General features: G+C 41.6%; 1 protein-coding gene across 1 annotated transcript; it reads left to right on the top strand.

The window, feature by feature from the left end:
• Positions 1-13,521: 13,521 nt before the first annotated feature.
• On the top strand, positions 13,522-53,272 carry CD163 (CD163 molecule). The gene is made up of 17 exons (XM_055143597.1): positions 13,522-13,552; positions 15,406-15,492; positions 18,798-19,118; positions 20,794-21,114; positions 23,642-23,962; positions 25,012-25,332; positions 40,624-40,938; positions 41,492-41,806; positions 41,914-42,003; positions 42,092-42,406; positions 45,486-45,806; positions 47,274-47,582; positions 48,085-48,120; positions 48,639-48,746; positions 49,634-49,729; positions 51,366-51,426; positions 52,861-53,272. The coding sequence occupies exons 1-16, from the start codon at positions 13,522-13,524 to the stop codon at positions 51,386-51,388; spliced, it is 3,330 nt and encodes a 1,109-aa protein (XP_054999572.1). The 3' UTR covers positions 51,389-51,426; positions 52,861-53,272.
• The last annotated feature ends 18,817 nt before the right edge of the window (positions 53,273-72,089 follow it).

The following is a 72,089-nucleotide window of genomic DNA, read 5'->3' as shown; positions in this document are numbered from 1 at the left end:
GGAAAATCTTGGGCTGGAGCAATAGTACAGCGGGGAGGGCATGCAGCCGACCCAGGTTCAATTCCCAGCATCCCATATGGTCCTCTGAGCACAGCCAGGGGTGATTCCTGAGTGCAGAACCAGGAGTAACCCCTGTGCATTGCCAGGTGTGACCCAAAAAGCAAAAAAAGAAATAAGGAAAATCTCAAATCAACAATTTAAAACTACACATCAAACACCTGAAAAAGGAAGAAATGAATCCCAAAACTAGTAGAAGGAAGTATAGTATTAGAAGTCCTAGTAAGAGCAATCATTCAAGAAACGAAAATCAAAGGAATCCAAATTATCACTATTTGAAGATGACGTGATAATACACATAGAAGACCCTAAAAAGTCCACTAAAAGTACCTTGAAGACCATCAAGCACCTGGCAAGAAAGCCAACATACTAAAACCTGTCATAGTCACATATGCAAATAATGAACTAGAAGAGAAAGCTATGAGTCTACTTCATTCAAAACAGTTTCCAAAAACATCAAGGATCTAGGAATCAATAAAATAGGTGTGAGTGATCTATATCATAAAAACTGTAAGTTACTTAAGAAAGATATAAAAGAAGGCTTTAGGAATGAAATATATTCTGTGTTGTTACTGGAAGAATCAATATTGTCATTTGACCATTCTACATAAATTATTACATGACTTCAAGAAACCCCAACCCAAATTCTGATGACATTCTTCAGAGACTTAGAATAGTGAAGCTTAAATAAAAATATAAAACACCCCAAACAGCAAAAACCATACTTAACAATATGGAATATGGAAACAATATGGATGCAATACATTGGAAGTATCTCCTTACCTATAGATACAAATAAGCTATAATGATCAAAAGGATAGACTCTCTGGCCAATAGGTTAGAATTGAGTGCACAAAGATAAATCGCCAATTATATACATTATCAACTAATTTTAGATAAACCAGTTGGGTAAATTAAGTGGAGTAAACATGGTCTCATCAACAGTGTTAGGAAAACTGTATAACCAAATGTAAAAAAAAAAATTAAGCTGAATTCAAATCTCACACCTAACACAAAAGCTTATTCAAAGTGCATCAAAGACTTTAAGATACAAGCAGAATCCATAAAATTTATCAAGGAAGAGATAGGCAGAACACTGCAAAATGTGGACCTCAAAGATATTTTCAATGATCTGATTCCATTGGCGAAGGCAACATAGAAATAAAGAAATTAATTAGACAACATCAATTTTATAGTTTTTTCATGGCTAAAGAGAGAGGAGCTAAAACGAAAATATTTCCTGCTGAATGGAAGAAGATATTTGCACTCAACACATCAGATAAAGGGTTAATATCAAAACATATAAATTACTCACAAAGATCACTAAAACCCCAAAAGCCCTATCCAAAAATGGAGAGAGGAACTAAAGACACTTCTCTAAAAGAACATGTGTATGGCGAATAGGAACATGAAAAAGTGCTTAACATTCACTTATTATCGTGTAAGGTAACAGTGAGATATCATCTTGCCAGTGAGAATGGCACAAAGCAAAAAAAAAAACAAAACTTGGGAACAACCTGTGCTGGTGAGAATGTGGTGAGAAAGGAACTCTTATCCACTGTTGGCGGGAATGTTGTCTGGTTCAGCTTCTGAAAAAAACAGTAAGGTGGTTTCTCGGAGCTTCCATGTGACTCACCAGTCTCACTTCTTGAAATCTACCTCAAGGACACAAAAACATTCGTTTCAAAAGAACATATGCACACCGTTGTTCATGGCAACATATAGCACAATACGTAGGCTATGGAATTAACCTACCTTGTCAAATAGCAGATGAGCAGTTAATTAAGGCGAGGTCTGTCCCTTTCAGAGAGCCCGGCAAGCTACCGAGAGTATCCCGCCTGCACAGCAGAGCCTGGCAAGTTCCCCGTGGTGTATTCAATATGCCAAAAACTGTAACAACAAGTCTCACCATGGAGACGTTACTAGTGCCCGATCGATCGAGCAAATTGATGAGCAACGGGATGACAGTGATACAGTGACAGTGTGTATATATATATATACACACATATATATATACACATACATAGATGTGTGTGTATATATATAAGAGAATACTATGCAGACACCAGGAATGATAAAATCATGCCATTTACTGTACCTTGGATGAAGCTGGAGTATATAATTTAAGTGAAGGGACTCAAAAGAAGAGAAAACAGGATAATCTCGCTTGTCTGTGCTATACAGAATGAACAGGACAAAGGAACGTAAATTATCGAAGGGGAGAATACCTAGATCACCCTTGACCCTCCATCATAGAAATGAGAAAGAGGGAAGGAAAGAAAAATACGTCAGATTAATCTGAGTTGGGGGGGGCGGCAGGGCGTTAAGGATATGGGTCAAGGATGCAGGCTCGGCAGTCCTGGGGAGAGAGGATGGGGGTGGGGGTGGGGGGCAACAGGGCCTGAAGGGTTGGGGTGGGCTGGGCTATACTGGAAACGTGGGGAGGACTTAAGAGCAACTGTGCTCTCTCTCTTTCTCTCTCTCCCTCGCTTGCTCACTCTCTCACTCTCAGTCCATCCCTCTCTCCTCTCTCTCTACTTTCTCCCTCCCTCCCCCTCCCTCTCTCTCTCTCTCACTCACTAGCTCACTGGTTCTCTCTTGCTCTCTCTCACTCTCCTTCCCTCTCTCCTCTCTCTCCCTCTACTCTCTCCCTCTCTCCCTCCCTCCCTGTCTCTCTCTCTCTCTTTCTTCCTCTGTGTGTATATGTGTGAGAGAGAACAAGAGGGAGAGAGAGAGAGAGAGAGAGAGAGAGAGAGAGAGAGAGAGAGATGAGAACAAGAGAGATTTGGGGGATCTGCAAGTCAGGACAGAGGTGAGCAAGCAAGCCCTTGGGCTGGGATTTGAAGCAGCCTATCAGTGTCTAGCTGACCCTTCCTCCCCACCCCCTCTAAGGACTGTAGCTGGAAAGCTGAGAGATCATCCAGGCTGATGCAGCCCATTGGGCTGGAGACCTCAACTCCTCCCAGTCACCCCCAATACACACACACACACACACACACACACACACACAAACACACACACCCCTCCCCCCAGGGGCTGGGAATGTTCTACAGCCTTTGTGGAAGTCCTCAAATGCCTTCTTTCCCTGCCTTCACCTAGGAGGGCTTGGGAACAACTATGCCTACATTTTTTTCAGTTTTGATGGCAATGATTTTTCAAGTCAGAACATAGAGTGACATTATTTCGCAAAGTGACATAGCATTCCACTGAGTGAATGTTCCACATTATGCACAACTCTAAAAATAACCACCTACTTAACCCCCTGAGATACATCCTCATAAGTATTTCACCTTGAGAATAGCTCTCTCTCCCCCCTCTCACCTCCCTCCGTCCCAATAAATAACTACATATTTATATTAGCACATTTGTGTACTTGTTCAGTTGTTTCATTAGGATCTACCCCTACGAATAAACTGAATAAATTCTTCAGTATCTTAGAGTCAAGACCTTAATGGTAAACACGTGAGGAAAGTTTACTCTGTGTACATCTTGTACCCGATTTTTGTTCTGCATATAAAATGCTGAGGGATTCAGCAATAACAGCGCACAATGTTTGCAGATTTGGCAAACAGCTGCTTAAAAAAGGGAAGAACATTAAACTCCTTTAGAAAATAGTTATGAAAACAATCATTTTTATGCTGACAAAGCAGTTTTACAAGGATGGAGACAGAACTCACGTGCCATTTTTTTGAAGTTCAGTCGAATGAATCCATTTTTATCCTTTTCTTTTCCTAGAGAGGGTAGGAGAGAGTATGTCTAACCACAAATGGCAGCCTCTTTATGCTTGGAGCATTAACAATAAAGTAAATCTGAATATTTCAAAGACTCACCAAGCAATGTTTTGTGCATTTGTGCTGGTATTTTTCTTAAGGATTTCTGTTTTGCTTTGAATTAAGACATTCAATCCTCTTACTTTCTTTCAACTAAGTTTCAGATCCCTGGGATTCTGTGTCCTTCAGAAGATGGAAAGTCATTAAAAATCTGTTTCCCCTGGCTTTAAGAATGTCTTGGATATTTTAATAAAAGATTGAAATGTGTTTCATAATTTGAGGTATAGGTATTCAACTAGAAAGAGAAAAAGGACATGAATTCAAAATTCAAAATTTGACTCTTGTTCTTTAATGTATTATACAGTTTGGGGTAAGCCATTCTCCTTATTTAAGTCAGAACATTTCTCTGCAGGGTCAGGGTTTTAGTAACACAAAGGCTTGTTTGATTAAGTGAGGAGACATCCCTGAAAGTGGAGAATATACCACCTGAGTAAATAATAGGACATCTGCAACTGTCAACAAGAGTAGCTTTTCACAAACCTTGGTCTTCTTCACGTCTTTGTTTTTCTATTTCTATCCATTATATCCCTTCCTTTGTTCTTATTGCTTGTTGCAGGATTTCACCTGGGTCACACATTTGACTGCAGTGCTCACACACTGGGCTAACAGAGAGTGCGCACACTTTGTATGGGCACGGGAGATGGCAGTACCATTGGGTCACACTCAGCAAGTGTGCAGGGATCAAACTCATGGCTTGAGTTTGATCTTTCAAGGCAGGCATTTTCCCCTTGAGGGTCCCTCTTCTCAATATTTGTTCTGATTTTGGTCCCCTCTGACTTTCTTTCCTTCCTGTGACTCTATTATCTTACCAGACGACTTTCCCCATTTATGTGTTTGTGCCATGTGCCCTCTTCCCTCCACCCCATTTGTGTGATTTTTCACCAGTGTCCCCTTGAAATATTCTAGGAGCTCTGGGCTTGAGGATCACTCCTGGCAGGGATCAGGGGATCAGTACAAGGTTTGAACCCAGGTCAGCTGCTTGAAAGGCATACACTTTATCCACTATAATATCTCATGTGACCCTCTATTTTTCATTCACTTTTCTCTTTTTTTATTCATCTAATTATTTTTAAGGATCATAACCATATTAAAGTAGCTTTTTTGAACTCCCAAGTAGAATATCAATGCACAGTTAACAGATTCTCCTTCTTCAATGCATTTTCATGATTAAACATAAATCCCATGACATCGTAGCCAGTTAAACCAGTGGTTTTCACTAGTCTACAGATACAAAAAAAGGACTTTTCTAAACTCTAAAATAGAAAATTATGGAAATCATAACATTTATTATTTGATCATTGTGTGATTGTAACCCAAACATGAAAGCTTGTAACTACCTCACAGTGACTCAATAAAATTTTAAAAAACAAAAAAACTCAAAATATATATATTTATTTTATACCTTGCACTTATCACTGTCTCTTGCATACACGAGGTTGCATTAACTTAAGATATAGAATGAACGGATACATTCATCCATGAAATAAAAATGTTTTCATGATATAATCAGATATAATCTTAGAACAAGATTCAAATAAAGGCTTGTCTAAGAAAATCATTCTTTGGAGATTTCAAACACATTTATTCTTCCTCCTAGACAATCTTTTACTTTCTCAATGTAGTTAACTCATTCTTCAGAGATCAACTTAGAAGATGCACCCTACTGGATAACATACAAGTTTTCTAAAGTTGGTTGCAAGAGACTAAGTCTACTTACTATTCAATATTACATAGAATAATATATTTGCTTATGTTTATTTCCATTATTCTTACTAGTCTCTGTGTACAATAGAATGAAAAGCTGGAATGAATTAACTCTAGTATATCCTAAGAAACTCTCAGAGTATTTGACATGAGTAGACATTTGAGAATGCATTTATTAAATGCAAAAATATAAACTATAGAGCAGATGCTATGCTGTATTGGGTTCCATTGGATTGATAGGAAAAGTCAGTCATGACTATAAACTGATTTCTCAGAAGGAACTCTTAAAAGAGAAAACGCAGAGGTCTAAATATATGCTGAAAAACTCAAATATCAAATATTAAGAATATCAAGTGATAACATGAGAACTAATCTACCCAAAAGAAAATCAGACTCCAGATTTAGACCAAATGCTTCTCTGATAAGAGATTTAGAGAAAGAGCTAGAAAAGATTGAGAACAAAGAGAAAGGTCTTTGGTATTGTCCATAACATGCATTCAAGAGCTTCTGTAGCGACTGGGAAGATAGTACTGAAGATATTGCACTTGCTTTTCATGTGACCAACCCAGGTTCAATCCTTAGAACTGCATATGGTCCCCTAAGTGATCCTTGAGAGTGTAGCCAGGAGTAAGTCCTGAACAGTGCCAGGTGTGGCTTCAAAACAAACAAAAATAACCAAAAAGTGTGCACATTTGCATTTCACTAGCTTAAAGATCAAGTGGAAATCCAAACAAATCCTAGTTTTCAGGGGATCATCAATGTGTAGGGAAACCTACTTGCTAAGGAAAAGTGATTTATACTCAATAAGGGAATGATCTGGACAGTTGTGAGCCCTGAAATTGTGACATTCGGGGCACAACCATAGCAATTGATGGGTTAAATAGAAAGTTAGCCAGTCTCTGGAAGTTAATACAACAGTATGAGGACAATATCTTGCTTCTGTCCTATATCTATGATGGCTGGCCCAAAAGGTGCTCCATTTTGAAGTCATCATTGATTTTAGGAGGTAATCAAGATGCTAAGAGAAGCATAAGGAAGTTACAGGAAAGCAACTACGGGAATTGGTATATGACAAAGACTATTACAGACAGAACAAAGCAGAAGTCAGAGACTGGAACTGGGGTGGAAAATCGGAATATGATGCAACCACCGGGGAATACACAGTCAACACAAACTATATGCAACAAGTATGCATTATGATTCAATGGAAGTTGATGAGTTTTCAAATGTGCAGCTTGAATATATACTCATCATACTAGAATATTCTAGCCTCCAATGTGGCACCGTTGGGAAGGATGAGTAAAGAGAGGCTGCTAAAAGCTGTTAGAAAAAAATGAAGTCATGAACTTTGCATATAAGTGGATCAACATGGAAAGTAAAATGCTAAGTGAAATGAGTCAGAAAGAGAGAGACAGACATAGAAAGATTGCACTCATCTGTGGAATATAAAATAACAGAGTAGGAGACTAATATCCAAGAATAGTAGAAATAAGTACCAGGAGGTTGGCTCCATGGCTTGGAAGCTGGTCTCACATGCTGGGGAAAAAGGCAGCTCAGATAGAGAAGGGAACACCAAGTAAACTGTGGTTGGAGATCCCGTGCGGGAAGGGAGATGCGTGCTGAAAGTAGACTAGAGACTGAACACAATGGCCACTCAATACCCCTATTGCAAACCACAACACCCAATTGGAGAGAGAGATCAAAAGGGAATACCCTGCCACAACGGCAGGGTGGGGTGGGGGTGGGGAGATGGGATTGGGGAGTGGGAGGGATACTGGGTTTATTGGTGGTGGAGAATGGGCACTGGTGGAGGGATGTGTTTGTGAACATTGTATGAGGGAAAAACAAGCTCGAAAATGTGTAAATCTGTATCTGTACCCTCATGGTGACTCACTAATTAAAGAATAAAGAGAGAGAGAGAGAGAGAGAGAGAGAAATAGAGAGAGGCTGCTAAAATCTCAGGGCTAGAGAGAATGGAGACGTTTCTGGTGCCTGCTCGAGCAGATCGATGAACAATGGGATGACAGTGATATAATGATACTAGAATATTAAGGGGGAGGCAAATGTTACTGGACATTGAAGCAACTGTCTTTTTTTTTATTGAATCACTATGAGGTACAGTTACAAAGCTCTCATGTTTGAGTTTCAGTCAAACAATGATAGAACACCCATCTCTCCACCAGTGGACATTTTCCACCACCAATATCCCCAGTATCACCCCTCATCTCACTCCTCCCCTTGTCTCTATGGCAGACAGTTTCGCTCTTACTCTCTCTCTACTTTTGGGCATTACGGTTTGCAATACAGATACAGAGAGGCCATCATGTTTGGTTCTTTATCTACTTTCAGCACACATCTCCCATCCCAAGCAATCTCTCAAACCATCATTGACTTAGTGATCCCTTCTCTATTCCAGCTGCCTTCTCCCCCAGTTCATGAGGCAGGCTTCCAACTATGGAGTAATCTTCCTGGCCTTTGTCTCTACGCCCTCGGGTGTCAGTCTCAGAATATGTTATTTTATATTCCACGAATGAGTGCAGTCATTCTATGTCTGTCCCTCTCTTTCTGACTCATTTCACTTAGCATGATACTCTCCATAACCATCCACTTAAAAGCAACTTTCACGACTTCATCTTTCCTAACAGCTGCATAGTATTCCATTGTGTAGATGTACCAAAGTTTCTTTAACCAGTCATCTGTTCTCAGGCACTCAGATTTTTTCCAGATTCTGGCTATTGTGAACCGTGTTGCAATGAAAATATAGGTGCAGATGTTATTTCTACTGTGCTTTTTTGCATCCTTGGGATATATTCCCAGAAGTGGTATTGCAGAGTCATATTGGTATTGCTCAATTTTCAGTTTTTGAAATGTACATATTGTTTTCCTAAAAGGCTGGACCAGTCAGCATTCCCACCAACAATGAAAGAGAATTCCTTTCTCCTCACATCTGCGCCAGCAATGATTGTTCTTGTTTTGTTTTTTGTTTTATTTTGCTTTTTTTTTTGCTTTTTGGTCACACCTGGCTATGCACAGGGGTTACTCCTGGCTCATGCACTCAGGAATCACCCCTGGCGGCACTCAGGGGACCATATGGGATACTGGGAATTGAACCCTGGTCAGCCGCATGCAAGGCAAACGCCCCGGTGCTATTGCTCCAGCCCCCAAGTTCTCATTCTTCTTGATGTGTGAAACAACTGGTTTTTAGTGATTGCTTGAGCCTAAAGAAAAAAATTGAACTTGATCTTCTCAACATTACACAGAGACTATATCATACGTAAATTAGGATAAGAATAGTAATATTGAGGAGGCAGGTGCTTGGAGAGATAATACAACAGGTTGGGCACTTTGACTTAGGTTTAATTGGCAAATTGGTCCATATTGGTCTGGACATCCAATGGTCCCACACACACCATCAGGAGTAAATTCTGAGTGCAGAGCAAGGTGTAACTGCTAAGCATTGCCTAGTAAGGCCCCAAAACTGTTAGCACTGTCATCCTATTGTTCATCGATTTGCTTGAGCAGGCACCAGCAACGTCTCCATTTTGAGACTTGTAACTGTTTTTTGGCATATCAAATACGCCATGGGTAGCTTGCCAGGCTCTGCCATGCGGGAGGGATACTCTCAGTAGCTTGCCGGGCTCTCCAAGAGGGATGAAGGAATGGAACCCGGGTTGGTCGCATGCAAGGCAAATGCCCTACCTGCTGTGCCATCGCTCCAGCCTCACATATAATGGTGAGAAAAAGGCATAGAACTGTTCCCTAGCTTGCATAAAAATACTGTTGAATTTTCTATTGAATTTAATAATACATTGAAATTTAGGTAGGAATTTTTAATATAGCCATAAGAAGACTATTTTATTATAAAAACACTGAGTATGCCTTATTTTGAGAAGAAATGCAATGGAAATATGATCACAATGACAACTGACATGCCCACAATATGTTTCAAAATCTAAAAAAATCATTCCAGTGTATTACCTTTTATCTCCTTCCTCCTCCTCCTTCCATCTATTATACCCATGTATATACCCATAAAAATTAATATAAAAATGTCACATATGTTCTCCCATATTCTCTTCTAACTTCAGATATACTCCTTTCTTTTTCATGTTCAGTTTCCCCAAAATCTGGTTTTTATTGAATGTTATTCTGTACAATATACTGCTACAAACGGAGGAGTTGGGACAGATGTTAGGTGTCTTCTTTCCCCTCATTCTACACCCAAAGTAGGTTTTTAGAACAGCTTTATTAAAATAAAATTAGCATGCCTGTACATACTTATTAAACTTAAAGTGTTAATTTTTTTTTCTTTTTGGGTCACATCCGGCAATGCACAGGGGTTACTCCTGGTTCTACACTCAGGAATTACTCCTGGCAATGCTCAGGGGACCATATGGGATGCTGGGATTCGAACCCGGGTCAGCCGCATGCAAGGCAAATGCCCTACCCGCTGTGCTATCGCTCCAGCCCCCTAAAGTGTTGATTTTTAAATATGAATGCATGCATGCATATTATTGTGAAACTGTCAACACAAGGCAACAAACATATCAGTTACCTACAAACGTTTCATCACAATTGTTCCCCTCTTGTAATTCTTTCCCATCCCTCTAGACCTATTCCTAAGAAACTGCTGCTTCCAATCACCACAGGTAGGTTTTTAGCTTGCAGAATTCCCTACACACAGAATCACAAAGTAAAAGTTATCTTGCTATCATAGCATCCAGTTGAAAGTACATTTGGTTTGTTTCTAATTTTTATCTATTACAAATAAAATTGGCACAAGAATTCATGTATAGGTCATTGAATGGGGCCATATCTCAAGTAAGACATTCTATGTATTTACATAAACAATTTTTTATTTAAGAGAGAAGCATAGAAATGGCAGATTGGGGCCAGATCCACGGGGCCAGATCCATGGGGCGAGATCCATGAGAGCGGGAGAGAAGCGGAGAGAGAGAATGAAATAAACGGATCGAGCAACCAGTTTGGCCTTCTTCCTTCTTCCTTCCGTCGCCTGCCCTCGATCGACGGCACACACAGCAGTTCCCGGGCACCGGGCGCGGGCGGTGAGACAGAGCCACCTGGAGAGCCCGCGAGTGCGCGCGCCCCCTCGGCAAGCCTTAGTTTTTTACAGCTGGCGTCCCTGGAGCGGGCATGAACTACCAACTAAAGGTTGCACATCTATGACTGCTGAGGAACCAGACCAGAGAATGGCTGCATTCCTCTGCTGAAGTTCTGCCAGAAGTTGTGGTGCTCCTGTTCCAGTGCTCCCTGACTGATCCAGTGCTTCCTGAAATTTATTGGACTCCTAATAGCTGCTTTCCAGAGACTCATTGCTGCTGTCACTACTGATGCTGTTACGGGACAACTCTTCAATTTTGATCCAGACACTTCATTTCTTCAAAATGGGACTAAATGACCCTTAATCATTGGTGACTCTCACCACCCCTGGACAGTGCAGGACAATTGGACGCTTTACTATAAGCACTGCTCTGGACCCAGGGTCAGACTGAAATCTTAGTACAACTAATAAGACTGTATTGTGATTTAGAATTCTGCTGTGATTTGGAATTGTACTGTATTTAGAATTGTTCCTCTTTCTATTTCAAATTTTTGTAATTTTGTAAACAGAAAAGGGGGAGAAGTAGGATGACATTACTTTGTCCTTTCCCTCCTTGCCACAAGTAGCTTGTCCCGGTTTTAACTATAAGTTAAGAGCTTGATCATAGACAAATGCTGTCATGATCCAATAGTAATTATGAGACTGGGACCCTGCCAGGGATAGGAAAGACTGATCTGGCCTGAGCACTGTAGTCTGAGATTGAGATGGCCCCAGGAGAGCAATTCTATAAGCTTTAATGCATCTCTTATTGTGTCCATACAAAATAATTAATATTATGAATTCTTATATGTTTGCTGGCTAAGGAGAAGAGAAACACATTCATGGGACTCCGCCCTTGGGTGGATCCTCCTGCTGAAAGAGAATTAAGTCCTAGGAGAAGCATCCCCTGAGGGAAAGGAACCTCAACCCTATTGATGGTGACCACACCTATGTGTATGCCCCAAACCCCTCATGCGGTGGAGATTTAACTAGGCTGTAAGATTGGGTTGGGGGGCCAGATCCACAGGGCAGATCCACGGGGGCCAGATCCACAGATCCAGAGAGAGACCAAGAGCCGGGAGAGAAGCAGGGAGAGAGAATGAAATAAACGGATCGAGGAACAACAACAACAACAAAAAAAGAAATGGCAGCTTGTTTTGGGGAAATTGGTTGTTTTTGTTTGGGGGGGGGTCACACTCTGCAGTGCATAGGGCTTATTTCTGGCTCTGTTGCTAAGAGATCACTCTTGGCGGTGCATTAGAGAATCTTATGTTCTGGGATCAGAACCCAGGTCAGCCACATTCATGCAAGCACCCTATCCTCAAGAGAGATCTAATTCCTCAACACAGGAAAAAAAAATTGTGGGGCTGGAGCGATAGCACAGCGGGTAGGGCGTTTGCCTTGCACGGGGCTAACCTGGGTTTGATTCCCAGCATCCCATATGGTCCCCTGAGCACGGCCAGGGGTAATTCCTGAGTGCAGATCGAGGAGTGACCCCTGTGCATCGCCAGGTGTGACCCAAAAAGGAAAAAAAAAAAAAGTGTGTAAAAGAACCAGCATGTCCAAGAAATGTTCTATATTGATCAGAGTCTAGAGACCATCCTTCTGCAAGATTAGAAGTGTTTATTATATTTTTGTGTGGTTGGGTGGGGTTAGGTTTATTAGTTGGCTTTTTGTTTATTTGTTTTTTACTTTTGTTTGATTGGTTGTTTTTGGTTTGGGGGCCATACTGATACTCAAGGCTTACTCTTAGCTCTGTGCGCAGGGGGTCACACCTGGTCTGGCAGTATTTGGGGGACCAGATGTGGTGTCAGGGATTGAACCAGAGTCAGCAGCATGTAAAGCAAGTGACTATCCTTGTACTATTTCCCTGGCCCTGGAAAAAGCATTTTTAATTCCCCAGTTCCAACCCATCTCTTATGCCTAACAATATTTTTGCCATAATAGTCAAATTTCTGTGTCTTTGTGTGATTTTGTGCATATAGTTTTACAAACTTTGCATTCCTTGATCTTTTACACTTGACAAATCTCTTCCCATATTTTATGACACAACTTAAGTGTCTCTTTACAGAAAGGGATTTTCTGCTCATTCCTGTCTCCTAATTGATAGGGCCACTTCTTTTTCTTTTTCTTTTTCTTTTCTTTCAGCCCTCTGGTTCAAACCCATGATCATTGTTATTATCACATCACTTCCTCTTATTTGAATTTGTATTATTTAGAGCTAAAATTATGTCTCATTTACTTTCATTTAATCATTTAGATGTTATAATAGTCATGGCTAATTTTATGGCTAACTCTCCGTCCCATTATAAAAAAAAAGAAAAGCAAGTATTGCTTATAGTCAACCAACATAAATTAGGCATTTATGTCAATTGCATTTTAAATAGTTGCAGTGATAAAATACTTAACTTTTACCTTTTTCCTTTATTTTAGCATAATCTAACTATATTACTATTGCTAATTTTTGGTTTTAATACATTCATCAGAAACCAAGTATAAGTATTTAAATACTTGTACTTGACAACCATAGTATATTACTATTCAATATTATCTCCTAAAACATAAAAATCTGTAGAGCAATGCTCTCAATCTTGTCTGGTTAATTCACATCCCATGTAGAAGAAAACATAAGTATATCAGGGAACCAGCCTTTTTTAATAACTTCCTGTTTTGCTTGACTCCACCTTCATTATCTAGCCTTTCTCTTTCTTTTTGTGGAAGTAAAATGATTTTTAGAATTCATAGTGGTCATTTTCTTCAAGAGGACATTTCTAGAGGGAAATGCAAGATCATTCAGGAATCTAAAACTTTGCAGTGGAAGAACTCGACATGGTGTTACAGGACAACTACAGAATTTCTGGTAAACTTTTTATTCATTCAACATTTACTCTTTTATGGACTAAAACATCATATTGACAGTCAATGACCCCAATTTTATGGTCACTTAAATTAGAAGAGTAAGCAATGAAAAGGGTATTGAACTTATATGGCAGTACCTTTTATCTATCAAGGATTCAAAGTGTAAAATATGAGATTAGGATTAGATTTGGCATGATTTTTGTAAAACTCCTGAGATGGAATTAAGTAAGGAACTGAAATGAACTATGTTGGGAAGATAGTTTTCAGGAATGAACAGGTAGGAATGAATTTTGAATGGAAGTTGATTAGCTAGAGAAAATTTTTTAACTGAGAGTTTAAATCTACTTCATAATTTCTATGGGCGTGTTGAACTCAATTAAACTTTTAGTGTTAGTTTAGAGCAAAATTTCTCAATCTTTTTCCTGCCCTGATCCCCTTCCAACCCTATTTCCTTTGTCTGGTCTTCTTATCCTGCAAGCTGCCCCCTCCTCATTTTACTGGTGTCTCCCTTGGAATATTCTGGGGGTCACAGGAGCCACATGACTCCAGTTGGGAAAAAATAAAGTAGACTAAAGTGGGCAAGAAATGAGAAGATGATAATATCTTTCAAGGGTGCTTTTATGGAGTAAGAGTCATTATTTGGTTGTTTTTTAAATGTAAATATTGTCACTTTATCCCATCAATGTGTTGTTAAGTTACTGTTGCTCTGTACCAAGTACTGGTGAAACTGTAGTGAATGTGATGGAGACAAATAACTCCTTCACAGAAGGCTGATTAACAAGGTGGGATGGAGATGTGCCTGAAAAGAGAAATGCTCACTTATCATTTGATTGATGCCTTTTAAATTTTGTATATATATATATTTTTTTTTTTTTTTTTTTTTTTGCTTTTTGGGTCACACCCGGCGATGCACAGGGGTTGCTCCTGGCTCTGCACTCAGGAATTACTCCTGGCGTTGCTCAGGGGACCATATGGGATGCTGGGAATCGAACCGGGGGGGTCGGCCGCGTGCAAGGCAAACGCCCTACCCGCTGTGCTATTGCTCCAGCCCCAAATTTTGTATATTTTAAGGTCTGCTTTCGCAGTCTTTTTCACATCCCCAACTTCCTTCTAATTCCTAACTCTATGGTTGCCTGTTAAGATATGTTTTCAACATACGATCGAATGATGCCATTCCTACAGGTCTGACTGTTGGGGGAAGAGCTCCAAATAATGATAGTGAGTTTTCTGCCGAAAATTGAATGTAATCAAAGTAAGGAGAGAGTAAAGTGGAAATCATCTGCCACACAGGCAGAGGAGGAGTGGGGGGTGGGGTATGCAGGGGTTCTTTATGGTGGAACATGTGCACTGGTGAAGGGACAGGTGTTTGATCATAGTATGACTGAGACTTGATCCTAGAAGCCCTGTAACTGTTCTCACTGTGACTCAATTAAAAAACTAAATCACTGTCATCCCATTGCTCATTGATTTGTTCGAGCGGGCACCAGTAACGTCTCTCATTGAGAGACTTATTGTTACTGTTTTTGGCATATCCAATACACACGGGTAGCTTGCCAGGCTCTGCCGTGCAGGCTCCATATTCTTGGTAGCTTGCCTGGCTCTCCGAGAGGGGCGGAGGAATCGAACACAGGTCGGCCGCGTGAAAGGCGAAAGCCCAACCGCTGTGCTATCGCTCCAGCCAAAAATAAATAAACTATTAAAAAAAAAAAGATATGTTTTCAAAGCCATTTTCATTGAGGCTACTTGATACCTTGTGCTTGCAATTTAGGAGGATCTTCTGCTTTAGTTCAACCTGCCTTCACCAGTTCTCTTTGAAAGGGCGATACCTTTTCCCTTTTGATTTTTATTTCCCAGACTTTAGAAGGCGGTTCGTTCTTTTGAGTTCCTTCGCAATCTCTGTGGTCTCCGTTCTCAGCACCTGCTGGATCACTTCTACTCTTGGTGAGTCCTTGGTCAAATGTCCTTGCAGTCTTTGCCAAATTTGATAAGAGGAAGTACAAGCAAATAATATAGACCAGAAAGACAGCTTAAAAGTTGGAGTTCACCCTTTGCCTAGGGGAGACCAGAGCTCTCAATTTTCAGTACAGCCTAATTACAGAGCCATGAGTAGTCCCAAAGCACTGACAAATGTCCCACCCACCTCCCCCCACCACACACACACACACACACACACACACACACACACACACACACACACAAATTCTTATCCTTAGAACTTATGCCAGAGAGATAACAAAACAGATCAGGTACTTGCTTGTCTTGTACACCCTGACCCAGGTTCAGTCTTTAGCAACCTATATGATGCTCCAAGCTCCACCAAGAGTGGTTCCCTGAGTGTTGAGTCCAGGAGTAAGCCCTAAGAAACACTGGGTGTGATGCCAAACAAACAAAAAGACTAAATAGCATCTAAAAACATGCTCTATGTATTCAAAGGATCAGATTTTTCTTTATTTAGGGGGGGTTCCCTTTTTATTTTATTTTATTTTATTTTATTTTTTGCTTTTTGGGTCACACCTGGCGATGCACAGGGGTTACTCCTGGCTCTGCACTCAGGAATTACCCCTGGCCGTGCTCAGGGGACCATATGGGATGCTGGGATTCGAACCCGGGTTGGCCGCGTGCAAGGCAAACGCCCTACCCGCTGTGCTATCTCTCCAGCCCCCTGGTTTCACTTTTTTTTTTTTTTTTTTTTGCTTTTTGGGTCACACCCAGCGATGCTCAGGGGTTACTCCTGGCTTTGCACTCAGGAATTACTCCTGGCGGTGCTTGGGGGACCATATGGGATGCCGGGGATCGAACCCGGGTCGGCCGCGTGCAAGGCAAACGCCCTACCCACTGTGCTATCGCTCCGGCCCCTGGTTTCACTTTTTAAGGATCAAATTTTTAAAGCACAAAATAAAATTTTGTCATGTAACATGAAAAGTAATAATAACATCAGTACTCCAAAAAAATTAACTCTTGCAGGTAAAAAATGCCTTTTAAAGATTGAAAATTGTGTCTGAAAAATAGAGACTAGAGAGGAGGATAAATCTTAGAATTGTTTGGATAAAAATGCATTTTAGAAATTCACTAAGTTTAAATGTCAGATTTTATCTTAAAATATACTGAGTAAAGTGAGATGTGTATTATTGGGATAACACTAATTTATCTGAAGGAATGATAAGGTGGTAGTTGAGACATTCTCAAGTGACATAAGATTACAGTAGAAGAGGAAAAGTATCTCCATATCAATTTCTATTTAAGTAAATAAGTTTCAGTAAGATCTTAGACAGTTTTATTAAATCTCATGATATTTCTCATATATGTATGGTATACATGTTAAATTCATTAAGTTAATCCTTAATCCTTATCATCATCATTCTTTCAGTTGAATTTATGTATGATTTAAGTTCTAAATTTTTTGGTTAAGATTTATAAAACTTTTAATAACAGAATTTTTATTATACCCCAAATCCAAACCATCACCAATCTCAACATACCAAAGGCTCAAAGTCCCCTCTTTCTGAGAACCCTACCTCCTTATAAAACTCATTTTTAAAATTTCACTTATTATAGTTTGGGTCAAATTCTTAAAATAATGTTAACTCATGGTTTCCACAGGTACGTAGTTACATCACTTCTAAACCACAAAAATATCCAAGACCTTTGACACTTATTAGCATAACCTTCAAGTCACCTAATTTTCTTCTTTCACTTCTCTTTCCTTTGTATCCTTGTTCTTTATAATCCAGAGTCATGGATTAACCAAAATTTGATACCTTTCCATCCCTTATCTTGGTACTCTCTATACCAGGTATTAGTTCAATCAGTCAGTATTTACCCTCCAACTTATTTTGCTTAAAATGATACGTTAAGTTGCATCAAACTGCATGTTTTTTTTCTTCTGTCTACATAATATTCCATTGTATAGATGTACCAAACTTCTTTAACCATTTCTCTGCCACTGAACATCGGGGTGGTTTCCAAATCCTGGCTATTGTAGTAGGGGCTGCAATAAACATAAGTGTGCAGACATCTTTTTCAAATTACTATTTTTGAGTTTGGGGTGGTGGGCTAGATGCCAAGAAGTGAAATGGATGGGTCATATGGGACTCTATTCTTAGTTTCTGCAAAAATCTCCACGCTGTTTTCCGTAAAGGCTGACTCAGAAGACAAATCCCATCAACAGTGAGTGAAGTTTCCTTTTTCCCCACATCCCAGTCAGCACTGATTGTTTCCTGTGTTCTTGATGCATATTTTTACTGGTGTGAGATAATATCTCATGTCGTTTTGATTGAGATTTCCCTGACAATAATTGATAATGAATAGTTTTTTGTATGCTTAGTGGCTATCCATTTGTCCTCTTCATGGAAATGTCTGTTCATCTCTCTCCAGTTTTTGTTTAATGGTTTTAGAGAAACAATATCTAATACTTTTCCATTTTTAAATATTTATATAAATAGAAAAGTCTATGTTTTTTATTTTGAGGCCACACTCGGCAATGGTCTGGGGTTACTCCTAGCCATGCACTCAGGAATTATTCCTAGTGATGCTCAGGGGACCTTATGGGATGCAGGGGATTGCACCCAGGTAAGCTGATGTCAGACAAATGCTCTACCCACTATACTATTACTCCAGCCCCAATATTAAACTCTATGGATAGAATATAAGTTGACAGTATAAAGAATATCAACAATAAGATAAAGATATCATAAAAATTTGTTAACAAGCCTTATGTCATTATTTTTTTGAAGTCTATAAATTATTAGTGTTTGGATTTCCTATGAAACATCATACTCTGGATGGGCCGGGAATATTTCTAAAATATGTCTTGGGACTGGATCGATAGCACAGCGGGTAGGGCGTTTGCGTTGCACGCAGCTGACCCAGGTTCGATTCCCAGCATCTGATATGGTCCCCTGAGCACCACCAGGAGTGATTCCTGAATGCAGATCCAGGAGTAACCCCTGAGCATCACCAAGTGTGACCCAAAAAGCTAAAAAATAAAATAAAATATGTCTTTAGAAGATAAATAATTTGGGGCTGGAGCAATAGTACCATAGGTACCCAAGTTCAGTCTCTGCATCCCATTGGCCCCCCAAGCACCTTCAGGAGTAATTTCTGATTGCAGAGACAGTAGTAACCCCTGAGCATCACTAAGTATGACCCAAAAAGCAAAAAAAAAAAAGATAAATAATTTAAAGAACATCAATTCCAGACTTGCTCTCGGGATCTTAATCAATTGCTGCCTTTACCCATTTTTTCAGGAGAATCAGGCATGGAGCTGAGGCTGGTGTCTGGAGAAAATAACTGTTCTGGGCGAGTGGAGGTGAAATTCCAGGAGCAGTGGGGAACAGTGTGCAGTAACGACTGGGGCAAGGAAGAGGCCTCCGTAATTTGTAGGCAGCTGGGATGTCCAACTGAGATCCAAGCCACTGGCTGGAATAATTCCACTCTAGCCTCTGGACCCATTTGGATGGATCATGTTTCGTGTCGGGGAAATGAGTCCGCTCTCTGGGACTGCAAACACGATGGATGGGGAAAACATACATGCTCTCACCAACAGGACGCCGGAATAACATGCTCAGGTAAAACTTAACTAAGTCAAAGTGGCCACATGAACTATGCTGTGAGGGCGGGGGGTGGGGGGGAATATGTAGATAAATTAAAAATGGAAAAGAGGGACTGGGGAGAACGTAAAGGGGTTATAGTCCCAGCACCACATGATTATTTCGAATAGGTTTTCTTAATTTTTAATAATTGGGTATATGCTGGGGGCTGGAGCGATAGCACAGCGGGTAGGGCATTTGCCTTGCACGCGCCAACCCAGGTTTGATTCCCAGCATCCCATATGGTCCCCTGAGCACCGCCAGGAGTGATTCCTGAGTGCGGAGCCAGGAGGAACCCCTGCGCATCGCCGGGTGTGACCCAAAAAGCAAAAAATAATAATAATAATAATTGGGTATATACTCCAAGTTATTGCAGTGCTCTTGCAGGCTGTTGTGCATACTTACACGTTTTCAATTTCACAGTTTTCTATTTTATAATTTCAAATTCATTTTTAGATAGCTATTTATTCTCTGAACTATTTCTATTAAAGAAATATTCAAATAAATATTTCACATTTTATTCACCTGCCATTTGTCATACTTTATTGTCAGGACCAATACTATTTTTTCAAGCTTTTTAAATGAATTTACTTGAGTCAAATATATCTATTCCCCAACAAGAGAGAGTATTTGCTCTGTCTTCAAAATACAAGAAAACAGTGCCAAATAGAAAATTTTTCTACTGGATAAAAAGTAGATTTAAAAGTCTACTTTAAAAGATTTTTAACAATCTTTTAAAAAAAGGTTTACCTTGGTTTAAAAAGATTAAAACACCAATCTGTGTAAAACTGGACAGCATTCAAGATAAAATGAAGAAGCATTCTTCATTTTAGAGACAGTATCAAATCCAAGGATCACAAAGACTCTTGTTTGCTAAGGGAAAAAGAAATCACTATTAAATGAATACAAAAATCCTTGACTTATTTAAAATATTACAATTCCTGGACAGCGTGGCAGCAAATGCAGCCTTGTGACATCTCACACTCTCTACCACTGATGAACCAGGAGTGGCACACATCGAAAAGGATGCAACCAATCTCGAGCGATAGCACAGCAGTTGGGCGTTCGCCTTTCACGCGGCCGACCCGAGTTCGATTCCTCCGCCCCTCTCGGAGAGCCTAGCAAGCTACCGAGAGTATCAAGCCCGCGCAGCAGAGCCTGGCAAGCTCCCCGTGGCGTATTGGATATGCCAAAAACAGTAACAACAAGTCTCTCAGTGAGAGACGTTACTGGTGCCCGCTCGAACAAATCGATGAGCAACGGGATGACAGTGACAGTGATTAGCACACAAGGCTCAAACTGTAACAACATATTAGTAATCTCATATGTTGTTATACAAGGGCCAAATAACTCCAGGGTGAGATACAACAATCTTCACACACTTTCTTCTAAGGAAACTTTCTTGGATCAGTTTTAGAGAATTATTCATAACAAGCAATACAAAATAAATTAAGTGCCTGCTGCTGGGGCAGGCTTGGGTCATGGTTGGGAAAATACGAAATAATGGTGATGGGTATGGTGTCATGGTAGTGGGATTGGTGTTGGAATATCAAATGCAATAAACTATTGTGAACGACCATATAAAAATAAAATTTACATTTAAAAAATAGACGAGTGAATATCAAAATGCTGGTCTTCGCTCTGTTGTATCTAGATGGAGCCAACGTGGAGATGAGACTAACAAATGGAGGCAACCAATGTACTGGAAGGATAGAGGTCAAATTCCAAGGAAAGTGGGGAACAGTGTGTGACGACAGTTTCACCTTACAACATGCTTCTGTGGTTTGTAAACAACTTGAGTGTGGAGCTGCTATCAGTTACTCAGGTTCAGCTCATTTTGGAGAAGGTTCCGGACCAATCTGGTTTGATGACCTTGAATGCCTGGGAAATGAGTCAGCTCTCTGGAAATGCAACCATCAAGGATGGGGGAAGCATAACTGCCGTCACTCTGAAGACGTTGGAGTAGTCTGTCTAAGTAAGAATTGATCTGGACTTATTCTCTTCTTTTAGGAGATGATGCAAAAATGGTGGGGAAGGGTAAGAGTCTTTAAAGCCTGAACTCCTAAAACCAGGATAAAGTCAGTTTTATTTGTCACCTGATAATAACCTAATTTTTGTTCTAGTGCTGTAGAGATTTATCCATTATTGAAATTAGAATAAAGAGATTAGAATGAAGGAGGATCTGGTATAAGTGAGATCCAAAACATAAAGATAAAAGGAGATATTTATCAAATAGTCCAATAAGGAAGAAAGGAAGAAAGAAAGAAAGAAAGAAAGAAAGAAAGAAAGAAAGAAAGAAAGAAAGAAAGAAAGAAAGAAAGAAGAGAGAGAGAGAGAGAGAGAGAGAGAAGAAAGAAAGAGAGAAAGAAAGAAAGAAAGAAAGAAAGAAAGAAAGAAAGAAAGAAAGAAAGAAAGAAAGAAAGAAAGAAAGAAAGAAAGAAAGAAAGAAAGAAAGAAAGAAAGAAAGAAAGAAAGAAAGAAAGAAAGAAAGAAGGGAGGGGGAGGGAGGGAGGGAGGAAGGAAGGAAGGAAGGAAGGAAGGAAGGAAGGAAGGAAGGAAGGAAGGAAGGAAGGAAGGAAGGAAGGAAGGAAGGAAGAGAAAGAGGAGAAAAAGAAAGAAAACATAACTTCTTTTGACTTTTTTTTTAATTCATTTTTATTGACTGAAGTTCTGTGATTTACAATACTGTTATTGGTGGCTTCTCATGCACAAAATTTTAATGCCACACCCATTACCAGTATACCCCCTCCCAAAAGGACCTCAAAGTCACACTCCAACAACTCAATGCTTTTTCATTGATCAACTCTTTCATTCTTTTTGCTTTGGCTCTTTGTTACCTTCCTGCATATCCTTAAGTTGCACTTACTAGTAAGATACTTCTACTAAGGAAGGAGTAGAAACTCCTTCCTTTCTGACTGAAACTCCTTCCTCTCTGACTGGCTTCACTTAGCCCAGTAGCCTCTAGTTCCACCCACATTGCTGCAAATTGCATGATTTCGTTCTTTCTTAGAGCTACATAGTTTTAAAAAAACAAATCACTTCCTCCATATCCTTATTACCCTAGACCTACATAAGTTTCCTGTTAGCTAATTTTTTTTTTCCAAATTCACAGAGCCCAGCGATTTATAAAATGGCATTTGGGTTTCCTAGGAAAACCTTATTTGTGCAGCCACTGTGTTAATCTAGTGACTTTCATGTACCATGACTCGCCACAAAATAAGTATGATGTCTCTGTGTGTGCAGGAATGCCATCTCCTTGTTTTTATTTGCACTTTTAGTTTGTAGTAAGCCTAATATGGTTAGAGAACATAACCATACTAATCCCAGAGAACATTTAAGAAGAGTGTAAAAATATTTTTTATCAGTACACATATGCCTCTCTCTCTCTCACTGTCTCCCTTTTCTCTCTCTTTCAGTCTCTGTCTCTTGCTCTCTTTTTCTCATGCAATCTCTTATTCTCTTCTCTCTCTAAATGAATGAAACTCAACTTAAGCTAATTTAAAAAGAGATTATATCGACACAGGAAACCTAGCAGGCTTCATACCAAACTGGATTCCTCTGCTTAACCAATGTAATCAGAATTCTGATAAGATTGAGATGGATTTTTTCATATTGAACAATGTGACCTTTTGGATATGAATTATAGAATTCTGACATAAAATCAAAAAGGATTTCCTTAACTGAGGAAAGTGCAATGATTTAGGATACAAGAAACTCAGTATATATCTCCACTTCCTTCTATCAAACTCTTTCAAGCTCCCCAATGAGAAGGATGCTTTTCAGTAGGTCTTATTAATCCTGAGTATTTCAGCAACAAGAAGTAAAATTACCTGAGATAAAAAGCAGTGTACTTATTGCAGAATATATTGTAAAATCAAGATCTCTTCTTTGAGGAATACTAGTAAAAAAAACAGTGTACTTTTTGCATTGAATAAAATCAAGAATGCATTGTAAAATTAAGGTCTCTTCTTTGGTTGGAAGAAGGTTCAATTGTTAATAGTAAGGTGTCTCTCTATACTTCCTTTTAAACATAGCCCTCCCAAAGGTGCCAGGCATGTAAGACCAACCAGATTAGTAATCTAGGCAAAAAGTCCAAATGAATGTTGGGTTTTTAGGCAGACCAGGATCACAAATACACATGTAACAAGAAAAATAATCAACAATTTCAACAAAAACTCTTCCCTGGTCACTGGTCACTGTCATTGTCATCCCGTTGCTCATCGATTTGTTCGAGCAGGCACCAGTAAAGTCTCTCATTGAGAGACTTATTGTTACTGTTTTTGGCATATCCAATACGCATGGGTAGCTGAAAAACTCTTAGGTACTATATGCTCTTTTCTTGCCTGATCCCTTCCATCTCAGTGATCTTCACTGACAGTATACCCTTGTTTTCCCTGTCTCTCCCTAGCCCCTTTGTTCTTACTCAGCTCAACAACAGTATTTAAAGTTCATAGACTCAAGTCGCTTCTTGATCACTGATTTGATTTGTGTCTCCCTCACAGAAGGAGCAGATCTGGACCTGAGACTGGTAGATGGTGTCAACAATTGTTCCGGGAGATTAGAAGTAAAATTCCAAGGAGAATGGGGAACAGTGTGTGATGACCGCTGGGATGGTACTGATGCTGCTGTGACATGTAAGCATCTGGGATGTCCAACTGCGCTCACAGCCACTGGTCGAGTTAACGCCAGTGAGGGAACAGGAAATATCTGGCTTGACAACGTTTCCTGCGAAGGACACGAGTCTGAGCTCTGGATGTGTGGACATCATGAATGGGGCAAGCATTACTGCCAACATCATGAAGATGCTGGTGTGACATGCTCTGGTAAGTGGAAACAAAAGGGAAAAAACAAAGAAAGCAAGACTTGGGTATCTCGGGAACATCAAAAGATGTCAGATATGAAAAGCTAAAGTATCCAGAAATGTCCTTCTTAGGAAGAATTCTTTTACAGTTGTGAGAAATCTTGAACTCACTCTTTAGCTAGTTTAAAGGGTTTCCTTGCGCAGTTGTCTGGAATAACTATTCAAACTTGTCAGGAAACCCACTTTGCATGTTAAATCCACCCAGGATTCAAAAAAAGAAAAAGAAAAACGCTACTACTGTCTTCATATCTGACTTGCTCATATTTTTCTGACATTAACAACTTTCATTCCATTGAAACTATAATTCTACTAATCTTCAGATTCATGTTTGGCGGGTGGAAGGAATGAAACAAAAGATGAGAGAACCATTATTTCCATATCTCAGGGTCTAGAAAAGAGATAGATAAATAAAATAAATACGGCATTTGGGGAAAATGGCAATACAGAGGTGAAGGCACATGCCTTGCAAGAAGCCGACGCCCATTTGACACCCAGGACCACGTGGTTTCCCAAGTAATGCAAGGGTTAACCTAGAGTCCCCCTGTGAGCACTGCATCCTTGCATTGAACGCCAGTCGGATAAATCCCACTGGGAAGGGTCCCCAGGCACTTGGGAGACTCAAAAAGAACAAAGCTAATAACATTTGGGGAACCAAGGAGATAGCACAAGGGCTCAGGGGCACATGCTGTGCATGCTTAGGACCTGAGTGAGCTCCCTCGAACCTCAAGGCCCTTGAGCACTGGAGGATGTGTCTTGGACCACCCCAAATACTACCAGAAGACCCTGGTGGTGCTACCGCAGGACCCGAGCAACAGTGACTGCATCCTCTGACCCCTAGCATCAACTCTTCTGAATAGGCTGACCGACTATTTCTGAAACTAGCACCCCCACCCGCTGAGCACAGTTTGGGAGGACCCTTACACTTTTTTTGTTTTGTTTTGTTTTTTTAGTTATTCTTTAGGAGCCAAGCTCTGTGTGTCTCTATGGCTTAAGTTTATGTTTCTTTTGCAGATGGATCAGATGTGGAACTGAGGCTGATAGGTGGAGGCAGCCGCTGTGCGGGGACAGTGGAGGTGGAAATTCAGAAACTGTTAGGGAGAGTGTGTGACAAAACCTGGGAACTGAGACACGCTGATGTGCTTTGCAGGCAGCTGCGATGTGGATCTGCACTCAGAACCTCCTACCAAGTTTATTCCAAAATCCAGGCAATGAACATGTGGATGTTCCTTAGCACCTGTGAGGGCAATGAAACTTCTCTTTGGAACTGCAAGGACTGGCAGTGGGGGGGACTGCCCTGTGATCACTATAAAGATGCCCAAGTTACCTGCTCAGGTAAGACTTTCGAAGGGTTCAGAAGATGAATTCCTTTTTTGTTGTTGTTGTTTTTGTTTTTGGGTCACACCCAGTGATGCATAGGGGTTACTCCTGGCTCTGCACTCAGGAATTACTCCTGGCGGTGCTCCGGGGACCCTATGGGATGCTGGGAATTGAACCTGGGTCAGCCACGTGCAAGGCAAACGCCCTCCTCACTGTGCTATCGCTCTAGCTCCAGAAGATGAATTCTAAGAGCATAAATTTCTAATGATCTATTTGAGGCTGAGGAGAAAAATCGGGGGTTAAGGAAAACCTGAGGGCTGATCAGATTTATCTCAAGAGACCTAAAAACATCCGTTTGGTGATGAAATCCTCAACTATATCTATAATTTGTTTCGTGCCTTGGACACAGGTACTTGTTTTTAATTTGTTCACTTTCATGGCTGAATAATTTTTGAATCTATGGAGCTTAAAGCTTAATTAAGGAGAAAATAAATGTTTAAGGTAGAACGTAAATATGTTTTTCACAGGAATGTCACCACATTATTTGAAAATTAGCAATGCTGGGGCTGAGTAGATAATTCAAAGGGCTGGACCACACGCTTTGTATGTGGAAGGCCAGGTTTGAATCCCAGGACACCATCTGGTTCTCTGAACGCTTCCAGGAGAGAATCCTGAACAGTTTTCCAGGAGTCACCCCTGATCAAAATGGCAAAATAATAAAAATGATAATGATGGATCAGATGTCATGACTAAACCTTAGGATCATACTATCTTCCTATGAGAGAAGTTTTTTTCTGAGAATATTTTTTTGTTTGTTTTTTTGTTTGTTTGTTTTGGGTCACACCTAGAGATGCACAGAGGTCACTCCTGGCTCTGCACTCAGGAATTACCCCTGGCGGTGCTCAGGGGACCCTATGGGATGCTGGGAATCGAACCCGGGTCGGCCACATGCAAGGCAAACGCCCTCCCCGCTGTGCTATTGCTCCAGCCCCCTGAGAATATTTTTATATTTCACTAAAACCACTTTAAAAAGCAAACAAAAGTGAGCTCTGAGTTGAGTAGGCTTGCATAAAATCTCTACTAAAAATGAGAACTTTTCAACAACTCAAAGGTTATATATTGAAATAATTTGTTGTTAATAGCATGATGAAAAGATAGACAAGCAAAAACAATGTAAGAACAAACCCACCAAGCATGTAGAGAGCTGGTCACAGAGTGGAAACTTTCGTTCTAATCTAGTTGCGCATTTCCTGTTGTTTAAATTGCATCTGCCTTTGGTTATGGGAAAATTATGCACAGGACAAAAAGTTTTTAAAGATATACGTTTGAATTGCAATAGATATTTTCTAAGAGAGATTTCTTTTTTTTTTTTTTAAATTTATTTATTTTTAATTAGAGAATCACCGTGAGGGTACAGTTACAGATTTATACATTTTTGTGCTTATACTTCCCTCATACAAAGTTTGGAACCCATCCCTTCACCAGTGCCCATTCTCCACCACCCGTAAACCCAGTGTCCCTCCCACCCTTCCCAATCCCATCTCCCCCCCACCCCACCCTGCCACTGTGGCAAGGCATTCCCTTCTGTTTTCTCTCTCTAATTAGCTGTTGTGGTTTGCAATAAAGGTGTTGAGTGGCCACTGTGCTCAGTCTCTAGCCCTCATTCAGCCCGCAACTCCCTTCCCCCACATGGCCTTCGACTACAATGTAGTTGGTGATCGCTTCTCTGAGTTGACCTTTCCCCGGAACGTGAGGCCAGCCTCGAAGCCATGGAGTCAACCTCCTGGTACTTATTTCTACAGTTCTTGGGTGTTAGTCTCCCACTCTGTTATTCTATATACCATAGATGAGTGCAATCTTTCTATGTCTGTCTCTCTAAGAGAGATTTCTTGATTAGGCAATATAAACACATGGTAGTAATTTTTTAAATATAAACGTATAGGAGGTGGTGGTGGTTGAAAAAATAATATCACAAAATAAAAAGTATAAATTCTCCCACCAATTACTATTTCCAGCTCTTCGATTCTACTCCCCACAGACAATTTGTGTGATTGGAGTATTTATATATTCTTTAAAGACATATTTTATGGGAATATAAAAAGATGCAAACCAACCTATATATAGGTTTTACCTTAGTTTGTTGCCCAAATGGTGTCACCTTATATAAACTGGTATCGTCAGTATTCACTTACCAAACCTTTTTGTATTTGTTATTTGGGGGCCATGCCCAGTGATGCTCAGGGCTTACTCCTAGCTCTGCACTCAGGAGCTACTCCTGGCAGGGCTCAGAGGACAATACAGGGTACCAGGGACCATGTGCAAGATAAGTATTCCTCCAGGCTTAGCAAAGCATCTTGACCATAGTTTCATAACAGTATTTAAAGTGATTTCTGAAGCTTAGTACATACAACATTGTTATCAGTTATTTCATACATTTGTATTTTTTTTCGTTTACAAGGTAAAATTAGCTAGTAACAGTTTTTCTTAAACCCCACGTTTGAACGTAAGATTAATAATATTCTTGCTTTCTAACTCATTAAATTTATTCTTCTTGGAGTTTTCCTAAAGTTTGGCTTCTTTTTTTCTCTTAATTTTTTGAGTTGGATGCTAAATTTTTATTATTTAATTATAGAAATATTTGAAGTTATAGTCTTCTCTTTTGTGTATACCAGTAGTTGTGTTATATAACTAATGCATTGATTATTGAGAAATCGGTCCACTTATAACTGCTGCGTGGATACTGTGAATTGTTGTCTTTAGTGAAATTCCATCATTGTAGTACATAGTTTATGTTCTGAATTATTGAATTAATATTAATTTCAAATAGTTGCTTTGATTACTATCTAGTTTCTTTTTATCAAACCTTATAGACCCTTTTGTCCTAGGTATATCACTGGGACTCAAAACAGGGTTGAATGTATTTTTTAATTAACTGTCCAATTCTGCATTGTTATATTTTCATAATACTTATACATTATCGTCATTCTGGATTATGCTACATCTGAAAGCATATTTTTTTTTTGCTTTTTTTTTTTTGCTCAACCCAGCGATGCTCAGGGGTTACTCCTGGCTCTGCACTCAGGAATTACTCCTGGCAGTGCTTGGGGACCATATGGGATGCCGGGGATCGAACTTGGGTCGGCCGCGTGCAAGGCAAATGTCCTACCCGCTGTGCTATCGCTCTGGCCCCAAGCATATTCTACTATACGACCTTTTGAGGGACTTCACATGAGTTAGGGCATGAGTAAACATACTTGTGTGTCTCGCCATTTCCTTCTACATTTAGAAAGATTTGTATAATGACCTTTTAATTGTATTTTACATGCATTACATTCAACTAGACCACAAAGAAAACAAACCAAACCAGAGTGGCTAAATAAATATACTTTTCACAAAATAAGTCAAATAGATAAAGAGTTCAGGGCTCTATGGCCATCAAGAAATATCTAGCACTGTTTTCTGCAGTGATTATCAAATGTACTGTGCCAGAATGATAAATTTCCCTGCCACTGAGTAAGTTCTTATAGGCCATTAGCAGATCAAGTTCTGTGCTCTGAGGAGATGTTCTCTCTGTCTGCCTTCATGGAGCCAGGTGCTGTTCTTCAGCCAGTTCTTTCCAGTGTATTGCCTTTTTTCATTGGAGTTTCATTGGGGAGCATAACTGGCTATAGTTGGTTGCATTTTACCAATCTATTTCTCACTAATAGCTTCAAGGACATTTGGTCCTGTTAAAAATGTTCATGGAGACATTTGGTCCGTGTCTAAAGGTCCTTGAAATTTGGTTCTACCGAAAATTTGGTACATGATTCATTAAACGATTCATACAGTTAACTTTGTCAAAATGTTATTTATAATACCTTTACTGTAATTTACGCTCAAGTAGGAAGTTATCACCCAATGGGCTTCACCCATTGATATTCTAGTAGGAGTCACACCCACTGGATATTCTCCAAATAGCAGTGGATTCTTCTTGCAATCTAAGCTATTGTATCACTCTAGAGCATTGTTTCAAGAGTAACTTCATCCATTGACCCTAGACAATGGAGTTGCTGTTGTTGAGTTAATTAGATGCATTCCCTTCAGGGCATCTAACACCTCCACCTCTTTGTGGTGCAGAGTCCTACAATTTCCACTCCTCCCAAGCAAGAATAGAGGCCAGAATGAGGTAGTAAAGTGAGTAGGTCATCTGCCTTATATCCCGTTCCATCTCTGCACCACATACAGTCCCCTGATCCCTGCAGGAGAGATCCTTAGTGCAGAGCCCAGGAGTGAGCCCTGAGCACAACTGGGTGTGGTTCAAAAAACCAAGCAAGAATAAGAAATACTATAAAGTGTTTATGTTAAATGTGTGCTGTCCCTGGTTTTGAGACCATCTTGACCAAGCTCTTTGCTCTTTTTTTTTTTACGAACACATAAGTTTTAAATATGAAAATTTTCAAACATGAAAAATTAAAGAATTAAAAAATTACTACCATTAACATTATCTCCACACTTTCAGGTTTTTTTTAAGGAAACACAATATCATATCTGATTTTCCTTTTCTCAATATGCACTGCTAAAGACAGTTTAAAAAAATAAATACAATTATTATAACTTTCCCAAAATGAACAATAAATCCTTAACATCACATATTACCCCATTAACATTTAACTTTCTCTGACTTTTTAATTATCTGCTCTTTTTAAAAAACTTTTCCTACCATTTTCCCCTAACATTTATTTAAGTCAGATTTCTTTTTTTTTTAAGTTTTTTAAAATTTTATTGAATCACCTTGAGATAGTTACAAGCTTTCATGTTTGGGTTACAATCTCACATTGATCAAAAACTCATCCCTCCACCGGTGCACATTCCCCACCACCAATATCCCCGGTATACCCCCCTTTTCCCATCCTCCCCCTGCCTCTATCTGTCACTGTCATCCCGTTGCTCATTGATTTGTTCGAGCAGGCACCAGTAACGTCTCTCATTGTGAGACTTATTGTTACTGTTTTTGGCATATCAAATACGCCACAGTAGCTTGCCAGGCTCTGCCATGCGGGTGAGATATTCTTGGTAGCTTGCCGGGCTCTCTGAGAGGGACGGAGGAATCGAACCCAGGTCGGCCGCATGAAAGGCTAATGCCCTACAGCTGTGCTATTGTTCAAGCCAACCCCTGCCTCTATGGCAGACAATATTCCCCATATTCTCTCTACTTTGGGTCATTATGGCTTGCAACACAGACACTGAGAGGTCATCATGTTTGGTCCATTATCTAATTTCGGCACACATCCCACATCCCAACTGGTTCCTCCAGCCATCATTTTCTTAGTGATCCCTTCTCTATTCCATCTGCCTTCTCCCCTCCGCTCATGAAGCAGGCTTTCAGCTATGGGGCAATCCCCCTGGCCCTTGTATCTACTGTACTTAGGTGTCAGCCTCATGTGATGTTATTTTATACTCCACAAATGAGTGTAGTCCTTCTATGTCTTTCCCTCTCTTTCTGACTCATTTCACTTAGCATGATAGTCTCCATGTTTATCCACTTATAAGCAAATTTCATGACTTCATCTCTCCTAACAGCTGCATAGTATTCCATTGTGTAGATGTACCAAAGTTTCTTTAACCAGTCATCTGTACTAGGGCACTCGGGTTCTTTCCATATTTGACCAGACTCTTTTCAAGTTCTACCTTTCATTGGCGGTGGTGGAAGCATACCCAGCATAACTCAGAGGTTACTGCAGTCTCTGTGCTTATGGGTCACTCCTTGCAGTGCTCAGGGAACCATATACAATACTGAGGCTAGAACCTGGGTCCATAGCATGAAAGACAAGGACCTTATCCTTCCTGTACTACCACTCCAGCCCCGTCAAACTCCACCCTGATTGAAGGGGTCAGACATATTCAACCTGCAACATATTAATATGTCACTTAGAGAGATCCCACATTTGCCAAGATTTCTGTTTATTCCTCCAACTAGGAAGTCTTCCTGCATTTGCCTATTTAGTATAAATCTCACGTTCTACCAGATTTGAACTCCGACCTGTCTGCCTAACTCCATACACCATCACCAGCTGGGCTACTGGGACAAGAAGCGTTATTAGTGGTAATACAGTCACAACATAATTAGTAAACCAATAGAACATGATTGGATTTTTTTAGTATTAATCCTATAAACCAAAAGAATAAATAGGCTATTAGAATCCAGACATATTTCCTAAGTGTGAGTAATTTTTATAATACGAAATTTCAAGGGTCTCCCAGCATAGCCCAAATGTCTCAATGAATGTTTCATTAAAATACAATGGTGAAAAATACAATGGTGATAGGGGCTGGAGTGTTTGCCTTGCAGCAGTCGGCCCAGGTTCGATTCCCAGCATCCCATGTGATCCCCTGAGCACCACCAGGAGTAATTCCTGAGCGCAAAGCCAGGAGTAACCCCTGTGCAGTGCCAGGTGTGACCCAAAAAGAAAAAAAAATACAATGGTGATAACCACTGATATTGGTATACGGCTCTATCCTTACCATGTCTTTAACAACTTGAGTACCCATCGGCTGATGCCAGCTGCTTTCAAAGTTAGAAAAATAGAAATCTGAACTAAACGTTCAGGCTTCCATACTTTTTTTTTATTGTAAAAGTAACGAGGGTCTGGAGCACTTTACTTTCTCTTAGCTTGTGTTTTTGTCACTTCCTCATTTAAGGGAACAGGATACTTAGGCTTGATTTTTTTTCCCCAATTCTGCAAGTTTTACATTATAGAACTCTCAATTGATAACATCCGACAATTACAAGAAGAGTAGAATCTCCTGACAGAATTGGTGTTGTTTCTTTCCATTTAGCTTGTAATCTTGCTACATCTGGTCTAATTTTATACTATCTATGGTAATGAGGATTCATATTGTGCTCACATTCTGATTTTTTTCCAAGATTTTAGTACTTTTCCCAACTGCTCTCATTTTTTTGTTTCAGTTTTGGTGAGCATGGTTTTCTTTTCCAGGTGGCCTTGGTTCAAATATTTTAGCAAGGATACTAACACTCATTAGTTTCTCTGTCTATAATACCTGAGTCATTAGTATATTCTACCTATTATCCCATTCAATGAGATACAAACTTTAGGTTTTATTACCAGAGTGCCACATTATTTAAAATATATTTAATATACATGGTATATTATAAATATAAATATATAGTTCTGCATTATTATAAAACAAGCTCATTATATGTGTTCTTTCTTTTATTTTTTTTTTTTTGCTTTTTGGGTCACACCCGGCGATGCACAGGGGTTCCTCCTGGCTCATGCACTCAGGAATTACTCCTGGCGGTGTTCGGGGGATCCTATGGGATGCTGGGAATCCAACCTGGGTCTGCCGTGTGCAAGGCAAACGTCCTACCCACTGTGCTATTGCTCCAGCCCCGGTGTTCTTTATTTCTAATTAAAAATAGAGAATGTATAATTACTTATCTGAGTAAAGAAAATACCAAGGGATTAAAGTAGAAGGCAACCAATCATATATATATATATATATGCACATAAGGCTCAACCTTCAACCACATATTAGTAATCTCTTATAGAAGGGCTTAATGGCCCCTGGGTAAAATATAGCAATCTTCACACACTCTCATCTCATGAAAGATTTTTGGAGCATTTTTAGCTTATTCATAACAAACAATACAAAATAAATTATTTCAGTTCTGCTTTGGGGCAGGGGTTAGGGTTCAGAATGGAAACATCCAAAATATGGTTGTGGGAAGGTATAATGACGATGGGGTTGGTGCTCGAATATTAAATGTAATCAAATATTGTGAACCACTTTGTAAAAATAAAATTGAATTAAAATTAAAAAAACAAACAAACAAAAAGAAAATACCAAGGGAAATCCTAATTTATCAAAGGAATTACATACAGGCACAGAAATTTTTTATGGCTTTTATGCAAAACTACAGTCATAAAGTTATTTAAAAAATCTTAAAGTTGTAAAATCTCAATATTTTAATAATAAGCAGAATAAGTGATAGAATGAAGTCAATTTTATTTAGAGTAGTATGTTACTAGCAGAATCAAGATGAAGAAGTATAGTATTTCCAAATAACTGAAAGAAAAGCATGCTTCTCCTTAGCCCCGAACTCAGATATTTTAGGACAAAGGAAACAAAAACTATTCATTAAAAAGGCTGTCTGGGGCTAGGGCGATAGCATAACCAGTAGGGCATTTGCCTTGCACATGGCTGACCTGGGTTCGATTCTCAGCATCCTATATGGTCACCCGAGCACCCCTCAGAAGTAATTCCTAAGTGCATGAGCCAGGAGTAACTCCTATGCATTGCCAGGTATGACCCAAAAAGCAAAAAAAAAAAAATTGTCTTCAAGTATTTTAAGTTTTCACCACAGTAGATAAATTTATACTCTTATTTTATTTTTTTAATTTCCCCCCTACTGATTTTTTTCTATCTGAATCTATGATAGAACAAGCAAAACAGAACTATGGAAGTGCATGGCAATGCATAAAAATTTTATGAATACATCAGAGATTATGAAGTTTTAAAATTATACACTCTCCAAAAACTAAATTAGGGCAACTGAGAGAACAGAACAGACTAATTGCTAGTAAGAAACTTGAAACAAGGGCAAGAGAGATAGTACAGCATGTAAGACACTTGTCTTGCACCTGGTAAACCCGGGTTCATCCCTGGCATACAATATCATCTCCCAAGCCCGCCAGGAGTGATCCCCAGCACAGAGCCAGGATTAATCCCAGAACACTGTTGGACGCTCCTCAAAAATGAAAGGAAAAAGGAAGGAAGGAAGGAAGGAAGGAAGGAAGGAAGGAAGGAAGGAAGGAAGGAAGGAAGGAAGGAAGGAAGGAAGGAGGGAGGGAGGGAGGGAGGGAGGGAGGGAGGGAGGGAGGGAAGGAAGGAAGGAAGGAAGGAAGGAAGGAGGGAGGGAGGGAGGGAGGGAGGGAGGGAGGGAGGGAGGGAGGGAAGGAAGGAAGGAAGGAAGGAGGGAGGGAGGGAGGGAGGGAGGGAGGGAGGGAGGGAGGGAAGGAAGGAAGGAGGGAGGGAGGGAGGGAGGGAGGGAGGGAGGGAGGGAGGGAGGGAAGGAAGGAAGGAAGGAAGGAAGGAAGGAAGGAAGGAAGGAAGGAAGGAAGGAAGGAAGGAAGGAAGGAAGGAGGGAAGGAGGGAGGGAGGGAGGGAAGGAGGGAGGGAGGGAGGGAGGGAGGGAGGAAGGAAGGAGGGAAGGAAGGGAGGGAGGGAGGAAGGAAGGAAGGAAGGAAGGAAGGAAGGAAGGAAGGAAGGAAGGAAGGAAGGAAGGAAGGAAGGAAGGAAGGAAGGAAGGAAGGAAGGAAGGAAGGAAGGAAAATTGAAACAGGAATAAAAGTCACCAAAAACAAAAGCTGAGATCCAGACAGGTTTATTAAAAGTGAGCTCTACCAAAACTTCGAAGTAAAATCATTTTGTATACTTCTCAGGACAATATTACCTTGATACCAGAAGCAGCAGCATTTATGTATTTATATACATATATATGTATATTTATAAATTACAGACCAGATATTTCATTAACAGAAGAAAATATCCTCAACAATTTCTCAGTGAATCAAATCTAAGAATATATTTAAATAATCATTAACCATTATCAAGTAATTTCTTTCCAGGAATAGGAGGATGATTCATTATACGCAAATCAGTTAATGTGATATGCTGCTGGATGAAAGATAAAGATAAAAATAACATGACCATATCAATGGATGCAAAAAAATTTACTGACAAATTCAACCTATATTCATGATAAATACCCTCAAAAAAAAAAAAAAAAACAAGGAATGAACTTACCTCAATATAGCAAAGGCTACAAACAAACAAACCAAAAAAACCAGCTAACCTCATATTCAATGATAAAAATCTCACGGCCCTTCTTTCTTTTTTTTTAATTTTTAAATTTTATTTTATTTGTATAAAATTGGTTGCCTTCTGGGGGCCGGAGCGATAGCACAGTGGGTAGGGTGTTTGCCTTGCACGCGGCCGACCCGGGTTCGATCCATATGGTCCCCCAAGCACTACCAGGGGTGATTCCTGAGTGCAAAGCCAGGAGTGACCCCCTGAGCATCGCTGGGTGTGACCCTAAAAGCAAAAAAAAAAAATTGGTTGCCTTCTTGGGGCTGGAGTGATAGCATAGTGGGGTAGGGCGTTTGCCTTGCACGCGGCCCACCCAGGTTCAAATCCCAGCATCCCATATGGTCCCCTGAGCACCACCAGGAGTAATTCCTGAGTGCAGAGCCAGGAGTAACCGCTGTGCATTGCCAGGTGTGACCCAAAAACCAAAAAAAAAAAAAAATTGGTTGCCTTCTACTTTACAACCCATCAAATGTGGAAATGTAGTACACTACTCATAGTATATCATAGGCATGGAGTATGAGATGTTGCTACAGAAATTCTAAAATGTTAAGTAGGGCGATACAGCTGGAGCAAATTTTTAACTGGATGGTGACTTTGGAGTCCAGCTTGTTGGACATCTCTGCAGCTTGTTGATCTCTTCCGAGATTTATTTGTGAATCTCTGTATCATGGTCATTAATGAGCTGATATGGCGCCAGAGGCTTTTTTTTAAAGGCATGACTGCCAGGCTCCTGGAAGAACAAGGCGATGGGGGTGACAACCCTTCTTTAAGAGACAAGGTTACCCACTTTCAACACTGTTATTTCCTGAGCACCAAACCAGGAGTAAGCCCTGAGCACTGTTGATGTGGTCCAACACTCTTCCCTCTAAAACTTATCTCCCTGGCTTCACTTTTACTTCTACTGTGTCTTGTTTTTTCACATCTTAACTTCCAGCTTTCTTAAATTATTTATAATTACACCATGATATTACATGATTGTTTTATTCAACCAATGCTTCACACACATTGTGTATTTGTCAACCACCTTTCTTTCCGTTCAGATTTATGTTGTTTTCTATATTTTTCAAAACATCTCTGAACATAGTTAATGACCTCTTCATTTGTTAGTTTTGTGTCTAGTATACATTTATATTTTGGAACTCATAACTATTTAGCTATGCATGTTATCTACTAAACTGTGTCCTCTTGGGGAGAAAGAAATTAATGAAAAATTTAGGAGCCATAAAAGTAGCTTTTCCCCAGGTACGTAACTTTGGAGACTATATTATAAATAGAGAGAAAAATTTCCGTAATGGCACAAGATCATGAAAAAGTAGCACAGTATGCCCAGGATTGATGGAACAATAGATATTAAGGCTTTTAAAGTAACACATAAGGGGCTGGAGCTATAGCACATTTGAATTGCACGCGGCCAACCCGGGTTCGATCCCCAGCATACCGTGTGGACCCCGAGCACCGCCAGAATGAATTCCTGAGGACAGAGCCAGGAGTAACCCCTGTGCATCACCAGGTGTGACCCAAAAAGCAAAAAGTTAAAAATAAATAAATAAAGCAACACCTAAAGTGTTACTTTAAGACATTAAGGCTTTTAAAGTAACTCCTAAAGTGTTTCAGAACATGCTAAGAAATTAGTGGCCAATATTCCCTCTTAATTTTAATAGATGGTGGTACTGGGGGATTTACCAAAGCTCTTTGTATAGCAATGTCCTTAAAATTAAAATAGTGGGAGCTGGAGCGATAGTAGGGCGTGTAGGGCGTTTGCCTTGCAAGCAGCCAACCCAGGTTCGATTCCCAGCATCCCATATGGTCCCCTGAGCACTGCCAGGAGTAATTCCTGAGTGCAAAACCAGGGGTAACCTTTGTGCATCACCGGGTGTGACCCAAAAAGAAAAATAATTAAAACAGTGGTAATAATACCTACTCAGGAATTACACATGGAGTAATTGATACCTATTTACTATAATTGTGAATACTATCAGTTGTACTATTAACATCTATATTCATTGATAGACTGGAATATGTTTTAATCCATCCTAATCCATAAAACACTATAGGTGCTCAATATTTGTTAAAAAGAAAAGATTTTTGTATAAATCGTATAGAAACATTGAATCATCTTGACAAAGAAATCACATGAAAGTGTTTGAAATTTAACAATGTATTTAACAATTTAACATGGTACATCTTTACTGGTAAGAGGAACTAGGAATAAGGATATCACTTAGAAAGCTATTATGAGGATCTCTGTAATATATATGATGACACATTATGGCAGTAGAAATAAACATGGAAAAGAAAGTTTCCAGAAGATTGATAGGTATGGGTAGTTTTTTACATGTGAAGTGTATTGGAAGGATCAGGGTCCTACTGGAACATATGATCTCACTTTAAATCTTAGTCCTTCAGTAACTTCCTGTATGGTCTTAAAAAATTATTACACTCTCTAAAGTTTTCATTTCCTTGTCTGTGAAATTGAAATGTTATTAATAATAATCTCTAAACACAATTGTTAGGGTGAAATCATGTTTGCTACTCAGTAAAATGTTCTATATATACATTTAATACCAGCTCATTTTTTTAAATAAATTTATTTATTTTTAATTAATGAATCACCATGAGGGTACAGTTACGGATTTATACACATCTGTGCTTATGCTTCCCCCATACAAAGTTCGGGAACCCATCCCTTCACCAGTGCCCATACTCCACCACCAGTAAACCCAGCATCCCTCCCATCCTCCCCAACCCCATCTCCCCCCACCCCACCCTGTCACTGTGGCAGGGCATTCCCTTCTGTTCTCTCCCGCTAATTAGCTATTGTGGTTTGCAATAAAGGTGTTGAGTGGCCCCTGTGCTCAGTCTCTAGCCCTCATTCAGCCCTCAACTCCCTTCTCCCACATGGCCTTCGACTACATTATAGTTGGTGATCCCTTCTCTGAGTTGCCCTTTCCCCAGAATGTGAGGCCAGCCTCCTAGCCATGGAGTCAACCTCCTGGTAGTTGTTTCTACAATTCTTGGGTGTTAGTCTCCCACTCTGTTATTCTATATGTCATAGATGAGTGCAATCTTTCTATGTCTGTCTCTCTCTTTCTGACTCATTTCACTTAGCATGAAACTTTTCATGCCGATCCACTTAAATAAAAAATTTGTGACCTCCTTTTTTCTAACAGCTGCATAGTATTCCATTGTATAGATGTACCAAAGTTTCCTCAACCAGTCATCCGTTCTAGGGCATTCGGGTTTTTTCCAGATTCTGGCTATTGTAAACAGTGCTGAGATGAACATACATGTGCATATGCCATTTCGATTATACTTTTTTGCCTCTCTGGGATATATTCCCAGCAGTGGTATTGCTGGGTCAAATGGGAGCTCAATTTCTAATTTTTTGAGAATCGTCCATATTGTTTTCCAGAAGGGCTGAACCAGTCGGCATTCCCACCAGCAGTGTAGAAGGGTCCCTTTCTCGCCACATCCTCTCCAACAGCAGTTGCTTTTGTTCTTTTGGATGTGCGCTAGTCTCTGTGGTGTGAGGTGGTATCTTGTGGTTGTTTTGATCTGCATCTCTCTGATGATTAGTGATGTAGAGCACTTTTTCATGTGCCTTTTGGCCATTCGTATTTCTTCTTTGGTAAAGTTTCTGTTCATTTCTTCGCCCCATTTTTTGATGGGGTTGGATGTTTTCTTCTTGTAGAGTTCAACCAGTGCTTTATATACCATTGATATCAACCCCTTATCTGATGGGTATTGTGTAAATATCCTTTCCCATTCTGTGGATAGTCTTTGGATTCTAATACCAGCTCATTTAATGTTTACTCACTCTTGTCATTCTCATCACCATTACATGGTGAGATAAAGAAGTGATTTGGTTTCAAGTGAGTCTAACTTGTTCTCGATATTCACTGAACGTTCATTGAACAAAGAATACAGAGGACTAGTCTGTACAATAACTCATTCCGTTTTTAACACCCTAGATCCCGGATGTCCAAGGAGATTTGCTTATGAATAGAAACTGAAAGAGTGAGGAGGGACAATGGGGGGGAAGACCAAAACATTCTTTTGTGGTTAGGGAAAGTATTCATTGAGAAGATAAGGAAGCTGAGTCTAAAACCATACGTCAAGGAATATAACAAATATTCTGAGACAATACCCACACACCTACCGTGCAGAAGGAAAGGAGGCAGGGGCAGGACAAGGGGACATTTCCTATGTCCAGTTTAATAGCTTGCAAAAGGAGGAAGCCTTGGGCTGGGGCAATAGTACAGCGGGTAGGTTGTTTGCCTTGCACGTAGCCGACCCAGGTTCAATTCCCAGCATTCCATATGGTCCCCCGAGCACCACCAGGAGTGATTCCTGAATGCAGAGCCAGGAGTCAGCCCTGAGCATCGCTAGTTGTGGCCTAAAAAGCCAAAAGAAAAAATTAAAAAGAGGAAGGCGTCTGAGCCTTTTGAAAACAAAGCATATTGGAAAACGACAGAGAATCACATGGACAGGATGAAGCAGATTCCAGAATGAAGTGGTCGATAAAAGTGCAGATCTACAAGACAGAAAGGAGACAAACATCACCCAGGTCTCTAACATTGTGAATAATGCCAGAAGACTGAAAGTAAAAAGTTACCATGTCTCCATAATAGTGGGCCCCGTGAGACAGAGTTACAGAATTCTCTCAGATCAATGAGTCCCATTAAGAATGAGGAGATTCAAAAAAAAAAAAAAAGAATGAGGAGATTCAGCATTTATTATGCCTAACTCTAGCCCAAAACACCCACTGCAATGTGTGCTAAAAATCACTCACCTCCTAGACTTTTTCTTTCTTTCTTTTTTTAATGTAGGAGTACTGTAATTTATTCAGCCATTGATTAGTACTGCACTGTAGCACTGTCGTCCCGTTGTTCATTGATTTGCTCGAGCGGGCACCAGTAACATCTCCATTGTGTTACTGGTGCCCGCTTACCAATAGTATCCTACCCACACGGCAGAGCCTGGCAAGCTCCCTGTGTCGTATTCGATATGCCAAAAACAGGAATAACAAGTCTCATAATGGAGACGTTACTAGTGCCTGCTCAAGCAAATTGATGAACAACGGGACGACAGTGCTACCGTGCAGTGCTAAATTTTTTATCACCATGAGATAGTTACAAAGCTTTTCTGATTGAGTTTCAATCACCAAACCCTTCACCAGTGCACATCTTCCACCACCAAGAACCCATGTGTTCCCCCCATCCCACCCTCCCCCTGCCTCTACGGCAGACAATCTCCCCCAAACACTCTTTTGTATTGCTTGTTGTGAATAGCATAAGATATCACGTGGCCAGCCATGAGAGCTGACTTCCTTCTTCTTTCTCACCTTCCAGGTTTGTTACCCCCTACAGCCCCGCCGCCCCCCCCGCCACTGCAATGTTATTCTACCCCCCACTGAAATGTTTTTTTTTTTCTTAGCCCACAGGGAAGCCAGACTGGTTGGAGGTGACATTCCCTGCTCTGGTCGTGTGGAAGTGAAACACGGGGATGACTGGGGCACCGTGTGTGACTCTGACTTCTCTCTGGAAGCTGCCAACGTGCTGTGCAGGGAATTGCGGTGTGGCACGGCCATCTCTATTCTCGGGGGAGCCCACTTTGGAGAAGGAAACGGACGTATCTGGTCTGAAGAATTCCAGTGTGAGGGCGACGAGACCCATCTTTCCCTCTGCCCCGTAGCCCCTCGCCCGAATGGAATCTGTAGCCACAGCCGGGACGTTGGAGTGGTCTGCTCAAGTGAGACCCGGGGAACGAGAATCATTGATTCCTGTGTTGTCAGCAGGCGAGGGCTGGGTGGTAGCACTGTAGCACTGGCATCCCGTTGCTTATCGATTTGCTCGAGCGGGCACCAGTAACGTCTCCATTCGTGAGAGCTGTTGTTACTGTTTTTGGCATATCGAATATGCCACAGGGAGCTTTCCAGACTCTGCCATGTGGGCAGGATACTCTCTGTAGCTTGCCAGGCTCTCTGAGAGGGGTGGAGGAATTGAACCCAGGTCAGCCACATGCAAGGCAACGCCCTACCTGCTGTGCAATCACTCCAGCCCGAGGGCTGGGTCATCACAGATATCTCTTTAAAAAAAAAAAAAAAAGCCTTGGGGCTGGAGCGATAGCACAGTGGGTAGGGCCTTTGCCTTGCATGCAGCTGACCCGGGTTCGATTCCCAGCATCCCATAGGGTCCCCTGAGCACTTCCAGGAGTAATTCCTGAGTGCAGAGCCAGGAGTAACCCCTGTGCATCGCCGGGTGTGACCCAAAAAGGAAAAAAAAAGCCTTGTCTGTCTCTCCAGGATATACTGAAGTCCGCTTGGTGAGTGGCAAATCCCGATGCGAGGGACAAGTGGAACTCAAGACCCTGGGGACATGGAGACCCCTCTGCAGCTCTCAATGGGACATGGAAGATGCCCACGTGTTGTGCCAGCAGCTGAAATGTGGGGTTGCCCTTTCCATCCCCGGAGGGTTGCATTTTGGGAAAAGCAGGGGTCCCTTCTGGAGACACCGGTTCCACTGCACTGGCATTGAACAGTCCCTGGGGGATTGTCCGGTCGTAGCCCTGGGCGCACCGCTCTGCTCCTCGGGGCAAGTGTCCTCTGTGATTTGCTCAGGTAACCAGCCCAGCTCCGCTCCCTCACTCTCTGTCTTCTCCCTTCCTCACTCTCATCGTCCGTGCCTCGAAAGACTGAGCCATGTACGGTGTGGCGTGTCTTTGCAGGAAATGAGAGTCACACGTTACCCCCCTGCAATTCCTCTTCACCCCCAACAAGCTCTCCCGTGTCAGAAGAAAGATCCAGTGCCTGCGTAGGTGAGAATCCGAGACGGAGCGAGGGGAGGGATGTCAACCGTTTGGGGTCTGGGATGCATTTTTTGTAACCGTTTGTTCTCTCTTCTAGGGAGCGGCCAACTCCGCCTGGTCAATGAAAGCGGTCGCTGTGCAGGGAGGATAGAGGTCTACCACGACGGGTCCTGGGGAACCATCTGCGATGACAGCTGGGACCTGAGGGATGCCCATGTGGTGTGCAGACAGCTGGGCTGTGGAGTGGCCATTAACGCCACGGGTTCTGCCTACTTTGGGGAAGGAACGGGCCCCATTTGGCTGGATGAGATCAACTGTGATGGCAAAGAGTCTCACATTTGGCAGTGCCACTCACACGGCTGGGGACGGCACAACTGCAGGCACAAGGAGGATGCAGGAGTGATTTGTTCAGGTATGTCCTGCGTGGAACCTCCGGCCACGGTCACGTAAGAAAGAACTGATGTGGAGCAGCTGGGTAGTGAAGGATGTTAATCTGGGAGAATCCACTGAAAAGCAAGAGGGAACTGATTTCAGTCAAGATTCCAGAAGTGTTGGGGCTGGAGCAATAGCACAGCGGGGAGGGCGTTTGCCTTGCCCGCGGCCAACCCAGGTTCGATTCCCAGCATCCCATATGGTCCCCTGAGCACCGCCAGGGGTAATTCCTGAGTACAGAGCCAGGAGTAACCCCTGTGCATTGCCAGATGTGACCCCAAAAAAGCAACAAAAAAAAATTCCAGAGTGTACCATGGGTCCAAGTGACCAAGGGCCACCCGGAGTGGTCACCTGGCCCGTGGGCACTGCTTGGAAGACCACAAAAAAATAAATAGAAAAAAATGAAGTCTCAGGCTGGTCAGCAGAGAGAGCAAGGAGTCAAACCATGTCTGCCTTGCTCTGGCATATATCCTAACCACTATGCAAAAAAAAATGTATTTTCAAAAAAGATTTTCAGGGGGCTGGAGCTGTACTACAGCAAGTAGGTAGGGAACTGCATGTGACTTGCATATGGCTAACCCGGGTCCCCAGCATGCCATATGGTCACCTAAGCACCGCCAGGAGTGATTTTTGAGTGCAGAGCCAGAGTAACCCCTGAGCATTGCCAGATATGGCCCAAACCCCTCCCCAAATTTTTAAAAATTAAAAAAAAAAGAAAAGATTCCCGAAGTGTAGATTTGGCAAATTAGTGCTATCTCATTTGCAAGTTAGTGTAACGTCAGGAAAAATAAAAAGATTTAGAAATGAGCTTACATATCATGGAAATGACAACAAACCTAATTTTATTATTAAATTTAATGTTAAAATTTAATATTAAATATTATTGTTTTATTATTAAATTTTATAATTAAATTTTTTATTAAATTATTTTACAAATGTGTAATTCTGGATGTTAGGGAATTAATCAGTATATTGCTTAATATATTAATGAATAAATTAAAAGGGCACAATTTCTTTGTGTCCCTTTTATCAGACCAGTGATTATCTTATTCTGACTAAGTGTAATACACTAAGATAATCTGCAGAGATAATAAGATTAAGCAGAGCATAGATAATTATCATGTCCAAATAATTTTTCATGACATGTGAATGAGATTTGTTGATATAAGAACAAAAATTTTCACGAGTCCACTATTTGTTTTGTCTATATGGCAAGCTTTAAATTTTTTTGTGAAGTGAAAAAAACTATAGTTGGCTATAATATATTGGGAGAAAAGAGTACATTACTCAGTTACCTTGGAAGTAAAAAAAAATCTACACTCTAAAAGTAATCTTGATTAAATGAGTCAGAAAGAGAGAGACAGACATAGAAAGATTGCACTCATCTGTGGAATATAAAATAACAGAATGGGAGACTAGCACCCAAGAATATTAGTAATAAGTACCAGGAGGTTTGCTCCACGGCTTTGAAGCCGGCCTCACATGCTGGGGGAAAAGGCAGCTCAGATAGAGAAGAGAACATCAAGTAAAGTGTGGTTGGAGAACCCACTCAGGATGGGAGATGCATACTGAAAGTAGACTATAGATTGAACACGATGGCCACTCAATACCTCTTGTAAACCACAACACCCAAAACGAGAGAGAGAACAAAAGGGAATGCCCTGCCACAGAGGCAGGGTGGGGTGGGGGAGAGGGAGTTGGGGGGTGGGAGGGATACTGGGACCATTGATGGTGGAAAATGGGCACTGGTGGAGAGATGGGTACTCGAGCATTATATGACTGAAACACAAGCACGAAAATATGTAAATCTGTAACTGTACCCTCATGGTGATTCACTAATAAAAAATAATAATAAATTTAAAAATAAAGGGGCTGGAGCGACAGCACAGCGGGTAGGGCGTTTGCCTTGCACGCGGCCGACCCGGGTTCTAATCCCAGCATCCCATATGGTCCCCTGAGCACCGCCAGGGGTAATTCCTGAGTGAAGAGCCAGGAGTAACCCCTGTGCATCGCCAGGTGTGACCCAAAACCAAAAATAAAAAAAAATTTAAAAATAAATAAATAGATAAATAAAATTAAAATAAAAATAAAAGTAATCTTGATTCCATTGAATTGTGAGGCAGGGACACACCTGGTGGTTCCCAGGTGATCATGCCATGCTGGGGACCAAACCAGATATCTCACAAGCAACTATGTACACTAGCTCCAGCTGGCATGATACTATTGACCATTGATTTTTAAAGATATACATCTAGTTGATATTATATACGGTAGAGCTATTCAGTGCTAGGAATGGTAATTCCAATTTAAGGTGAGTTATTCCACAAAACTCTAGTTTTAGTACATAAACATCTCACTAAATTTTAACTAATGGGGAAACTGTAAATAAAATTAATAAGTATCCATTTACAGTAATTAAGGAAGAAAAATTCAAGAATATTTCAATTAAGAATGAATTGTGGGGGCTGGAGCAATAGCACAGCGGGTAGGGCATTTGCCTTGCACGCGGCTGACCCAGATTCGATTCCCACCATCCCATATGGTCCCCTGAGCACCACCAGGAGTAATTCCTGAGTGCATGAGCCAGGAGAAACCCCTGTGCATTGCCGGATGTGACCCCCCCCAAAAAAAAAGAATCAATTGTAGCATTTGAAAGAGTTCCTAGAATACAAAACTCAGAATATGTTTATAGGACCTGTTCTATATTTTACTATGATCTACTAAAGATCCAGAAGATATTTTTTTTAATTTACTCAGGGGCTGGAGTGATAGCACAGCGGGGAGGGTGTTTGCCTTGCATGCGGCCGACCCAGATTCGATTCCCAGCATCCCATAGGGTCCCTTGAGCACCACTAGGGGTAATTCCTGAGTGCAGAGCCAGGAGGAACCCCTGTGCATTGCTGGGTGTGACCTAAAAGGCAGAAAGCAAACAAAAAAAAATTTTCTCAAACTGACATATTGTACCTATCTTCAAATTCACTCTCATGTCAGAGTAGAGGAAGAGCGTCCTTCGACTCTTCGGAAACATGAAACGATTAATTTCTGCAATTCTACCCTAGAGTTCATGTCTCTGCGAGTGGCCAGTGAATCCAGCAGGGACCCCTGTTCCGGGCGCCTGGAAGTTTTTTACAATGGAGCTTGGGGCAGCATTGGCAAAAGTGGCATATCTGCGACCACTGTGGAGGTGGCCTGCCAGCAGCTGGGCTGTGGGGACAATGGGACCCTCAGTCCTGTGTCCTCAGACAACACAGTGCCCCGGCAGATGTGGGTGGACAATGTTCAGTGTCCCAAAGGACCCAACACATTATGGCAGTGCCCCTCGTCTCCATGGAAGCAGAGACCAGCCACGCCGGAAGAGGAGACCTGGATCACGTGTCACAGTGAGTACTCTTGGGTCTACGTGAAACTTTCAACCCACAGATGTTCCACTTTCATTGTCCTACCAAATTAAGTAACAATCAGTAACTTCCGGTACCTATCATACCTGGATGGTACCATGGGTTTTAATTCATTTATCCTTTTGGTATTCAAAGATGATACTTTCTCTCCAAAATATCACATGTCCCATGTCTTGAAAGTTTCATTTAGGGGCTAGAATAATAGTACAGCGGGTAGGGCGTTTGTCTTGCACGTGGCCGACCCAGGTTCGATTCCCAGCACCCCATAGGGTCCCCTGAGCACTGCCAGGAGTGATTCCTGAGTGCAGAGCCAGGAGTCAGCCCTGAGCATTGCTGGGTGTGACCCAAAAAGCAAAAAAAAATAAAGTTTCATTTAATTGCTTTCTCATTGAATGAATGAGAAGCATAGTCTCTGTGGGTCAAATCTATTGGATGGTCTGCCTTACCTAGGTTCCCTTTTTTTTTTTTTCAACTATTAAACCCTGGTATGTAGCTTAGAAAGAGAAGCAATCAGAAAGATTCATCTTAAAGATGTTCCCCTTTCTTCTACTTCTTAAACTGGGAGATTTCTAACTACCTGGCAGTCTCTCAAGTTCTTTTCTATTGAAAAAAAATATATACCATTATACAACATTAACTTTATTCACTTGACATTTCATGAGTCACACTAATGTTCTTATGTCTCGGATTAAATAGACCAAGTTGGCTGAAAGGACATAGAGCTTTTTAAAAAGATGGATTTTGATTTTTGGAGCCAAGAAGACAGCATAGGGATTGCCTGGCATCCCGCCAACCCTAGTTCAAATCCCTGGTACTACATATGATCCCCTGAGCATCTCCAGAAGTCACTTCCAAGCACAGAGCCAGTAATAGAGCACTGAGTGTCATCCCCAAAACCCCTAAAAACCCCACAAAAAAAAGAAGTATTTTGTTTTCCAAATGAATATATATTGGTAAGCCATATACATATTGTACATGTAAATATGTGTATATACATATGCATTGCTTCAATAAAAATTCTTCTTGGCGCAGTAATATTGCATCATAACATTACATAGGGCTGGAGTGATAGCACAGCGGGTAGGGCATTTGCCTTGCACTCGGCCAACCTGGGTTCGATTCCTCCATGCCTCTTGGAGAGGGCATTTGAAAGCTATCGAGTATCATGCCCACACGGCAGAGCCTGGCAAGCTACCCATGGAGTATTCGATATGCCAAAAACAGTAACAAGTCTCACAATGGAGACATTACTGGTGCCCGCTCTAGCAAATCGATGAACAACGGGAGGACAGTGACATTACATTAGTCCCTTCTCTTCTTTTTAGGTCACCACAAATATATCTAGGGACTGTTTGGCATCCCACCAGCTTATCTGTTCTCCCTTGTGACGACTTAGATATAGATGCGTTTTCCTTCACAGAAATGACTCAGATATCTGCTCTTTTGCAGGCAAGATCAGACTTCAAGGAGGAAATAGCACATGTTCCGGACGGGTAGAGCTCTGGCACCGAGGTTCCTGGGGGACCGTCTGTGATGACTCCTGGGACATCCAAGATGCTCACGTGGTGTGTAAGCAGCTGGGATGTGGCCCAGCTGTGGACGCCCTGAAAGAGGCAGCCTTTGGTCAGGGGACTGGCCCCATATGGCGCAGCAGAGTGGAGTGCAGAGGGAATGAGTCTTCCTTGTGGGATTGTCCACCAGGAACCTGGGGACACAGTGACTGTGGACACAAGGAAGATGCTGCAGTGCGGTGCTTGGGTGAGTGCTAAGAATCTGGATTTAGGGGCTGGAGCGATAGCACAGCGGGTCGGGCGTTTGCCTTGCACGCGGGTGACCCGGGTTCAATTCCCAGTATCCCATATGGTCCCCCGAGCACTGCCAAGAGTAATTCCTGAGTGCATGAGCCGGGAGTAAGCCCTGTGCATCGCCGGGTATGACCCAAAAAGTCAAAAAAAAAAATCTGGACTTAGTTTGGAATCTCTGGAAGCAATGCAAGGACAGAGTGAAGAGTTTGAGGACTAGATGAATCTCACAGGGACCTAATGATGTTTCAGTCTGAACAAAGTGAAAATCTGTGGTTATATGAATTTTTCGTCAAGAAAAAGTTGTTAACTTTTATATTATCTCCATGTATAAGAATCAGGGGATTCTAATTTTAGGCAGAAAGTAGGAGCTAGTACGAAAACCTTTCATGGGAAAGAGAGATGTGTTCTATATAATTTTCTAGCAATTAAGGGTGTCTGTCTTTTTTTTTCTATAGAAAACACGGGCAGTAAAGGACCACCAAGTGCCACAGGTATGCCTGTCTAATGGTCAGCAATGTTTTGAATTTCTCAAGTTTAGAAACTAAGTCAAAGAAGTTCTAAGGATCTGAATTTATTTTGGTGATTTTGTACGTGATCTTCAAAAAAGAGAGTTAACAGGGACCCAGATCTTTTTTTTTTAAAATTTGTTATTAGTGAATCACCGTGAGGTACAGTTACAGACTTACAAACGTTCGTGGTTGCATTTCAGTCATACAATGGTCAAGTACCCATTCTTCCACCAGTGCCCATTATCCCTCCCACCATCCCCACCCCATCCATCCTCCCCCCCATCCTGCCTCTGTGGCAGGGCATTCCTTTTTGCTCTCTCTCTCCTTTTGGGTGTTGTGGTTTGCAATAGAGGTATTTAGTGGCCATCATGTTTGGTCTATAGTCTACTTTCAGCCCACATCTCCCATCCCGAGTGGGCCCTCCTAGCATCCTTTACTTGGTGGGACCCAGATCTTTTAACTAAGATAGTAGCATCTTTTGTGATATTCTTTGTGCCTAGGTCACTCGTCCGTTGTTGCAGTTGGAATCCTTGGGTTTATTCTCTTGGTGTCCCTTATAGTACTCCTCTTGTGGGCTCTAAAGCGAAGACAAAGACAGCGACTTACTGGTATGAATCAAATCATGGTTTTCTGACTTTTCTATGAGATGAAAAGTTTCTTTGGAATCGTAAAAGTGTCTTAGACATAAGTATTAGAAAAACCGCTCCTAGAAGAAATGGTGAAACAGTTTTCTCAGGGAAACTGATTTTAGAGGATAAAGGGGTCTTTGGTTGTAAGGATGATGATTCCTGAACGCCTTTGAGCAATGTTGGGTGTGGCCCCAAAAATTTTGTAGGAAAATTAAGACAGGAACTAATGTAGACAAGCCTGAAGGATGGTGCATTTGTGTTTTGAGGGGAATTAAAATTTTAGTTCAAGGAAAGAAGATACTGAGATGTCTGCTGAAGCAGGAAGAAATGCACTATGAAGATCCGTATTCCCTGACAAGGAGATTAATCCTTATTTAGGAGCATTCAATAAGGGAGTGAAGTAACTATGCTGTCTTTTAGAAAGGTTTTTCTCCTTGGCAACTGTGCTTATGAGTAGTTGAGGGAGTACCTCATAACTGACAAGAATAACATTTTTGAAGTACTGGAGGTGAAAGAATAGGTTTGTGGTGAGAATAGGAAAAGATGTATATCAGAGATTTTTTTAGGGAAAACACAAATGAATTCAAGACTGCTGACAGGCTTGAGAAAAGAAATTGTGTGGTTATATGATGATGGTAATCGAGAAGACTAACTTATGTTTGGTGTATTGTATACGGATGTGTGTGTGTGTGTGTGTGTGTGTGTGTGTGTGTGTGTGTAGCATTGTAGAAAAAAGCTTGGTCATAAAATAGGATGCAATCTAGACAATAGAATGGATAAAGATTAAATCTCTGCACCCATAGTCAGGTAGCAAAATGTTCATAAGTACCAAAAAGTTCATCCTAACCTGGTATCTCTGTTATCAGTTTTCACAAGAGGAGAGAATTCTGTCCACCAAGTCCAATACCGAGAAATGAACTCTAGTCTGAAGGAAGATGATCTGAACCTACTGACTCCCTCAGGTCAGTGATATTCTACTTCTTCAGATTTTTCCTCATTTTATTTTGTAGAGCTGGAGCGATAGCACCTCGGGTAGGGCATTTGTCTTGCTTGCAGCCGACCCAGGTTCGATTCCTCTGTCCCTCTCGGAGAGCCTGGCAAGCTACCGAGAGGATCCCGCCCGCAAGGCAGAGCCTGGCAAGCTCCCCATGGTGTATTCAATATGCCAAAAACAGTAACAACAAGTCTCACAATGGAGACGTGACTGGTGCCCGCTCGAGCAAATCGATGAACAACGGATGACAGTGATACAAGATACAGTGATTTATTTAAAAAAAAAAAAAAAGCACCATGGTTTACACAGTTGCTCACAGTTGGGTTTTAGACATGCAATGTTTCATCATGGATCCCACCACCAGGTTCATCTCCCCCCACCAATATTCCCTGGTTCCTCGTCCACCCCCACTCCCACCCCAGCCTGCCATCTTGACAGGCACCACTTTAAGTTTGTTTATTTAAGTTCTGGTCTCATGCTTTCAGTCGTTGAGTGTGGTTTAGCTCTATCATGCCTTAACACGGATATACATTGTCCCTTGGACCCTGCTGCATCTTATCTATCTCTTCCCCACTCCCCTCCACTCATTGTCTTTTCTTCATATCCATAGAGAACATCAAAATTGCAATAATGATAACACCTTTGGTTAAGAGACCTGCGCTTGCTCTTGTGAGAGACACAAATAATTCTGTAGCAGACCATTGTGATTTTGATCTAGTTTTAGTAAAAATACTTAAAACATATTAAACAAAAATTAACCTTCTAAGACATACATTAAGATTAAATTTTCGCTGCAATTTCCTTTTACTTATTTTGGGGGAAGTTTCCCTATTGGTGCTCAAGAGACCCAGGAACCCTCCTGGTGATTCTTAGTGAGTGCTTAGTGACTCTTAGAGGTCCTGTGGTTCGCCTGGGTGACTCTGGTGGGGCTCAGGGGACCATATGGTGCCTGGTATTAAACTGGAGTGGGCCACATGCAAGGAATGTGCAAATCCCCTGTACCATCTCTCTAGCCCCGGTATATCTCATTGTTTCTTTCTTACTTCCTGCATTTGCTCTTTTATTACATAACATTTGCCAAATTTCCCAAAGGGAGTCTCAAATTTAAATTTTTTTATATCTTCATTGCATTCTAAGCATTTTACAGTATTGGCCTTGTTTTCAGTTATAAATAATAATGTTCTTTCTCTCACACACTATTTGTCTCCAGTGTACTAATTCTACGTGTAGGCAGCATAATTCACTGTGTTAGAAATGTCCCAAGGATAAGTACTATGAAGATTATGTACCTTCTTGATGTTCTATTTCTTCCAAGCCTCTTTCACTTCTTTATTCCAAAAACAGTTGGCATTATCTACAGCTGTCAGGAAAGCATAGTTAAGGCATAGGAAAGACCTTCCATGTCCCTGATATCACACTTGCAACTTGTCCTCCTAATTGCGCAAAGTATATTTCATTGTTCCAAGAGTATCTAAGACCCTGGAGGGGGAATTCTGACTTATTTCCCAACAATTATTTCCATTTTTTAGAAACCCCCCTGGTTTTAATGCTGCTGCTAAACTAATTTTTGTTTTTTAATCTCTTCCTGTTTCTGGATGAAAAAGGGGACTATTCTGAGGTACACTGAATACTGAATACAAAAATGGAGATTTATGATCCAGTGAGGTGAGTGAGGAAGTTGAATTTTTTCATCGTTCAAAATAAGTACATTCTTAGAAAATTTAGAACTTCACAGGTATTAGAAATAAATAATAATATATGTATATATGTACACTTATATATATATATGTGCATTTTCATATGCATATGTATGTTTGTGTATATGTGTGTGTATATATATATTTAACAGCTTTGTATAACTATGACTTGTCCATTTCTTGGTTGACAACACCAATGGCACATCAAGGGGTTAAGGAAAGTCTGGGTATATAAATAAATCTTTTAGGAATATTATAAGAATCATACCAGAAAAAGAGAAAAGACATATAACCATAATGCGTGCTTTTCAAAAGGTGATACTAGAAAATGAGAAATAATCTATAGCAAACATGTTTTGCAGAAATATTTATATGATATTTGAAATACCAGTGGAGGCTAAGAGTTCATAACATTTTGTTATATAACTTTATAACTTGAGTCGGAGTGATAGGATGGTGGGCAGAGAGTTTGTCTTGCTGGCTCTCCACCTGGGTTTGGTCCCGCTACACTCTATCTGGTCCCCGGAGTGATCCCTGAGCACAGAGCCAGGAGTAAGCCCTGAATACTGCTGGGTGTAGCTCCCAAAACTTGTAACCATTAACAGTATGTCACTGTATTATGATGCCCCTAACGCATCTGGGGTTCCCTCAGAGCCCTTTTCCAGCTGCATAACTGGTTCTTCTCCATCAGCATTCACCTGTAGGGCAGTCCGTTTCTAATGTTAATATGCATGTGAATAACTTCAAGATTCTATTATAATATATATTCTTGCCCAAAAAAAGGTGTAAACCGTAAAGATGGAGCATTTATAAATTGTATATAACAGGAAAGAAGATATTATGTGCCTTAAATTATATAATTTGTATGCAGAATATATAAATTGATTGTTAAGATCAAGAGACCATCTAATAGATAATTGGCCAAAGCTATGAAAAGATATTTTACCCAAAAGTAATTGAAAATGACAAATATTGAAAAATGCTAAAATCTAACAACATGCAAAAACCAGGGCCGACATAAATTAGAAGCAGCATCAATATTTAGGAATGGTGGGAATTCAGAAAAAAAAAATGTAATTTCAGATATTGATGAGATTTATGATCCAGTGTTTGCAAGGCAAACGCCTTACCCGCTGTGCTATCACTCTAGCCCCTGAGGGTGTTTTCAAAAATGACATTTCTGAATATACTACTGTAGCTTATATAGAGAAATAATTCTTCTGCACTGAAGTTTCCAGATCATTGCATTTAAGCTTTCCCTTTGGGACAATTGAATGCTTTGTAATAATAATAACATTATTATATATACATAACAATGTATATATTATGTATCATAATCTAATATTTCTGTGCTTGTGTATATAAAAATGAAAAATAAGTTCTATTTATTATTTTAACCCAGCCTTGACAATGCCTTGATAAAGACAGACAAGAATGAAGCAAGAATCCACCTCATTCACTGAAGATGATCCAAAGAGCTACACCATATCCCTGAGTCTCCTCGTATACCAAAGACTGCTGCTGAATTTACAAAAATTTAAGTAGGGAACATGACCACTAAAAGTTGTATAAGATTCTCCAAGGATATTAAGTAAAAAAAGTATATAGCTGGTTTGAATTATTCTTAACTTTTTGTTGGTGTTTTGACTTTTATGGAGGGGAGAGGAGGTCTTAAATATATAATGCCTTTTCATTTGCACACAATATTATTTTCTACTTTGACCTAAATAATAGTTTTCTTCTTATTTCCAACTGGCCCATAAACATGTTTGTCCGGATTTTTCATACCATACAGATTCCTCTGTCGCTCTTGGAGAGCCTGGCGAGCTACCAAGAGGATCCTGCCCGCATGGCAGAGCCTGGCAAGCTCCCTGCGGCGTATTTGATATGCCAAAAACAGTAACAAGTCTCACAATGGAGACATTACTGGTGCCCGCTTGAGCAAATCAATGAACAATAGGATGACAATGGTAAAAATTAGACTGATTAATAAAATGAAGCTGACATACAGAAATTCAAAATGAGAGTAAGAAAATACTTTAGATCAGTAGCTTATAAAATCCCATTTTACTTTAGAATTTGCCACCTTGTAAATTCACTACATATATATATATATATATAATATTAAAGGTTGACTTTTTCTCCTACTATTGTATCTAATGTTAATTTGTTTGTCCAGTCTCCAAAGAACCCACAGATTAAGGGGCTGGAGCAATAGCACAGCAGGTAGGGCGTTTACCTTGCACTCGGCCAACCCAGGTTCGATTCCCAGCATCCTACATGGTCCCCCGAGCACCGCCAGGAGTAATTCCTGAGTGCAAAGCCAGGAGTAACCCCTGAGCATCGCTGGGTGTGACCCAAAAGCAAAAAACAAAAAAAACCCCACAGATTAGGGGGGATTGTCCCCTGGGCTGCAACAGAGTTAGTTAGAACACAGAACAATCATGATAAGCAAGAAAGACCTTTCTGATTTTCTCCCCAAGTTTTCATTTAAAGTGATTTATTACAGACTCATTTGGTGAGTAGCTTTGCTTTTTTTTTCCACATTCTGATTAACATTCAAAACTGATTTTCAGGACCAGGAGATAGTACAAAGGTTAAGGAACTTGTGTTGCACTACAAGGCTGACCCGGTCTGATCCCCTGCACCACATGTGGTGTAAGCCCTGAGCAGAGTTGGGTATGACCTAAAAAATGAATAACAAATAATAAAATTAAATTTTCCAAGGGTTTCACTTTAATTACCTTGTAGAAATATTTCAAACATGATCTAAAAATAAAAATAAAATAATAAAGTCTAATTTTCCAAGGACTTTACTTTTTGTTCTTGCTTTTTCTTTTATGTTTTGGGGACCACACCCAGTGGTACTTGGGGTTTACTCCTGGCTCTGTGCTCAGGGATCACTCGTGGCCTTGCTCTGGGGGGAACATAAGTGGTACCTAGGATCATACCCAGATCAACCACATGCAAGGCAGCATCCTGTCCATAATAGTATCTCTCAGGCCCTTCCTTTGATTTTTTTTTTTTTGCTTTATGGGTCACACCCATCGATTCTCAGGGGTTGCTCCTGGCTCTGCATTCAGCAATTACTCTTGGTGGTGCTTTGGGGACCCTATGGGATGCTGGGGATCAAACCCGAGTTGGCCGCGTGCAAGGCAAACGCCCTCCCCGCTGTACTATCGCTCTGGCTCCCCTTCCTTTGATATTTTTAAGTGACAAGCTAACTTCAAAGCAAATTGAAGTTTTCAATAATCAAAGAACACATAAAACTTTGTCTTCCTCCAGATATGAGAACCTGGAAGCCAACTCCACTCTCTCTGGAGAAAGGTGGGATGTGTGAGAATGACTCATCTATCATGAAACAAAAAGCTGCCAAGAGCCAGGGATGTGGCTTCGTGGTATAGCACATACTTCAAGTGTATGAGGTCCTGGGTTTGATCCCTGGCACCACAACACACATACATATATATGAAACAAAAACCAATACAGAAACATTTTTTTAAAAGCTAAGTTTTCTCAACCCGAGTGACCAAGAACAGACAAATGGATAAAGATATTCTGGTCCATCTACACAATGAAATACTATGTAGCTGTTAGGAAAAATGAAGTCATGAAATTTGCTTATAAATGGATGGGCGTGAAGAGTGTCATGCTGAGTTGAAATGAATCAGATAGATAATGACTACATTCATATGTGGGATACTGAAAAAACAGTACAAGACTAATATCCAAGGCCAAGAAAAACAGGGCCAGGAGGATTGGTCAATTGGTTGGAAGCTTGCCACAAGGGTGTGTGTGTGTGTGTGTGTGTGTGTGGGTGGTAAGGGGGTGGGGAGGCAAAGGGTAGTTAGGATAGAGAAGGGACCAGTATGACAATAATAGTTACAAATGATCTCTCTGGACAAGAACTGAGTGCTGAAAATAGATAAAGGGATATCTGTGATAACCTTTCAGTATCTGTATTGCAAACCATAATACCCAAAAGGAAAGAGAGACAGACAGACAGAGTCACAGACAGCGAGACAGAGACCGAGACAGAGAGAGAAGAAAAGTGCTTGCCACAGAGCCAGGCAGGGGGCGTGAAGGGGGCAGAAGGGAAACTGGGGACATTGGTGGTGGGAAATGAACACTGGTGAAGAGATGGGTATTGAAATTTTGTATGACAAACCCAATTATGAACAACTTTGTAACTGTGTATCTCACGGTGGTTCAATTTAAAAAAAATACTGTTACTAACTACACCAACAAAAAGAAAAAGAAAAGAGAGGTTATCATGCCGCCAGACACCACACCAGGCTGTTTTATTTGGGGAGCCCCGGACAGTGCCAGGAGAGACCCACATGCTCAGGTCAAGCCTCGCCCAGAATGTATTCCTGGACCATGCAGCCGCAAATGCGGCAACGCAAGAACTCATACCTCACACCACCCAAACTATGAGAGTACCATACTACATTTGATGGGGTTTAAAGTAGGAGGCAACCAATCTTAAAAGGAAATTTTTTCTATAGTATAAATAAATCACTGTCATCCCATTGCTTATAAATTTGCTCGAGCGGGCACCAGTAATGTCTCCATTATGAGACTTTGTTGTTACTATTTTTGGCATATCGAATGCAACACAGGTAGCTTACCAGGCTCCACTGTGTAGGCGAGATACTCTCGGTAGCTTGCCAGGTTCTCTGAGAGGGACAGAGGGATTGAACCCAGGTATGTACAGTGATACAGTATAAATAAATATATATATGTGTGTGTGTGCGCACAAGACTCAACCTTTAACAATATGTTACTGATCTCTTATAGAAGAGTTTAATGGATCCTGAGTAAAATACAACAATCTTTACACTCTTTCCTCTAAGGAAACTTTTTTGGAGAATTTTCAGTGGTTTTTCATAACTAACAATACCAAATAAATTATTTTGGTTCTGCTTTGGGGCAGGGGTTGGGGTTCGGGATGGAAACATCCAAAATATGGTGGTGAGAAGGTGTCATGGTGGTGGAATTGGTGTTCAAATATTAAATGTAATCGATTATTGTGAACTACTTTATAAATAAACAAATAAAAAATTTTAAATAGAACAGGTTTTATATAAGTATATATGACACACAAATGCATAGAAATAAATAAATAGGGAAGAAAAATAGAGGTAAATGGGAGGGGTAAAACAAGCCCTTGCAGGGCTGGAGCGATAACACAGCGGGGAGGGTGTTTGCCTTGCACGTGGCCAACCCAGGTTCAATTCCCAGCATCCCATATGCTTCCCTGACCGCCAGGAGTCATTCCTGAGTACATGAGCCAGGAGTAACCCCTGTGCATTGCCGAGTGTGACCCAAAAAGGGGGGGGAAAAAGCCCTTGCTATGGCATCCTGCCTATTCTATCCTGCCTAATCTATGAGCAATTTAGATCATGGGTGAGTCAGTTCAGAGATCTTGCAGTTAATGACACATCCATCTCTCCGCTGGATCGGCCTCAACTCATTTGTAGCTCTGACTTGGGCACGCGTACCCCTGGGTGTTTAAAGCACACACATGCATACAAGCGCACAAAGGAAAAACCTGTGTTGTTTCCCTGAAAGGACTCGTCGGCCATGGAACAAGTTCTATTCTTGGCTACAACACGGCAGAGGAAGAGGAGTTCCTCGTTTGCTGAAATTCCTGATAGATCAAAGGAAATTCCGGTGCTTCCTAGGACATCCAGGGGCAGGTCATGAAGACGGCCCCAAGGCAAGGCAGGCACTTGACTTATCCTGAGCACAAGCACACTTGCTCTGACCCAAGACCTCTGCACCTCAGCTCCCTCCAAAACTAGAGGCAGCTCTGAGCATTTTAATTCCGCTTTTCACCTACAAATATTTGTGAGGGGCCAGCTCAGCTCTCAATCCCAGAGAAGTGGCCATGGCGGTAGCTGGGCCAGTGGCAGAAGCATTTTTTTTTTTTTTTGGCAGAACTGCCTGCTGGCAGATTCTGATGAAGTGCTCCCTGCAGGGCCCTCTCAAGACTTTTTTTGTCTGTTATTAGCATTGTGGACATCAGTGGGTCAGGAAAGCTGGGGGGGGGGATGAGGGGGGGCTTCAGGCTGGCAGCAAGCAGTAGGGGCAGAGAACTCTGGCTTGCATATGGTCTCCTAGGAGACAGAATATGTCCAGCCGGGTCTTGGAGAGAGGGTTTCAGAGACACTTACACTTACTTGCAGCTGCTGCTGACTGAGGGTCTTTCTTCTGCCGGCAGCCCCTGGAGCTGGAGAAGTGGGGACCATCCAACAGGTACAGCTGGTGGCACTGGACTCCAGGCTGCGTGCTCAAAGCGCCTCTCCACGGGGGATCCGGTCGCCCTCCGCCTGCTTCGTCTTCACTGCAGGAACCTTCTCCTGGGCCGTCCTGGCTCTCCTTGGACCTTCTCCACGTCTTCCTTTGCGAGGAAGTGGTGCGGGTGCTTTTCATTGGCTTGATGAACTGCAGTGACCGTACCCGCAGGAGATGGAAGCCGCGCCCGGGAGCAGGGACGTGGACGGCACTTCGGTGTCCGAAGGGCAGGGAACTGCGGGCAGACAGGACGGGCTCCTTGGGAGAGCCCCAGAAGGATGGGAGAAGCCGCGAAGGGCCGGTCGTGGGCTGGGGCAGGGGACAGCGGCTCCGGGGAGTGATGCTGAAGGTAGCAGGTAAGGGCCTCCGACGCTGGTGCGGGCGGCTGGTGTGGACAGGTGCCCCGGGGTGGTCGCGGCCAGGAGCAGCGGGGTGGGGCAGAGCCGGAGGGAGATGACAGCGACAGCTCAGCAGGAGGCAGAATTGGCTGAGAAAACTGCCCGTGAGAGCTCAAGAACAGAGTTTGAAGTTAGGAGACCCGTCCCACGTCCCTGGTCCCTTTCCCAACTTCTGCGACGTCCGTACCTGCGGACCATCACCGAGAAGAGGCCCCCAAAAACCACGATCATGGGCAGGGACTTGCCTTCCAAACGCCCAACCCCGCCTCCACATTCCAGATCCTGGGACTTCCGCTGTGGGATGCGATGGCACCTGTCAGGCTCCAGGTGGGGGACGGTGGCCTCAGCCTCGCATCGCTTTGAGTCTGTGGAGATCCAGTCCTCCCCGCCTGGCGCCGCCCCCTCCCTCGGTCTGCAAGTCCCACCTGATGAAAAAACGGGCCTGGAGCCTCCTCCCCAGATCCTGTCCCCGTTTTCTTTCTCTGCACAGCTTGGCCGCACCTGCGCCTTCTCCAAGGCTTACTCAGGGCCCAGAGTCACCAGGTTTCCAAGAGGTGGGCAGGTGGGGTGGAATACGGTGCCCAGGTCTGACAGATTCTGGGTTCTCACCACTGGCTTTTACAAATTTGATTTTAAATTTTGCATTTTAGTCTTTTGTTTGGGGGTCACACCCAGCGGGGCTCAAGACTTATTCCTGGCTCTGAGCTCAGGAATCACCTCTGGCTAGCTCCAGGGACCATATAGGGTGCCCAGGATCCATCTCCCCTTGCTACATGCAAGGCAAATGCTACCCTATCATATCATATATGATATCACTATCATTCTGGTCCCCGTGCATTTAAATATTAAGCCATTTTAACCTGGCCTGTCTTTGCACTCATGGTAAAACAAAGGAACCCAAGCGTGGAGCAAAAGCTCACTCATAAATTTCTCCGTCCTAATGCTCCTCCCTTTCCCACTTAGTATTAAAAATACTCAGTGAACACAAAATATTTTTCTTGGTGATTTCATCTTTGGAGAAGAGAGGCAGTCTTAAAGCATTCTCATCAGAAAAACCAATTTCTTGACGTAGACGGTAGGGGGAGGCTTATGAATAGCAAAGAGAAGAAAGGAAATTTGGGGAAGGAGAAAGGGATTTATTTTCCTGAGATTGGAGGATGTTTGCAAAATACACCATATCAATAAAATAGGGATACACGTGTGAGAACAAGACCTGATGGAGAGAGGATGTATTATGCATATCTATGTAGCACTCTTAGCAAAAATATGTCTTATGCATTTCAATGTAGCTCTGTTAGCTCACGGTGAAGTCAACAGTAGAAATCTGAGATTTCTGAGGGCCTGCTGTCCTGATCAAATATCCGTTTTCCCTTTTCTGGGAGTGGCTGATCACACCGACGGTAGGTAACAGAACGTTTGAAGCCATGTCTTATCCTACCTGACCTGTGAGCTGGTTTAGGGATCCCACTATGCCCTTCCTCACTGCAAAGCTGGGTTCAATGTGTGTTTGATGCTGAGATGTGCTTTGGTGCATGCATGTAGGAGTACTGTGATATCACAAATAAAATATTTTGTAAAACTTCGAAAAAAAAATAAATAAATAAATATTAAGCCATTCTTCCAAGTGTGATCTCTTCTTCATCCTTTTTCTTTCTCCTTCTCTTTCTTGCTTTCTTTTTCTTCTCTCCTCCACATCCTCTCCCTCCCTCACCCTCTCTCTCTCTTTCTTTTTCCTCCTTCCCCCTCCCCACACCCTGCCTTTAAAATTATTATTATAATTCATATATTAATTCACTTATGTGGCTTTCTAAATAATATTTACCTTTTTTGGGGGGAGATCACACCTGGCGATGCACAGAGGTTACTCCTGGTTCATGCACTGAGGAGTTACTTCTGGCAGTGCTTGGGGGACCGCATGGGATGCTGGGAATCAAACCAGGGTCAGCCTCGTGCAAGGCAAATAGCCTACCCCCTGTGCTATCGCTCCAGCCCCAATAATATTTATTTTTTATTCTTACTTTCTTTTGCACTTCTGATTTAAAATGACACCCTATTGATTTCTCTGATAATTTTTCCCACTTAATCTCATCTTTTAAGCCCCATGTTGAAGTGGAAGGGAAGTTCACTCAACTTGGACTTAACCTGAATGGCATAGCAGGTGTGTGGAAATTTTGATTCACTGAAAGAAACTGAATAAAAGAGATAGAGTTCAGCGATTCTTCATAACAGAACGACACCATTTTTTGGAAACCATCAAAGCATTTATCAAAATTTTCGTTTCAGTATTAGCAGATCATGAGGGTCTCAGATCCTTCCCTTGTCTTAGCGTTGGTATCATGGGAGATTCTTTAAGTCAACCACTCAAACTGATGTTACTGGACATAATTCCTGGTTTCCCTTTCCTACCACCGTCACAAGGAGCAAATGTTCTTCTCTTGCACCAGCTTCCTCTCCTCTCAGATCTTCTCTTCCAGGACACTGAAGAAGGCAGTCTGAAACAAAAGATACTTTTTTGGGGGGGTAACACCCGGCAATGCACAGGGGTTACTCCTGGCTCTGCGCTCAGAAATTACTCCTGGTGGTGCTCAGCGGATCATATGGAATGCTGGGAATCAAACCCAGGTCGGCCGTGTGCAAGGCAAAAGCCCTCCCTGCTGTGTTATTGCTCCAACCCCACAAAGGATACTTTTGAGTTTAGTTTTCTGCAGCAAAATGAAGAAGTTTATCTAAGCTGGAACAAGTGTTTTATGATTTAATGACTTATCTCTATTTTTAAACTATTTTTATTGATGTCCCAGGATTTACAAAACTGTTCATTATACTTTTCGTGAAGACATCATTTCAACACCACACCCGTCACCAGTGTCCACATCCTCTCTGCAATGTTCCAAAGACCGCTCCAGGCAACTGGGTACCACTATGACAAAGATAGTTGGACATGATCACTCTGGATAAGGATTGTGCTGAAAGTAGGTAAAGAGACAAACATGACATCCTCTAGTTATCTTTTTTGCAAACCGTAATGCCCAAAAGGAAAGAGAGAGAGGAGGAAAGTGCCTGCCATAGAGGCATAGAGGCAGGCTGGGGAAGGAGGGTTGCAGGAGGGAAACAGGGGTCATTGGTGGTGGGAAATGGACACTGGTAAAGGGATGGGTATTGGATCATTGTATGATTGAAACCCGATCATGAACAGCTTTGTAACTTGTGTATCTCACAGTGACTCAACAAAAAATAAAATTAATTCATTAGCTTAATTAAGAGGGCTGGAGCGATAGCACAGAGGGTAGGGAGTTTGCTTTGCAGGCAGCTGACCCGAATTCAATTCTTCCATCCCTCTCGGAGAGCTGGCAAGTTACCAAGAGTATCCCACCCACATGGCAGAGCCTGGAAAGCTACCCGTGGCATATTTGATATGCCAAAAACAGTAACAACAAGTCTCACAATGGAGACATTACTGGTGCCAGCTCAAGCAAATCGATGAGCAACGGGATGACAGTGCTACAATGCAACTTAATTAAATCAAAGACCCTTCCCACACACTCCACCCTCTACATAAGCTCAGTTCTGTAGACAAACTTTTGTGCTGATGACTTTGACCATTTATTGGGAAATAATTTCATAATACCTGTAGCACTGTAGCACTGTCAGCCCATTGTCCATTGATTTGCAAGGCAAACACCCTACCCGCTGTGCTATCGATCCAGTCCTTCATTACACCTAAATTATAAATATTTTGATCACCAAATAAAACATTTTGTTTCAGGATAGAAAGACCCATGTGGTTCACAGGGCAGGTCTTGAAAATACTTATCATAGGTAATAGGCCAGGAAGAAGAGGACAAACACAGGATGATTTCACTTATCTGTAGCATATAGACTAGCTGGAAATATAGCACAGTAAAGGGGGGATGCCTAGATCACCCTTGACCCCAGAGTATAGGGAGGAGGAGGACAGAGAAGGAAAAAAATTGAGAAGGGAAGGAAAATGGTAAGAAAGGGAATTAATAAGGAAACAACAGTCAGGGGCCTTGGACATACCACTTATGTGGAAAATGGTTTACCTATATGTTGAAAGCACAGACTCAACAACACTGAAAACATGAGATTCAATCTACAAACACACAACTTACAAAGGTGATACAGGTGGAAGTGGGGGTGGGGGCAGAGGGAACATGGGTACATTAGTGGAGGCACGATGACACATTATTGTTGTTGGTGGAGGGACATTAACACTGGTATTGCTGTTGGAACAGTCTATGCCTAAAATCCATCTATCAATAACTTTGTAGATAATGGCTCTTTAATTTTTTTAACTTTATTTATTTATTTATTTTTGCTTTTTGGGTCACACCCGGTGATGCACACGGGTTACTCCTGGTACTCCTGGCTCTGCACTCAGGAATCACCCCTGGCGGTGCTCAGGGGACCATATGGGATGCTGGGAATCGAACCCGGGTCGGCCGCATGCAAGGCAAATGCCCTACCTGCTGTGCTATTGCTCCAGCTCCTGGCTCTTTAATTAAAAAAAATTTAATTTAAAAAAAAAAAGAAAATAGCATAGGAGACTATTGCCAGACAATTGAGTTCAATAGTTTCTCTGTCGACATAACCAGCAAGCTATGACTTCATGATTTTTTTATTATGATTTTTTTTATTTTGTTGAATCACCGTGAGACAGTTACAAGCTTTCATGTTTGGGTTACATTCTCACAATGATCAAACACCCATCCCTCCACCAGTGCACATTCCCCACCACCAATATCCCGGGTATACCCCCCTTTCCCACCCTCCCCCTGCCTCCATGGCAGATAATATTTCCTATACTCTCTCTCTACTTTTGGGCATTATGGCTTGCAACACAGACACTGAGAGGTCATCATGTTTGTTCTATTATCTACTTTCAGCATGCATCTCCCATCCCAATTGATTCCTCCAGCCATCATTTTCTTAGTGAGCGCTTCTCTATTCCATCTGCCTTCTCCCCTCCACTCATGAAGCAGGCTTCCAGCTATGGGGAAATTCTCCTGGCCCTTGTATCTACTGTCCTTGGGTGTCAGCCTCATGTGATGTTATTCTATACTCCAAAAATGAGTACAGTCCTTCTATGTCTGTCCCTCTCTTCCTGACTCATTTCACTTAGTGGATTTCATGATATTGAGGATAGTAAAATACCACTTTGCAAATTATAACTTCTCAGGGAAGGAAGATGGGAGGGAAACTAGTTTCAGATCCTTCTTTTCTAATCATACAAAATCTTTCCAAGCATTTATATTATCCTTACAACTAATCAAGTTTTTAACTGTAACTATAATGCTGATATATATATTAAGTTTTTATTTTATTGAATCACCGTGAAAAATATATAAAGCTTTTAGGTTTAAGTCTCAGTCACATAATGATTGAACCCCTATCCTTTCACTAGTGCACACGTTCCACCACCTAGAACCCCAAAATACCCCCTCCACCCAGCCCCTACCTAAGTACCTAATGATCTTCATTTTATTCTCCATATTTTGAATACATTCAATATTTCAATAGAGAACTCACTATTATTGTTTGGAATTTTCCCCCAACAATCAGTCCTGCTGAAAAGGTATCATTTAATAATTTCTTTTCATTGCTGAGAATGAAGACTCTATGCGCTTTGGATTTCTGATATTTTAGCTCAGTTCACAGTCTAGATGCATTTCTGTAAGAAGCCACTCTGGGTGCCAAAATGGGTTAGAAGACCTCTCGGATCATAGTCTTTAGGAGCAGAGGGCCCGTTTCACACACGGCATAATGCTGATATATTTTTGTGATTTCTTCTAGCTCTAAATTTCTACCAGTTCACAAGAAAATATGTAATAGTCCTATAATCAGGGCAGTATGTTCTAAAAGAAAGTAAAGACTGGTAAAGCTTGCCTGAGTTTTTTCCCACATGGAGAATAGAACAGCTTCTAAGCTGCACCTGAGACCCCCTTGATCTATATGGCTTGGGAATTTATCCCTGCAATCTGGATTTTCAGGAACTCATGGTTTTCAGGCTGATATGCAATTATTATGCTTGTTACAGAAAAAGGAGAAGTCAGTCCCAGCATCTATTCAGGGTTCAGTTCCTTTTTTTTGTTTTTGATTATTACAGAAAACATTTTCAGAAGATGAACAGTGAAGCAGGAAATTTTATTATAGAATAACGCATGCTCTATAGGAAATACAATCTTCTCCAGGGAGAGAAAATACCCTAAAGGAAAAGAAAGATTATATACCAAAAAGAATGCATAGGAATCTCCAAAGATGAGAATTAGATTTATAGGGTTTTCCTAAGAAATATAGTGTAATGTAATGTAGTTAAAAGAAGGGATGCGGGGCTGGAGCAATAGCACAGCGGGGAGGGCATTTGCCCTGCATGTGACTGACCCAGGTTCAATTCCCAGCATCCCATATGGTCCCCTGAGCACCGCCAGGAGTAATTCCTGAGTGCAAAGCCAGGAGTAAAGCCCTGAGCATCGCCAGGTGTGACCCAAAAAGGAAAAAAAAAAAGGATGCCTAGATCACCTTTGACCCCAGAGTATAGCTCAAGCTCTCCTTATTGATAAGATTCATTGTCAGGGAAAAAGACTTTGAACTTTGGTTTTCTATTCATTCTGAGTCTTATATCAGAGCATTTGATAATTATATTCAAAAGGGAACTAGTCTTTGATTTTGAGCTGTGAGTAGAACAAGTCCTTTTCAGATTATATTTGTCTCAAATTTTTCTTGGTTTGTGACTTCCTGAAAATCATTGCCAATGGAGCCCACTACTTGACTACCACCCTCACTATCTCATCTTACATATAAACTCTTCGAAACTATATGTTTATCAAGAAAATCTATCTAAATCACTAGAATCCATCATCAGTCTAGTACATCAGAGAGACATGCCATTACTCCTAGATCTAAACTGATTCCCTAGAGTGAGCATAATAAAACATGACACCACAACTAACATTTGAACTTAGGGAGTACTTTTACAGTATCTCCATTTGTGTCTCAATGATTGATAATGGGGTTAAGAGGAAAGGATAACCACAGAGTCTAATATTTACCCACCTTGGGGGCTGGAGCAATAGCATAGCGGGGAAGGCGTTTGCCTTGCAGGCAGCCAACCCAAGTTTGATTCCCGGCATCCCATAGGGTCCTCTGAGCACTGCCAGGAGTAATTCCTGAGTGCAGAGCCAGGAGTAACCCCTGTACATTTTCGGTGTGACTCAAAAAGCAAAAAAAAAAAAAAAGATTTACTCACCTTTGTGAGGATAACAAGAAATGACATAAGTGCTTTTGAAAAGGACAAAGGTGATGGGTGAGGGAGATAGGCATCAACTCCTTTACCTTTCAAAAAGGATCATTTTCTTGGTCACATACTGAAAATAAACCACTGTTTGATGTTCCTTTTGAGAGAGATGCCTGTCACTCACTGCTGGAATAGGAAAATTTTTCAAGTCATTCATTTGACTCCTTTGATGTCATTGCTTGGGATATTGCTCTGACCTTCCACTTTAAGAATCAACAGGGCCCTGGGGGCTGGAGCAATAGCACAGCGGGTAGGGCGTTTGCTTGCACGCCCCAGCATCCCATATGGTCCCCAGAGCACTGCCCGGGGGTAATTCCTGAGTGCAGAGCCAGGAGTAGACCCTGTGCATCACTGGGTGTGACCCAAAAGGCAAAAAAAAAAAAAAAAAAAAAAATCAACAGGGCCCTAAGAACAGAAACAGAGAAAGGGGATTTGGGGAAGTAGAGATATTTGTAAGGATGGTGAGAGCTACAGTGACTTCCTGTGGAATTTGAAGATTTAGACTTAACAACTTAGATTGAACAACTTAGATTCACTTAGATTTAACAACTACAATAATAACTGATTCATCATCGCTATAAATAGAATAGTATGCTCTCATTTATATAAGTGTTCGTTGGAAGTCCCCATGCCGTGGCTGGTGGGCTTTTGCCCAACCATGTGAGAAGGGTGATGTGTCAGGGCCAGAGCACATGTGTGTGCATTCATTTTTCTCTGAAAGTTAATATCCTTGGGGCTGGAGCAATAGCACAGCGGGTAGGGCGTTTGCCTTGCACGCGGCCGAGCCGGGTTCAAATCCCAGCATCCCATATGGTCCCCTGAGCACCGCCAGGAGTAATTCCTGAGTGCAGAGCCAGGAGTAACCCCTGTGCATCGCCGGGTGTGACTCAAAAACAAAACAAAACAAAACAAAAAAGAAAGTTAATATCCTTGAAACATTCTGAAAGGAGAGTTTCCAGTTAAAGAAAGTCTTCTTGTAAGCTGGCCTCAAAAGCCGGGGTGGGGGGGGGGGGGGGGGAAGCAGCTCAGATAGAGAAGAGAACACCAAGTAAAGGGTGTTTGAGGACCCACTCAGGTTGGGAGATGCATGCCGAATGTAGACTATGGACCGAACACGATGGCTACTCAATGCCTCTACTGCAAACTACAACACCCAAAAAGAAAATGAGAACAAAAGGGAATGCCCTGCCACAGAGGCGGGGTCGGGGGGGATGGTGAGGGTCATGGGAGGGATTCTGGGATCATCGGTGGTGGAGAATGGACACTGGTGGAGGGATGGGGATTCGACCACTGTATGACTGAAACGCAAGCATGAAAGTTTGTAACTGGGGGCTGGAGTGATAGCACAGCGGGTAGGGTATTTGCCTTGCACGCGGCCAATCCAGGTTCGAGTCCCAGCATCCCATAGGGTCCCCTGAGCACCACCAGGAATAATTCCTGAGTGCAGAACTAGGAATAGCCCCTGTGCATTGCCAGGTGTGACCCAAAAAGCAGAAAACATAAAATAAAATGAAAAGAAAGTTTGTAAGTATGTAAATGTAACTCATGGTGATTCACTAATAAAAAAAATTAATAAAATTTTAAAATAAAATAAAATAAAAAGAAAGCTTCCTTGAAAGCAGTTTGATAGTTAATCTATTCCCCTGCAAATGGTTTGGAAATGGTGGGCAGAGCAGTAGTGCAGCAGGTAAGGCATTTGCCTTGCACACAGCTAACCCGGGTTTGATCCCAAGCACCCCATATGGTTCCCTGAACCCTCCGGAGTGATCTCTGAGTGCAGAGCAAGAAGTAAGCCCTGAGTACCAAGGGATGTGGCCCAAAATCCAAACTATTTTTTTTATTAAATTTTTATTTTTTAATTAGTGAGTCACCGTGAGGGTACATTTACAGATTTACACATTTTCGTGCTTGTGTTTCCCTCATAACAGTGTTTGTGAGCCCATCCCTCCACCAGTGCCCATTCTCCACCACCAATGAACCCAGTATCTCTCCCACCCCCCAATCTCATCCCCCCCCCAACTCACTCCGCCTCTGTGGCATATAAAGCATTGGTTGAACTCTACAAGAAGAAAATATCCAACACCATTAGAAAATGGGGCGAAGAAATGAACAGAAACCTTTCCAAGGAAGAGATATGAATGGCCAAAAGGTACATGGGAAAATGCTCTGCATCACTAATCATCAGGGAGATGCAGATTAAAACAACCATGAGATACCACCTCACACCGCAGAGACTGGCACACATCCAAAAGAACAAAAGCAACCACTGTTGGAGAGGATGTGGGGAGAAAGGGACCCTTCTACACTGCTGGTGGGAATGCCGTCTGGTTCAAACTATTTTTTGAAATTAAATAAATGGTTTGAAGAGCATTCCATTCCATGGAAAGCAGAAGAGAGAAGTTTTGGGTCAGGGGGTTAAAATCTCCCTGAGTCAAAGCTGTTAGATCACACTTGGTTTCTGAACTTCTTTTCTTTTCTTTCCACTCCTTTCACCTTCACAGTCCTCCTATTTTAGTGTAACATTCACAGAAGAAAAATAATCAGTGGGACCCAAACCAGCCCTTCAAACCCCTCTGCTCCTTCACCCTGTTTTTGAGAATCTTCTAAGCTTCTAGTGTTGAGAGAAATAAGTAAGTAACACTTGGAATTAGAGAACATTAAAAAATTTTTTTTGACTTTTTGGCTCACATCCAGCAATGCTTAGGAGTTACTTCTGGCTCTGATTTTCAGGAATTACTCCTGATGGTGGTTGAGGGACCATAGGGGACTCCAGGGATCGAATCCAGGTCAGTCGTCTGCAAGGAAAATGCCCTACCCAATGAACTATCGCTCTAGCCAGAGAGCCGCTCTTGTGGGAGATCTGTGTAAGGTCAAAAATTTCCCTCTGGGGGGCTGGAGCAATAGCACAGCAGGGAGGGCATTTGCCTTGCATGCAGCCGACCCGGGTTCAAATCCCAGCATCCCATATGGTTCCCTGAACACCACCAGGAGTAATTCAATTCCTGAGTGCATGAGCCAGGAAAGACCCCTGTGCATCACCAGGTGTGACCCAAAAAAAAAATTTTCCCCTGGGCTCACTTGCATGTCTTCAGTTATCTTCTCTCTCAGTATTAGCTAATTTTTTGTTAACATTATATAATTAAGCTACCTGGGAGACACCATCGTTAACTGTCACTGTCATTCTGTTGCTCATCGATTTGCTCAAGCAGGCACCAGTAACGTCTCCTCTATGAGAGTTGTTGTTACTGGGTTTTTTGTTTTTCTTTTTTTGTTTTTTGACATATCAAATATGTCACGGGTAGCTTGCCAGGCTCTGCTGTGCGGGTGAGATACTCTCGGTAGCTTGCCGGGCTCTCCAAGAGGGACGGAGGAATCGAATCCGGGTCAGCCGCATGCAAGCAAACGCCCTACCCACTGCGCTATCGCTCCAGACATCATTAACAGTATTGTCAATTATAGAAACTCAGTAAAAATTAATTACATTAGAAACATACTACCTGGGAGAGGGAGAACCATGAACTTAGCTGCTTATCGTAAAGGCTTTTCACCCCAGTGTAGGTTCCCCTCCTAGTGGGACTCTTGTCCTCTCTCATTGAGCCATTGGGAACTTCAATCTGTTCCCTCATTATCCAAACCATCTCCTGATAACAGAACGAAACTCCAAAATTTAGAAAAGTAATCCGAGAGTCCCATCTGAAGTCTGGTGAAGGAGTCAAGCAAGACCTTTCTAAATAGGTGTAAGTAAATGGAAATGAGAAGAGAGGAATAGGAGGTCCCAAAGTGTAGACACCTGAAGGAGCAGACTTGCATCTCTGCCAACCGACAGGTCAGAGCACTGATTTAAATAGCCCCCTCTGGGCGCTGGAGCGATAGCATAGAGGGTAGGGCGTTTGCCTTGCATGCAGCCGACCTGGGTTTGAATCCCAGCATCCCATACGGTCCCCTGAGCACTGCCAAGAGTAATTCCTGAGTGTAGAACCAGGAGTAACCCCTGTGCATCGCCGGGTGTGACCCAAAAAGCAAATAATAATAATAATAATAATAATAATAATAATAATAATAATAATAATAATTAGCCCCTTCTGTTGGGGCCCAGAGGAACAGAAAGGAAAGTCAAATATCCTCAAGAAGGGGGCTAGAGTGATAGCACAGCGGGTAGGGCATTTGCCTTGCACGAGGCCGACCGAAGTTCGATTCCCAGCATCCCATATGGTCCCCTGAGCACCGCCAGGAGTAATTCCTGAGTACAAAACCAGAAGTAACCCCTGTGCATCGCCAGGTGTGACCCAAAAAGCAAAAAAAAAAAAAAAAAAAAAAAAAAAAATATATATATATATATATATATATATATATATATATATATATCCTCAAGAAGATACCACCCTCTGGTTCCTACACAATATTCCCACTGCAAGTAGAGGGAACATAGGGAACCAGAATGACCTTGTGGCTCTAAAGGTGGAATGACTCCTACCGCCCCTCCTTAGACAATGAGCCAGCAGAATGACAATGTTCACAGATGGTGGGCTAATCATCACTGCCCAGCATCCCTGATTCTCAATGGTGGTGGAAGATGAGAAAACACATTTGTTGTGGACTCCAGAGACTGCCTTCTCCAGACATATCACTGTATCACTGTATCACAGTCATCCTGTTGCTCACCTATTTGCTCAAGCGGGCACCAGTAATGTCTCCATTGTGAGACTTGTTACTGTTTTTGGCATATCGAATACACCACAGGGAGCTTGCCAGGCTCTGCTGTGTGAGCGAGATACTCTCAGTAGCTTCTCGGAGAGGGACAGAGGAATCGAACCCGGGTCAGCCACATTCAAGGCAAACACCCTACCCACTGTGCTATCACTCCAATTCCTCCAGACATATAAATGGTGTTTTTCTTGAGCATTCATGACACTATTATTCAGAGGTGACAAAAAGGTGACAAAAAGCTTTGACTCCAATATGTCCCAGGTGTACAATCTGGGGTAAAATAAAACATATGGGTGACTTGTCAGGCTCCCACTTGATAGAAAAGTGACTGGGGAAAGAGTTGAGATTTTGGAGAAACTTCAACTCTGATAATAACCTTGGCCTTGGCATTTAGGGTCCTGATAAGAATGACCACATGGAGGGTCTTTATAGATATGCTATGATATATATAGTAATATATATATTAATCTCTATGATTTATTGCCTACTATCTGAACATCAGATATGGTGCGGTAATTATGAAATTGGGTAAAAGTGTCTTATAATGTGTCCAGAAAGCGGCCTGTAGCGTGGCGATTGTTGGGTATTGGAGGTCAGCTGCCAGGGCTAGGTCCCTTGGGGCTGGGAGGGTTCTCACCCAACCCCCTCTGGGGTGCCCCAAGTGAAAACAGCCTGGCACGGAGTCCAGTGGCATGGTTATGGGGGCCTCATTTTATACTCCTGTCTGGGACGAGCAGCCATTGATCCTCCACACAGCATTACGCAGAGAATATCTGTACTTGAGTAAGACTAAGACAGAGTTCCCTAGGTTAGAAACATCATCTGGAAACTTCTAGATTCCCAGATTCTACAAATATTTTTAGCATTCTTACAACTGTATGATTACCTCAGTTCAATCAGAGACCCAAATATTTCTTCATATCCTACAGAAAAATCAGAAATGGACTCCTCAGCCTAATACTGACTTCTGTTCCACAAGTGTGAATTCAAGAACCCTTAGCATTGGGGAATTAAAAGTCCTTAAATGACAGAGAATAGGATTCTTTTCTCAAATCAGTTAATAAGGAGCATATCTTCAAATACCGTCCATTCTGAAGGGTTCCTTCCTTTCCTCGTATATATACGTTTTTTACATTCCATATTAAGACTAACATTTCTTAATGTGCTCACCAACCTCAACAAAAATGGGGAAATACAAAAAAAGACAATTGAAAAAAAGCTCATGAAGAGCAAAATATACAACCAAAATGCAGGATCAAGGTATATAGACTAATACCTAATTCAAACCCACACATGAATACACAATGAGACAAGGTATGGTCTGTGCTGGTTTTGTCACCTCCTAAGTGATGAGAGTATAAAGTCACTGTTTTAGAAACAAGTGGAGTATTGAAGATCTCAGTGAAGATTGGTCAAGCCTTATCTCTATAACATATTAAACATTGAGTAAAATCGCCTCAATGGCCTCAAACTCCCAAAATCAATCACAAAGAGGAAAGAATCATATATAAGTATTCAGGATAATTATATGTCTGTGTACAAAGAAAGAAAGAAAAACAACATTCATGAAAAATGACCTAGTCCCTGACGTTCCATTTGCTCTCTATGGAACGAATATCTCTGAATGCAGCAGCTATGTGTATCTGGGTCGTGAACTCAACATGAGGAATGACTTGGCTCCATAACTGCACAGGAAGAAGAGAGCAGCATGGAACACCTTCAAGAGCGTCGAAGAAGTGGTTAAGAGGACAAAGAACCTCCAGCTCTGGGCACATCTTTTCAACTCCACTGTTCTTCCTGCTCTAACATACGCCTCAGAGACCTGGGCCCTATGCAAACAGGAGGAGAACGCTATTCGGGTATCCCAAAGAGGAATCCAAAGCATAGCACAAAGAGCTATGCTTGGAGTATCAC

This window comes from Sorex araneus, chromosome 6, assembly GCF_027595985.1.
Source record: "Sorex araneus isolate mSorAra2 chromosome 6, mSorAra2.pri, whole genome shotgun sequence".
NCBI lineage: Eukaryota > Metazoa > Chordata > Mammalia > Eulipotyphla > Soricidae > Sorex > Sorex araneus.
Note: the sequence above shows the minus strand (reverse complement) of the source record. Positions and strands in the feature narration are given on the sequence as shown.

Bases quoted from the DNA above. Each gene is read 5' to 3' on its own strand.
- CD163 (XM_055143597.1), top strand. From the start codon at position 13,522: ATGGTGTTACAGGACAACTACAGAATTTCTG. The intron at 23,963-25,011 runs GTAAGTGGAAAC...TTTCTTTTGCAG, and splicing joins TGCTGGTGTGACATGCTCTG to ATGGATCAGATGTGGAACTG. The intron at 40,939-41,491 runs GTGAGACCCGGG...CTGTCTCTCCAG, and splicing joins CGTTGGAGTGGTCTGCTCAA to GATATACTGAAGTCCGCTTG.